The following is a 72,089-nucleotide window of genomic DNA, read 5'->3' as shown; positions in this document are numbered from 1 at the left end:
AGTGGTAGAGCGCTTGCCTTGCATGCCTGAGGCCCTGGGTTCGATTCCTCAGCACCACATAAGCAAAAAGAAAAAAGCCGGAAGTGGCGCTGTGGCTCAAGTGGTAGAGAGCTAGCCTTGAGCTGAAGAGCTGAGGGACAGCACCCAGGCCCAGAGTTTAGGCCCCACGACTGGACCAAAAAAAAAAAAAGTGAACTGGATTTTTTTTTCTTTTCATATATAAGATACATAATATCACAGAGAAATGGAAAATCACTTTTAAGATCAGTTCTTACAATAGACTCTATTTTGCAATATTTTACAATAGTGCTGTATTTTGCTTTCTTTGGTCACAGGCTCTTTGGAAAAACAGTTGCCATGTTGGGAAGCAGCCTGAAGGAAAGACCACCATGAGTGAGGATGAGGTCTTCATGCCACTGCGTGGGTGAATTTGAAAGGGCATCTTCCATCACTTGAGTCTTGAGTCCAAGCTTAGAGTAACTTTGACTGCCACCTCTCAGAAGACAAGGAAAACCACTCAGGTAACCTGCTTCTGAATTTCAGCCCATTAGGAAAAGGTGATGTTTATTGCTTGTAGAAGCTACAAGCACATGAGCTCAAGATCTTATCACCCTTTCTGAGCTTACCAATGGTTTCTGGATGCTTTTATTCATGCATGGCTTTGTTGCCTCTTGCATCTCTTCAGACTACAGTCTGATTCCATCATTCTGAAGTGTCAGTGGAGAAAAGTGAATGTCATTGACTAGGTAACAGTAATGAATCTTTAGGGAAAACACACCACAGCAAGTTTGTTGAGTCCTTGAACTTTCACACATTCATTCAGAATTCTTATTATTCATTGTGAGCTTAGAGATCTATTATGAAAGACAAGAAGTGCAAAATAGAAAATTGAAAATAAAGGGAAGAGTGAAATTAAAAATAAAGGGAAGAGTAAAGTGAGTCTTTTCATGCTCAATTGTTAAAAAAAATTTAAGAATGAATTCTTATGTGCTGTGGTTTGGATCAGCCCGAGGTCCAAGTGTCGATAGTTTTGTCTCCAATCTGTGGTGCTATTGGGAGAGGATGGAAATGTATAAGTGGGTCTTGTTTGGAACTTTTCTGCTCATATGGGGATGTGCTCTTGAGGAGAATATTGGATCCATGAGTTCTCACAATGATCTGCTGGACCAACATAGTCCCAGAAGTACAGGGTCAATCAACTGTGGAATGAAACTTTTGGAACTGTGAGCCAAAATATTATTTTCTTCTGTTTAAGTTGCTTTAATCTCATGTTGTTTTTACAGTAATGGAAAACTGACTATATAAATCAGATTGATGCTTTTGTTTGTTACTGTTTATTCTGTGCCAGTCCTGAGGCTTGAACTTGGGAAATAGGGTTTGAACTGAGGGCCTAGGTGTTATTTCTGAGCATTTTCCCCCCTCATAGCTAGTATTCTACCACTTGAGCCACACACAGCTCCACTTCCAGTTTTTTGGTAGTTTATCAGAGATATGAATCACACAAACTTTCCTGCCTGGGCTGGTATGGAACCACAATCCTCAGATTTCAGCCTCCTGAGTAGCTAGGATTACAGGTATGAACCACCAGCACTCAGCTATGGTTTTGTTTCATTTGTTCCTTCTTACCACTTTTATAGCAGTATTGTTCATTAATATATTTAATTATCACTACTTATGTAAATTATGTTTCATACTAGAATTTTCCTATGTACTAAACAAATATATAATGTACTAGAATTTTCATATGTACTAAGCAAATATATAATGTACTAGAATTTTCATATGTACTAAGCAAATATATAATGCATAGTATCATAATGGTATAATGTGTATACTCATATGTCTTATACTCATCAATGTGTATAAGACATGATTATTTCTAATAATTTTAATAAAATAATGTATTCTAGTATATATATATACATATATATATACATATTTAATTCTAGTATATGGGATTTTTAGACTGATTTTTAATTCTAGTATATGGGTTTTGTTTTTGCTTTTGTTGTCAGTACTGGGACATAAACTCAAGGCTTCATACCTTCCCTCATCTTTTTTTTGCTCAGGGCTGGCACTCTACCACTTGAGCAACACCTCTAGTTCCAGCTTTTTTGCCAGTTCTGGGGCTTGAACTCAGGGCCTGACCACTGTCTCTGAGCTTCTTTTGCTCAAGCCAGAACTCTACCACTTAAGCCAAGCACCACTTCCAGCTTTTTCTGTTTATGTGGTATTGAAGAATTGAACCCAGGGCTTCATGCATGCTAGGCAAGCACTCTACCACTAAGCCACATTCCCAGCCCCACGCTTTTTGCTGCTTAGACATAGAGCCTGTCCACCTTTTCTGTCCAGGCTGGCATCAAGCCTGTATCCTCATATCTCAGCCTCTCAAGTAGTTAGGATTACAGGCCTGAATCATCAACATTCAGACTTAGCTTGTGTTTTTGTTCTGTTCTTTTTGGATTAGCTATAAGTGTCAGTCATTTTTGTAACTGTGGTAGATGACATGAGAGATTTAAAACCTTCTATAATTCCTGTCTCTAGTCAATCTGTTCCCAAACTGCTCACTTTCACAACCTGATGATATTCTGATGTTAGTCAGTATAAAATACCAGAAAAAAAATGAAACTCTGATGGAAATGCTTATTGTACTCCTTGAGGGAAAGGACAAAAATATCTCTGCTTTGTCTGAGAGATTATCTTTGGTAAACCTGACAGTTTTTCCCTTCATATACATTTCTGCTCTTTATTTTCTGAAGTGAAACTTATGGAAAAATAATGACAAGGATTGTCTGTGGTTTCTATCCACAGCACTTCTGTCCTGAGTTGACAATTAGGATCAAGTGATGGATAAGATATTAATTAGAGCACAAGTAAATATAAAACAGATCTAAGGACCCAGAAGGAGATATGTCATAGGGAGATTTTTCTCATTGTCCCAAACCCTGTGCTAAAAGCCCTGATTTGTGCATGGTGGTGCATGTTTGTAATGACAAGCTACTCAAGAAATGGAGGAAAAAGATCATGCGTTCAAATACACCCAAGCAAAGTCAATAAAGCCTATCTCTAAAACATGTTTTTTAAGTTGGCGGTCACAGCTCCAGTAAGAGTGCTAGGGTAGGAAGGCATAAATGAAGAAAGGCAGAAAGATGGGAAGAGAAGGAAGTAGGAGAAAGAAAGGAAAAGAAAGAAAGAAAAGGAAAGAAGGAAGGAACGAATGAAGGAAGGAAAAATGGAAGGATGAGGAAATCTCTGACTATGTCCCTGGAGATCTGATCATTATATCAAACTGAAAAAGTAAGGTGTTGTATAATCTGAACAAGGAAGAAGATAGCTCATTGGAACTTCTGCAACAAGATCATATATTTTATGAAAGAGATGTTTTTCTGGACTTTATGCTACTGAGTATTAACATAACATATAAATTGATACAGTGCCTACATATTTCAATGCTAGATGGCACTCGTACAGCTTTCCCAGATGCGGAAGGGAGGATAATTAAAACCAACTATCTCATCTTAGAGATGTGTGAAGATTAATAAAATTATTTCCATAAAGGTCCTTGAGCTCGTGGAAAGAAAAATACAACATATGAAGTATTGCTGTGTAGTTTAATTTGTCATTATGTGAGGTAGCTTTATATCAAATGAAAAACATAATTAGTACTACATTACTACTTGAAAGGTCATTTTATATACAAAGCAACAAATGTAAAGTTTGAGGACTTAATCATGAGTTAATTTATGGCACAGCATATGCTATGTATATTAAGATATAGGTTTTAGAATTTGGCTAATAACAAAAATGATTAAATAAGTACAATACTGGTAAGTTATTTGATTTTCTCCACTTAAAATCAGATGAAAAAGAAGAAGAAATACGTTCTGTTTCTCTGGAAATTTAAAGCTATGGCCAGGCTTCCAAAAACAATAAAATTAAATGGGGGAAGAAGTGGTGATAGTCACTTGCTCTGACTATGATGCAAAACATTTTTTAAAATATTATTTTATTGTAAAGATACTGTACAGAGGGGTTACAGCTACATGAGTAAAATAATGTGTACATTTCCTATCAAGCATTGTTACCCCCTCTTTTGTTTGTCCCCTACCATCCCTTTCCTCCCCACCTCCCCGGCTTCCCCCTCCCAATTGTAAAGTTCATTTTCAACATAGTGTCTTGTACATCTCATTGTTACAATGGGTCAACCTGTACACTTTTTTCAGCATTTTGTTATTTCCCTTTCCTCCCCAAATTAGAAACATGTATATAGAAGATGCAAGGTACCAGATTCAAATACAGTGACAACAGGGGTTATACTATAGTGGGAAGAACATACAAAAGAAACAAAAAAACCACATAGTACATTTAAAACAACAGCAACAAAGAAAAAATCCTCTTGTGTCCATATCCTGGGGTTCATGTCACTTTGCATCATCTTATATGGCCATATGTACATAGCATTTGAATTTTTCTGCTTGTCTGATAAGATTATCCTAGCTGTATACTAGTAATTGTAAATAAGGGAAACTATGGGACCTATGTTTCTTTGGGCCTGGATTACTTCACTTACTATAATTTCTTCAAGTCTCAATTTCCTAACAAATGGGGTGGTGTCATTCTTTCTGATGGAAACATTCTGTTGTACACACACACACACACACACACACACAAACACACACACACACACACACATCACATCACATTTTCTTGATCCATTCATCTACTGACCTGTATTCGGTATGGCTGAACCAGAGAAATTGAAAGAGAAGGAAGGAGAGGGAGAAAGAGGAGGAAAAAAACGATCCTTAACAGAAAGAACAGTGCTTAAGGAATATTAATACCAAATTTCAAACCCTACTACAAAGCCATAGGAATCAAAACAGCTTGGTACTGGCACAAGAACAGACCTCAGGACCAATGGAATAGAATTGAAAACCCAGAAATGAACCTAAAGACCTATAGCCATCTAATCTTTGATAAGGGAGCTAAAAAAACAGAATGGAAGAAAGACAGCCTCTTCAGTAAATGGTGCTGGCAAAATTGGTTAATCACTTGTAGAAAACTAAAACTAGATCCTTATATATCACCTTGTACCAGAATCAACTCAAATGGATCAAAGACCTTGGAGTCAAAGCAGACACTCTGAAAACATCACAGGATGGAATAGGAGAAATCCTAGGTCTCCTTCGCACAGGTCGAAATTTACTAAATAGAGACCCAGAAACACAAGAAATCAAAGAAAGGTTGGACAAATGGGATTGCATGAATCTGCAGAGCTTCTGCATGGTAAAGGACATAGCTAGAAAGATCAATAGAAAGCCCACGGATTGGGAGAAGATCTTCACTAGCCATACAACAGACAAGGGTCTCATATCTAAAATATACTTGGAACTCAAAAAATTGAATCCCCCAAAAACAAATCTTCAAAGAAACAACTGGCCAATAAATAAGTGCACTAAAGACTTAAAGAGAAACTTCTCTGAAGAGGAAAGGATGGCCAATAGACACATGAAGAAATGCTCAACCTCCCTAGCCATAAAAGAAATTGCAAATCAAAACAACATTGAGATACCACCTCACTCCAGTTAGAATGGCTAAAATCAAGAAATCTAGTAACAACTGATGCTGGAGGGGATGTGGACAGAAGGGAACCTTACTGCATTGTTGGTGGGAGTGTGAACTTGTTCAACCACTTTGGAAAGCAGTGTGAAGTTTCCTCAAAAGACTCCACATAGAGCTCCCCTATGACCCAGCAATCCCATTTTTGGGCATTTACCCAAATGATCACAAACAAGACCACACTGAAGCTACCAGCACAACTATGTTTATTGCAGCATTATTTACCATAGCTAAGATATGGAACCAACCCAGATGCCCCTCAGTAGATGAATGGATCAAGAAAATGTGGTATATATACACAATGGAATTCTATGCCTCCATCAGAAAGAATGACATTGCCCCATTTGTTAGGAAATGGAAAGACTTGGAAAAAATTATATTAAGTGAAGTAAGCCAAGCCCAAAGAAACATAGGTCCCATGGTTTCCCTTATTTGCACTATCTAGTATATGTCTGAGTCAAGCAGAAAAGGTCAGATAAGGTGATGTTAGGAAAATGAACCCTAAGATATGTATTTAACTGTTTTTTTCTTTCATGCATTTGTTTCTAACGCATTTATAAGATTATTTCTTTGTTGCTTTGTATGTCCCTCCCCCACAGTATAACCCCTGCTTTCACTGTATTTGATGTCGGTCTAATTTGTGGAGGGGAAGGGGAAAAACAAGTCGTTTAAATAAGGATACAGGTGGACCCGTTGTAGCAATGAGAAGTACAAGTTGTCATGTTGAAAATGAACTTTACAACTTTGGTGGGGTAGGGGGAGGTTTGGAGGGGGCGGGGGGGGGGGGGAGGCTGGGAAGGGATGTAAAGGGTAAACAAAGGAGGAGGTTGCAATGCTTGACAGGAAATGTACTCATTATCTTGCCCATGTAATTGTAATCCCTCTGTAAAGTATGTTCACAATTTAAAAAAAGAAAATGTGGTATATACACACAATGGAATTCTATGCCTCCATCAGAAAGAATGACATTGCCCCATTTGTTAGGAAATGGAAAGACTTGGAAAAAATTATATTAAGTGAAGTAAGCCAGGCCTAAAGAAACATAGGTCCCATGGTTTCCCTTATTTGCAATAACTAGTGTATGTCTGAGTCAAGCAGAAAAGTTCAGATAAGTTGATGTTAGGGGAATGAACCCCAAGATAAGTATTCAAATTTTTTTTTGTTTTATTTCCTTGCATGCAATTGTTTCTATCATATTTATAAGATGATTTCTATGTTGCTTTGTATGTCCTTCCCCCACAGTATAACCGCTGCTTTCACTGTATTTGATGTTGGTATAATTTGTGGAGGGGAAGGGAAAAAAACAAATCGTTGAACTAGGGATACAAATGGACTCATTGCAACAATGAGATGTACAAGTCGTTATGTCGAAAAACAAACTTAACAACTTTGATGGGGGGTGGGGGGAGGATCAGGTGGGGGGAGTGGAGGAGTATGGGAAGGTATGGGAAGGGGAAACAAAGAGGAGGCAACAATGCTTGATAAGAAATGTACTCCTTATCTTGCCCATGTAATTGTAACTCCTTTGTATGGTATTCTCACAATAAAAAAATTAATAATAATAAAAAGAAAAAGGGAGGTAGAGAAGGAAGGAAGGAAAGAAAAGAGAAAGGAGGTAGGAAGGAAGAAGGAAGGAAGGAAGGAAGGCAGGCAGGCAGGCAGGCAGGCAGGCAGGCAAGCAGGAAGGAAGGAAGGAAGACCTCAGGTAGGGCTGACAGAATGTTTTATAAAACAAGTAAGTAATAGAGGCCTTTATGATGATAGCAAAAAACTGAGGAAAAATAAAGTAGGATAAAAACCATCCTCAAAACACATTCAAATCTCATCATTGATTGCATAAAATGTAAAATGGTCTTTGCTATAAAGAACTTTCCATTAAAAAAAAAACTGGGATTATGCAATCTAAGTGGCCTCCTGGTGATGACAGAAACATCTAATATGCAGCCCACCAGGCCACACAGCTATTGAGCCCTGGAAATATGGCTAATGAACTTGGAGGCAGAGCTGGATTTCTGTCTGCATTTCATTTTAATTCATTTAAATTTAAAAATTTAGATGTCACATATGGTTAATGGCTATCTTCCTAGCTAGGATAAATCTAGCAGAATGAGTAATATTTATAAGTACTATCAGCAGGAAAAAGAAACCCAGGAACAAAGGTAAAGGTGTATATGCTCAGGAACTGACTGGTATACCAGGAATGAATGAGTATATTTTGAAAGAAAAAGAAAAAGAAATATGGTAAGAAAGTAGGATAAAAACTATAAAAAATCATTGTTAAAAATATTATAATATTATTTGAAATTCCCATTAGTTTCAAAGCCTGTACTGTTCAGAGACCTTTTTTTCTGTATATGCCATTTCTTCTGTAGTTACATCTACACCATATATTGAGAGTCAAACACTACTCCAGAAGTGTCTCAGAGAGGGGGTACTTCAGATCTAGCACAAGCAAGTGTAAACTAAACCATCAGGGAAAAAAATGTTGTGGAGAGAGTACATTCTACATTCTACTTGTGGTTATTAGACTATGTATTGATGTTTATTAGAGCACCACATTGTCATCAGAGAGCCATGAGTAGCTCATGATATAGTTGAAATAAGGAGTTCAGAGCCAAGAGGAGTACTAGAGGCTTCTCACAACTTTAACAACAGCTCAAGAAGGGATAGACTTGTCTTGAACAGATTTTCCTTAATTTGTATAACAATAGGCAAATAAAAACTTTCTTCTCGTCCTCTGCTTCTACATCACTATTTCTTGCCAACATTAAACACTTTATTACCTACCAATACTTTGCATTTTTCCCTATTTTAGCTACTTTTCCAGGAATAAATAATGTATGGCCTGTATTGTATTTGAAATTTCAAAAAGAAATATGTATGTATGTATGTGATGAAATTAATGTGAATAATGTGAAATTTGACCTCAATAGATTCTTAAAAAGGTACAAAATGCTAGATCTGAGTATAGGATAATGATGTGTTTATACCAAATTTATGTTTTATGTGTAAAATATTTTTATTAATTTTTATTGTCAAGGCGATGTACAGAAGGGTTTCAATTACATAAGTAATAAGTACATTTCTTGTCAAATGTGTTACCTTTTCCCTCATTTTTCTCCTACTTTCCCTCCTCCCTCCCAGTACCCCCCCCCATCCAACGTACTGTCTTGTGAATATTGCTGTTGCATTGGTTCCCTGCCTTGTCCTTTGTCTCACCATTCTGTTGTTCCCCTTCCCTTCTCTAATTCAGATAAATATATATATAAAATGCTGAGGTACCAAAATCAAATACAGTGACAACAGGGGATACACCACAGGGGGAAGAACATATAAAAGAACCTGTTTGATCGAGGTTTTATTACCATCATGGCCACCTTGTTCCTCTATCAGTGTTCCTCTTACAGTAAATTGTAGGTACAGTCTACCCCACCCTTGCTCAGAGCTCCACCAGGTGAGTTTTGTTGGGTTTTGAGAAGCTGCCGATGGATTCCTGTGTGTTATATTACAATATCAATGATTTCTTAAATTGCTTTTTCGTCTTTTTTTATATTACGTATTTAAAAGGCAGTATCTTTTGTACTGTAAACTTGCAGTAGAAGATGCATAATGCACTTTTTTTTACTTCTGTTGGTATGTACTGTGCAGTGTGTATTTCTTTTGATGAAAATAAACCTTTCATAAATGCCAAAAAAAAAAGAAACAAGAAATTACATAATACATTAAAACCAACAACAACAAAGAAAAACCTCTTGTGTCCATGTTTTGGAGTTCATTTCATTTAGCTTCATCTTATATGGTCATATGTACATAGCTATTGAGCTATTGTGCTCATCTGCTAAAATTATCCTAGATGTATACTCATTATTGCAAATATGGGAAACCATGTTACCTATATTTATTTGGGTCTGGCTTACTTCACTTATTATCCAAATCTATGTTTTTAGAAACACAAATGACTTGGGTATTTATTGCTTCTGATTGACAAACATATCCAAAAAATGACCGCATATTGTCATATAGGGCCATAATAAAAGAAATGTTTGTCATTGAGGTAGGAATTTTCCTGTATGTTTAACTAAGGGTTTATCATGACTTGATATTGTGGAGAAAAGCTCTTCCCAGCTTTGTATTCTACAAGTCTGTAATTCTCCATGAATGAGAATGTCCCAAGTAGCTCAATACATTGTTGCTTTGTTCACAGACTCAAAACCAGATATGTCTTTAAATTGGTTCTGCAAAGGCATGACAGGTTTGGTGCACTCAATGTGCCTCTAACAATATAACTTCCTAGTGCCATCGGTGTCACATTCTGTCACCCAGTCAGCAGGTAGGCCTCTGAGCCTTGCTTATGCCCCAAACCAAAGAGATTGATTTTTGTGATTTATCTGTTGGCATGCTTTATAAGGTTTTTTTTTTTATCATATTAAATGCTATTAAAGCCAGAGAAGAAACCCAATATAGTACACACACACACACACACACACACACACACACACACACACACATGCATGCATGCACACACTCATACCACATACCACACATATGCTCACTAACACATACTCAACACAATCTATGTTGACTTTTCTTTCCTTTGTCTATGCACCCTGCAGCCTCCTGCAGCTTCCACACTGTTCTATATTCCAGAAGGCTGCCTTTAAACACAGGCCATTTTCAGCATCCTCCTCTGTGCTTTCACATAGATTTAAGCAACGGAGGCTAAGGCAGGAGCTCTTGGAACAACAGGTATGCAAACCAGGTATGTGTTCCTCCCTCCCTGAGTGCCAGGGACTGACCAATGCCCGACAATGAAGTCCAGAGTCCTTACCAAGGCACCATTCCACAGAGCTAACTTCTCTAACTCCACTAACTGCAAACCTTTCCCACTCTACAGAGAAATGGCATGATGGCTTACACCTGTAATACCAATTACTAGGCAGACAGAGATAGAGAGGATTGTGATTGGAAACTAGTCTAGACAAAAATTTAGCAAGATTTTTTTCTTGGTCCCACACCAGCCCCAAGCAACATGGAAATTTATTGAAAAATAACTAAAAATAATTAACTAAATAAAAATAAATAAACTAAACTAAAAAATGACTAAAAATAAACTAAAATTAAAAATGGGCCAGAATTGGGGCTCATTTGATCTATCAACTTGTACTTATGCCTTGTAAGTACAAGGACTTGAATTCAAAGTTCAGTACCACCAAAAAAGAAAAAATAATAATGGAAGTAAGGAACAGGATAGGAAAGATATATTTAGTTTCAAAGGAAACTGATTTCTCAATAAAAATGTAAAAAACATAAAGGATATTTTTATAAGATAGCTTTCACTTCTCAATTCATAGTCCCACAGTATATAAGCATTACACAGATTTGTGTCAAATTAGATTAACTTGTAAAGTACATTTATACAACATTAAGAGAAATAAACAAGTAAAAGTATGTGATGATATTTATTCACTATCATTGATCTGGTAAAGAAATAAATAATTTGGGAGATACATCAATAAGTTGATAATAAACATAAATTTTTGTACTCAATGGACAATTCATTTTTCCCTTTGTCATCTTTTAACATTTACAAAATTTAGTCACTTTTGGGCTACAGAATAAATTTCAGTAATTATGCAGCAGAATGAAGTTTACATTCCCATTCTCTATGTGTCATTGTAATAAAAATAGGAATAAATATGACTTTTATACTAGTATATTAAAACTATCAAAAATTATGTCAAAGAAGAAAAACTAAGTAGTTATTAAATATTTGTAAAATTACTGCAGTACAATTCTTTATATTTTCTTCTATTGGTCAGGGTCCTGTTTCAAAAAAGGTATGAGTATCCTTTGATATACTCTAAAATATATTTTTAAATCAATATTAAGAATACCACATATTCAAACTACTGAGATAAAATCAAAGCAATGTTGAGAAGAAAATCATTAAACTAATTTTAAAGGGAAAAGAACTAGTAAAAATAAGTATGGTCAACATTCAGTCACAGAATTAATAGAAATTATAGCAAAACCTGTAAGATGATGAAGAGCGGAAATTGCTATATTATAATAGTTGAATTGGTTATTTAAAATGATAATGAACTAAATAAGATCATAATGCATCTAGCAAAAATAATAGAAAAAATGAATATACATATACTCATTACCAATAACAAAAATGGAAACATAAAAATGGATTCTGATGGTTTTTTACAAATATTAAGATGCATTGCAAAAAAATTATGCTAATGAATATTAAAAATGAATTAAAAGTTAACTATCTCAGAAATAACTAAAATTGACACATGTAGGGGTACCAAATGATCAAATAAGTTATCATAAAATAAAAATAACTTCAAGGTATATGTTCAGAAACAATGTCTTGCCCAATTTATATGTTTCAGTGCTCTCAAAACTCTAAACAAAATATTTGTATTTATTTCAAACTGGTATAACACTTTAAAGTAAAGGTTATTTTTTCCCATAACTATAATACAAATATTTTGAAAGTCCATGATCCAAATAAAAATGCAGATAAAACTTGATTCATGATAATGATGCAAAACTACTAAATAAAATACTAGAAAATCAAATTCACCAATCTATTAGAACAAGAAGCTGTAAGCAACCTTGGTGATGAATGGAAAAGATATTTACATTAGGAAATCAAACTATGAATATACAACATGGAAAATAGTAATATAGTACCACAAATGGATTGATCCGAGCAGTGAGGCTCTGTAGGAATAGTAGTTTCCTTGAGAAAGGCAATGGAGGCCTCATCTCCCCATAAATGGACAACTTCCACACACACATAATGAGTCATACAGTGTCAATGCTTCCTTTCAAGGACCATGGAAGTGATTAGAATTAAATAACCATTCTTGATTTTGAAGACAATGATCTTCCCAAGACACAAATAGAAATCTGCTTTCTTTAAAAATGCATCCAGTAATGGAGGGACAAAGGGTGAACAAATGCAGCAGTGATACTCACTAGACAGTGTTGTAAATGAACTATACAACTTGAGGGTACAAAGGGAAGGAAAAACTGGGAGAGAGCAAGGGAAGGGGTGACTTTGCCCAAAAAGAAATGTACTCATTACCTAATTTATGTAACTGTAATCCCTGTATTTGTATTTGCATACACAAATATGACAAATACAACATAAATGTTAGGTAAACACTTTTATACAGTACTGTTTAAAGACTAATGACAAAAGTCCATAATTCTTCAGCATATACACAAAGTACACACACACACACACACACATATGTAGAGAGAGAGAAAGAGAGTGTGTTTCTTTGAATCTACAGATAAGAAACCCAGGGATATGATATGAAGAGCCAACTGTTACTGAGAATATTTCTAACCAGTTTAAAAGGACCATATAAATAAATGAGATATAAATAGAGGAAATGAGATAAAGCTCTGAGATTTCATTGGTGATAAGATTACTATACCTAGAAAATAATAGACTACAGAAAAATAAGATGAAAGCAATATGATAGTAAAGCAGTGAGATTCTGTGAAAGATATATTTGGTTTTATCATCAATTTCCTACCAGTCCTCCTAAATCCTTGGATACTTCACAGTGGTAAGTGATTTTCTTGGTATGCAAATGAGTTGCAAAGGTCTGGAGCCCATGAGTGGCTTCAGGATAGATGCTGGTCAGCTCAACAGGATCACCAAGTCAAGATCGGGGGTTTTGAGCTTTTATACCTACACTCCAGCCTCCATTGGTTGAAAGGAGGATGAAAGCTAAATAGATCACCAATAGCCAATGATAAAATCAATCATGACTAAGCAATAAAGGCCTTAATAAATGATATTGTTGAACACAGTAGTTCTTGAAGTATGGTGTGCCCAGAGTAGGGGTCGGAAGCTTAGCTCGCCCACCCATGCTTCATCCTGTCCATCTCTTCATCTATGTCTGAGTATTATCCTTCAAAACGAATCAGGAAATAAGAGCATATGTCTCTCGGTTCTGTGAGACTATCGAATAAATAAAATGAACTTGAGGGGGTGATAGCCAGCCAGGACAACTGGCTTGTAATTGACAAGTGAAGTGAGGGGAAAGTTAGTCTTATGATAGGAGTTTCAACCTGCAGGATATGAGCCTCCTTCAGGTATATAGTGTTAGAACAGACTTGAATTGGAAGATGAACATTGATATGTGCTATAGAATTCAATGCTTGCTCAGTGATGGGGAGAAATCCCCATCATTGTGAGGTTGCGGTTTTCTACATTAACAGGAAAAGCAAATTGTTTCATTCAATACAAACTGCCAACTCCAAAATACACAAATACACATACACAACATGCAATACGTTTTTTTATATACCACAAATAACTCATTAAATAGCACAAGTGAAAATATTTGTATTTATAAAGGTAATGAAAAATGACAATAACTAAGTTTTGTTTTTGTAAATATATGATCTATACCAAGAGAGCTTCTGATGTAAAGAAGTGTTGATATATCAGTATTGGCATCTGTACATTTGGCTGGTGCTCTACCACTTGAGCTACACCTCCCTCACTGCTTTGTTTCTTATTTTATTTTGTAAGTGCTGGCCCTCGAACTTGAACTCAGGATCTGATTGCTGTCCCTGAGCTTTTTGGCTCAAGGCTAGTGGCACAGCTCCACTTTCAACTTTTGGGTGATTAATTAGAAATAAGAGTCTAACAGACTTTCCTACCTGGGCTAGCTTCCCACCATGATCCTCAGATCTCAGCCTCCAAAGTAGCTAGGATTATAAGTGTGAGCCTCTGGGGCTGAGATATCACTGTTTTATGCTGCTTAGTTTGGAGATGGAGTCTCACAAACCTACTTCCCAGGCTAGCTTTGAATCATGATCATTCTGATCTCACCCTTCTGTGTAGCTAGGACTATAGGAATGAGACTCAAGTGCCTGGCTGATACATCATTGTTGAGGACAGAGAAGCACAATCTTATAAAACTGTCAGTTATAGCCGGGCACCAGTGGCTCACTCCTGTAATTCAAGCTACTCAGGAGGCTGAGATCTGAGGATTACGGTTCACAGCCAGCCTGGGCAAAAAAAATCTATGAAACTCTTATGTCCAATTAGCAACCAGAAAACCAGAAGTGGCGCTGTGGCTCAAATGGTAGAGTGCTCTCATTGTGCTGAAGAATTTAGGGATAATGCCCAGACCCAGAGTTCAGGCCCCATGACCAATAAAAAAACAAACAAAACAAAAACAACAACAAAAAACCCTGTCAGTTATGCTGTTAATAATATTTGTAAGTTTTTATATTATGATTCTAAATTTTCCAATATCAAGCAACCTCATTTTCCATTATAATTCAAAATTTGTAATAAAGTTGTAATTATGAAAATAAACCAATGCAGCCTTGAATCCTACTATATAAAAACATATAGTATATGACCATAATCAATAAAGGTTTTTCAAATAGACAAAAAGTAGAATATTTTGAAAAAATACATTGTGGCAAGATAATAGTTCCTAGTGAAAATCTCTCATTTTACAAAATTAAAGTAAAAACAATTATCAAAGACCAAATATTGATAGTGAGTCCCCTGTCAATAAAAGTATAATGGATTCATGAAATATAAAATGATCTCAACAAAACTCCTGCTACCACCAAAAATAAAATAGTAAAGTAAAATTGACTTCAGTCCAAAATATAATCCATCAGAATGGAAAAGATTCTGTCACCCAGATAGATGGTACAAGCCGACTTTGCCATGCAAATAATCATCATGGTACTCCAGACAAACTAAAATGCTTGCATTAAAATGTATTTCATTTAGCCGGGTGCTGGTGGCTCACGCCTGTAATCCTAGCTACTCAGGAGGCTGAGATCTGAGGATCGCGGTTCAAAACCAGCCCGGGCAGGAAAGACCGTGAGACTCCTATCTCCAATAAACCACCAGAAAACCGGAAGTGGCACTGTAGCTCAAGTGGTAGAGCGTTCGCCTTGAGCTGAAGAGCTGAGGGACAGCGCCCAGGCCCAGAGTTCAAGCCCCACGACCAACCAAAAAAAAAAAAATGTATTTCATTTAAAGGTGTTGAGGAGTAGGCACCATTGGTTCAGACCAGGAGGGTGCGATCTGAATATTGTATTTTGAAGCCAGTGCAAGCAGCAAAACCTATGAAATTGTTCTTTTCAATTAACCATGAAAAAGCTAGGTATGGAGCTGTAGCTCAGCTGGCTTTTTAAACCTTGAGCTATAAAGTGAAGGATAGTAGCCAGGCCTGGAGTTCAAACCCCAGAACTGGCACACAACAAAAGAAGTGAAAAAGAAAAAGGTGATGGCAAAAGAGAAGAAAGTAAAATACTGGAAAACTTTGAATTCATGATTATTCATTTGGCCTGAACTTTTGAGAACATGATTAGACAGAAGCACCAGAAGCCTAAAAATGTCTTTGTAAATTTTTATCATAAAGAGTTCATCTTAAGAAATCAACCATGTATGCATATGTACATGTATACATGTATATGAGCTCATATACACATCTATATATATATGTATATAAGTAATATATGTATGTGTGTGACTATGTGTGTATGAGACTATTGTGTGCCTATTCATTAAAATGAGTGAAGAGACATTATTAAAAAGATTTTTTTAAGAAAATCAACTTGATTGGTTATGCTATATCAGTGCTTGAATAATGTTATGCTATATCAAGGCTTGGATAATGTAGCATCTTTGTTTCTTCAACACACAACCTCCCAAGAACCTTTCTGGGAGAATGGTCAGAATATTTTACTCAAAATTACATAGAAAAGAACATGTAAGTGCCCAGCTGCACTTTGTCTCTGATGCCCCTGAGGGCATCTCCTGTCTCATGTCTTTGCACAGTGCCCCTTTCAGTGCTGGCTTCCAAGGCTGGCTTCCTGAATTTTCAAAGGAGCCCTCATATGTTTCTTTAAGAGCAGGGCAACCAAGCTTTGCTTCAGTCCCTCCCTCAAACACCTCTCCTCACAAACTCTATGGCACCCCGTGCATCAGAGGTCGCAGAGGCTTCAAAATAAATGTTTTCTTTGTAAATAAGTAAGCAAAATAAATAAATGTTCCTAATAAATACTGAGGTATAAGCAAATGGCATAGGTGTATGTATACACGATATGTACACGGTAATGAGAAGAACATATTTCAATCCTATAATAGGTTTTGTTCTGTGACAGAGACAGCTGTTCCATTCAACAAGGTTTCCCCTACCCCGCCCCCCCCCCACACACACACACAGTCTGGGATTCAACGAAAGAGATTATTGCCTTGTTTCACAGTTGTCTTAGATTAGGCCTGCTAGAATAGACTCTGAGAAGGAGCTGCGTTCAGAGAATTGTCATACGTACATAGAGAAGGGAGAAGCCTGGATTTCATGGAGAGGGAAATTGACCTGCCACACAGTTCTAATTGATTTTTTTCAGTTGAACCCACAGAGAGTTGGGGACTGGGATGGTCCTCCAGAATTTTCCAAAAACAAAAAAAGACAGAGATGCCCAAGTGCCTTCAACAACGGATGTCCCTAGCCACCTTCAGAGGCTGTCCTGTATCAGTGAAGAGAAGTTACTAAGAAGAAGCTACGTGGATAAGTACAATCAATAGAAGATCCATGGGGATTGTTCTTGCCACTAGAATGATGTACACAAGTGATGTTTGCGCATTTGGCAAGGTGGGTAGGAAGATGGTACCTCCCAAATCCCAACATGGTTTTAACACAGTGAAACTTCATAATGTCCATTGCACATCATGACATTTTGGGTGGGGGGAAGAGGGGAAAAGGTAGGAAATCATTTTCCATCTTGTCACTCGGAACAGAGTTGTTCAATCATGCTTTCTCAACCTGAGGCAGACAGACTTGGGGATGGATACATGTGTGGACTTTCTCAGCTTCTGTCTACACTAGAAACACCTCATAAGGCTAAGTGACAGGAAAGTGTAATTCCAGAGTAAATAGTAAGATGTAGGATGTGGTGAGCAAGATTTACAAGTTTGTTTCCTGTCTGCCAATGAAAAGGTATTACTTCCTGATCCTGGAATATGGCAGCACCACCACACAGGAGTCTGGGCCTCTGACCTTCCTTATGGGGGCATTTGGTCACTTGCATAGCACTGAATGAAAAATAAACTATTATCTGAAGATATTACACTCATGGAACATATCTATTATAACCCGTGCTATCGGAACAATTATATTTTCTTTGGGTCTTCTGAGAATTTCAACGTTGGGCACTTAACACCCATCACCTTATACCTGGATAAAATTGTTTCAGAGCACATGACATTCATTTCCTAACATTAATGTCAGACTAGAAGATTATTGCAAGACTTCCATAGTAAAGACAAGGCTTGTCTTTACTATGTTGTTTTTAGGGAATCTACCACAGTTTAAAACCCATTATGAGCTCAAAATTTCATCCAGAATTTGCTTTGCAAAATGAAGGAAGTGCAAATTAGTGTCTGATCTCATAAGTGCTCAGTGCTGTTATTGAATTAATGGCTGAAAGACTAAATAATGAATGAAACAAAGAAGCCAAGGTTCAAGATGTAGCTCTACTAGCCTACCATGTTCTGGTTTCACAAAATATTAAAATAAAAGTAAGAGCAGGCAAAGTATTCAGCCATATTCTAAGGTTTACAGAACTATCCGTGGTTTGCTATTGGTCTTCCACGATGATATATAATCTTTCAGCTCCCCATCTCCAGAGGGCACATATGGCTCACAATGTAGTTGCCTGAAATGTGGTAGGATTCTTTAAATCATTATTCTGTCCTTATTTGCACTTGAAAATTTTTGCCTGAATGGGTACCCTCTGTTTCTTTCTGCATCTTGCTGGTCTTCTCTGTACTTCTGTCTTCCCTACTATATTAGAACCCACTGAGAACAGCCCCTGTTTGTCCTGAGATCACAATTAATTGTTTCACCCTGATGATTTTTCACAATCACTTACCATAGTACTCAGATATTGTTGCCTATGTTAAGCAATCTCTGAGAGTAAAGGGGAAGAGCTTACTGTAACTATTTACTTGAGATTAACCCAGTTCACACTCAAGTCCTCCGGGAAACGCAGGAGGGAATCAAGATATGACAGATGTAGATCTGAAGCTGAGGTCTATCAGGTATAGTTTTAGGAAGTTGTTGGATTATTGTTGAATACATGTTCCTGGCAGCTTTTGACATGCAGGTTGAGGGAGCAACATTTAGATTGCTCTCCATTTAAATGTCCTTAAAGATCTGAAATGTAATTTAAAGCCCTTGTCTTGCCACAGTCACTCCATTAAAAAAGAAATGAACAAAAGCCATACCAAAATTTTATTGCTCTTTTCAGGGTCATGTCATTACAGCCTAGGGATTGGGGTACTTTTAAAAATCCTTGGCAGGCTATGGTAAATGGAAAGTTTAAATTTAATATAATTGATTTTTAAAACAGAAAAGATTTTAATGGGCTCAGGAAAAACAATTCTAACCCAACCTATTTGTCTCAGTGTTAAGTGTCTTTTAATGAGAATATTGTCAAGTGTCTGTAATTATAGAGAAGACATTTTTGAAATGTTAAGTATGACTAAGAATTTTGAAGTAAAAATACTAACTTGTTATTAAGAATTTTAAGTTAAGCTGTATATTACCAAACTACTATGTGTTTTTTTCTTACAATAGCTATAACCCGAACAGGTGTTTATCATCTTCAAAATGTCAGAATATGCGTAATTCACTCATGTTTTGCTAACCTCCATGTAAAATATTTAGACGATGTATTTCCTTATGGTTTTCAGTCTTGTTACTCATAAAATTCTTAGAGATATATTAAGGTATTTTCTGCGTTATCATTTAAACTATAGCTCAAATATCAGCTGCCCATCACAGTGTCGTTAACATGATGCACTTACAGTGTAAAATATATTTCTAATGGGCAGATGAATATAAGCATATGTAACAGATATAGCCTTTCTACCCTACTGTTTAAAAATCTGTTATTAGTCACTTTGAACTATAAATTCAATGTTTACTACCCTAGAGATACAGACTAGTTAAGTTTTTAAACATAATCAGAGCCAGACACCATCAATAAAACAAGCATACAATAGATGTAATTCCAGTCATCGTGGTAGATTTTTACATAAGAGACTTGTCAAGGGGGTGGGGGAGAGAGAGGGGAGGGTGGGAAAGGATGGGAAGGGATGGGAAGGGGAAACAAAGGAGGAGACTACAATGCTCGATAAGAAATGTACTCATTATCTTTCCCATGTAATTGTAACCTCCCCATACAGTATTTTCACAATAAAAAAAAAAACGAACTACATGGTCAGGTAGAGTGCCTCAGGCCTATAACTCTAGCTATTAGAAACAGAGATCAGGAAGCCTCAGGTGAGAGGCTCACTTGAAAAGAAATAATAATGAGACTACCCCCTCAACAAGCAGTTTAGGCCTGGTACTACACACCTGTCATCTCATCTAAAAGCTGTAGGTAAGCAATCATAGTCTGACACAAGCCCAAAGCAAACACACAAGACCCACCTAAAAAATAAGTAAACAAAAAAAAGTCTGGAGGTATACCTCAAGTATTAGATTTACCTAACAAGTGTGAGGGAGTTCAACTTCAGCACCAAATAAATAAATAAGTAGCTATATAAAGTCCCACGAAATCATTAGGATTAAGTCATATTTTATGTTTTACAAGCACTGAGAAATAGGGTAAGGTTAGTAAATTCAAATATTTATAAAAATTTAAAATGATGAAGCCTATAGTTATGTAAATATTTTTGGAGTAATATACTTAGATATCTACTTGTGATAATTATTGCAGTATGCTTAATATCTGTGAATGTAAAATAGCTCTGGATTATAATGCATTGTATAATATGTGGCCTGAGAGCAAGGTCTAAATAGTAAATATTTGTTTTTATTTTATGTTTTCAAAAAAACAACAAAATCTGTGATGATTTTAATCTATGAACTGATTTTTTAAATTCAATTCTATGAAAAAAGTCCTTGCTTTTCCATTTTTTTTTTATCATTGTGGGGCAAGGAAAAATGACATCAATGTCAAAATTCTCTGAAATACAAGTATCTAAAGAGCTGACAGAATACTCATGAGACCAAGTTCAATAAATTATCTGGAGGGAATTGCTAACTATGGAGTAATTGTTTTAATATGTATCATTAGACCATTTATTTGTAAATGCAGGACACTTTTACATTGTTTCCTTGTTTCCCACACAAGGAGATATTTCAGTGTCATTATTTGCCCCTATAATGTGGCTATTATTTGTTTTTAGGAGTGGTTTATAGATATTTTTACAAGAGACAGAGGCTCCTTCACATTATAAATATACTATGAAAAATTAGAACCAAACTACTGTTATTGATTGCTAGCTGACAATTCAGAGGCCTCATAGTTCATGTACTTGGCTACCTTACATTTTCATACTTCTTTCTCACTTAAAAATTCCTATTTCTCCATCATTTTGGATAGATTTATTTCCTGCGTGATTGGCCTTTGGTATCTCTCCTGATCTGCTTACATTTAAACAGTAGTCAAGTTTTAAGAACTCAGAGCTCTCTAAGACCTTATACCATGCTCTAAGCTAACTGGAACAAAGATACACACTCATTGTGTAGACATTAATTGATCTCATTCATTTAAAGGTCTCTTATTATCAGCCTTTTGCAGGGGTGAGAGGTAATAAAGGCCAGAGACAGAACAACTGACCAATAGGAGGAGATTATTGGGCAGACTCAGCTAAACAGAGGGTCCAGGAATGGAGTAACTAAGACCTCAACCAGGTTTCTTGTTCCGACGGTTTGTCACTACCATGTTGTAAGAGGTAGCGAATTTAAAGAATGGTGACACAATTTCTTTTCCTAGCATGTCATTTTGTTTCATTTATAGAGCAAGAGAAGAATGATGGATGATTCGGGATCCATGATATGCTAAAGAACATACATTAGACACTAAAGTGCATCTCTCATAACACCTGAGATGTGGTACCCACTGACTTATATCTAGGGAAATAAGATAATATGTTTTGCCGGTTTAAAATGAAGCATTTCCCTCTTTTCCTTTCTCTCATTCTGAGCTCTGACCTAGACAATTGTGACAACTTAAAGTCAGTCCAGCCCAACAGCAGGCTTTTTCATACAGATGGGTATTATGTCTCTTTCATAAGAATTAAAGGTCTAATCTGGCCAGTGCTCCACTGATGCTGATCGGGGATAGAGGCTTCTTGAGAAACGGAAGACACACGATTACCTTTTATGGGTGAGATACTCTAATTATTCAGTGGGGATTCGTTTCAGGTTACAGGATTTTTATTGGAAACCATTTAATTTTCAGTAGCTGTCATTCCAAGTGGACAACGAGGAAGCACATATAAGAATTACTGGAGCTCAAGACCAGGCCCTCTGAAATTTGCATACACCCATATAATATAATTTTTATCTTCTTTTCACATAGGAAGGCAGGGAAATTGCCGATATCACCACAGACTGCTGCATAGCATATTGGTCGTAGCAAACTGTTAATAATAATAATGCAGGAAATTCAATTTTAGGAACTGCTATATTTATCCACACAAGAAGAACTTTCTGAGATGCTAAGTAGAGCAAATGATGGAGAGAATGTCGATTTTCTTCCTCCCTTATCCTTTATTCCTCTTCTCCTAGTGCATAATTTCCTGCAGCAACTAGATCCTCTTTATAATGAAGATTAAATAACAACAACAACAAAACCCACAGAAATGAATGAGAGGGGGGAAAAACCCATAAGCAAATAAGTAAGAATGAACATCTATAAGTTGCACTAATGTATGCTGCTGGTTGTTCCCAGGTCTATTAAAGCAATTTGTGAAATGATTACATTTGGTTTATGCAGCTACAGGATATGACCAAATTCAGATGGCTTTACTCTCACACCAAATGTCAACCATCATGCTTGCAAATATCCTCAGAAATGCAGCTTGTCAACCTTCACCCAAAGCTTTTGGAAGACACCTTGTCTTAGAAAATATCACTTTGTCAATAAATTTGCATTGGCTATATAGCAAAATTATTTTAGAATTATGAATAATGGAGCTTTTAGAGTAATGCTTTTCCAACTATTTAAGATGTATATGGGTCCATCTACCAAGCTTCTTCTTGAAGGATTCTGTCCACTCTTCACTGGCTCCCACCATCCTCAGGACTTCCTCCGCAGGATCAGGTCCCTGAAGTGTTAGAAAGGGTTGTAAGTGACAATGTGTCCCTCTTATACATCTTCTCATATAAGAGATATTCAAATAGTGCCACATAAAATTATTCAAAACTCAAACAGGAGGAAAATTGGGATGGAAAAGGGACTAAGAGATTCACAGAGTGATGGACAAACATCTTTTGTGTGTGTGGTAGGACTTGTGCCCAAGTCCCTGCCAGCACCCTCAACTCAAAACAAATAGTCAGACTTGGGAAGTAATTAGTAATTCTATGTGCTCTGTAATGTAAGCATTCATATATCTGGGGCTCTTAACATCACATGGGGATCAAGTATTCCACCATGGAAATAAAGAAATCCACTATGGCCATGGGCCAAAGGGACCAGTGCCTTTGTAATGAACTCTCCGTGTTTTACTAACTGAAGGCTTCAAAGCTTTTCTGGGTTTTCTCTGTAGCCTGCTATAAAGTTAACTCTGACAAAACTGCTCTGAACCTGTGGTTTATTGCTCTCCATGAAATTCGATGAAACAGGACCAGCCCCTCTCATAATACGCCTTTGCCCAGCACCTAGGGTAATCCCCAACCAGGTGTCTTCCATGCCTACCCTCTGTGAGTAGGAATCTAAGAGGAGGGTTTAGAAGAGACAGAGAGCATATATCAAAAAATTCACATTGACACTTTGATCACAAGCAATGTGGATCCAAAAGTTTTCAAACAAAAAACCATTTGAGAGTGTGTAACACGCTTGTGAAAATATTCAAGGCATAATTAGATAAATAACAGATCCAGTGTCTATTTTTACTTTGCGTTGATGAGAAGCTTTTCAGGAGAGACTGCTGGTAGTTAATTCTCCTTACCAACAATCTGTGTAATCACAAACCCCAATTAGCCCTGCCTGTTCCATGCCATACAAACTATTTCCTAGGCGCTTCACATCACTACTTTGTAATTAGCTTTCATCTACACGAGCTTTGACTAAAAAAATATAAAAGAGTGTAAGTGATTGTACTGCCACTCAGTATTCTGCGAAATAATCGCTAGCGATTTCAATCAGATTAATTTTATCACCCGTATTAAGGAAAATTACCTCCCTCTCCACTCTCTACAGCTGAGGGCTATTTCATTTCCTGAGATGTTCATAAAAGCATAATATAAAGCAATCTGTAATTGTAAATATCCTTCCCTAATAACTTTGAGATATTTCCTTAATACATCTTTACATTTGGAGTTTCCGTTCCATAAAATACGGTAACAAGTGCTCTATTATGTTTTAAGTGTGTGCTGTTAAGCTGGACAACTTAGTGCTGTCCTTCCTGTTTTTACATAGGGTTATATTTAACTTGCAGATAATGGGAACAAGGTTTAAAAGTGATGGAGCGGAATAATGGCGTTACAGCAATAATATATCTTGCCTTTGTGAGGAATAGAACTTTACGGCCCTATTTCAGGTCAACCAGCACTGATGCCATTTTTCACAGCCTGCCAACTTTCACCTTCACCCAAACTCCACATGGGTCCAAACACCTTTGCCAGACAGGACATAGGCCTCTTGCTACTTATGGTCAAGTTCACAGAGAAAGGATACAAAAGAAGGTGAAAGAGGAAAAACCGTTGAGTTGCCTAGTTGTGTATTCTCGGGGCATCAGGGATCTCCAAATGTTTCAACCTCAAAGATCCAGACTTACCAGGAAGAGTGAGTGATCACAAAAAAAAGATGTTTATCCTGGATGTGCACAAGCTGGGACTCTCCTACTGGATCCTGGTTGCCACTGTCAGACCAGGAGCTGGACACTTCTCTGATGTGGGGCACTGGACTCCCACGCCCTACTGAACACCATATCTTAGGCCACTGCCACACTGACAAGGACCATTCCATCACAGTTGGAACCCGAAGTTGGATTGAAGAAGTACTTAGGATTCTGAGCTCAAAAGCATGTCAAAGCCACAAAGCTTGGGGATCCTGGGGAATTCATTTAAGGTTTCACCAATAATATTAAAATACACTGTGTATTCTGAGTTATATATTGATAGTTTCATGCATAAAAACTTTATCAGCATCTAAAATGTGAAATACCTTTATAGCACACACAGCTATGCATAACTGTCCTGGTGGGCACAGGTCATTTGAATTTGATAAAGACCACAGGAGGTGGGTTGGGAGGGGGGGAGTTCCATCACTGAAGCTGGATGCAGTGGACCTTGAATGCTTCTTCATTTCCCATAGGGAAATCGAGTGCCCAGCCAGCTTTAATCTACTCCCCAGTGGCAAACACAGTGGCTTTTCCAACTCTACTCAAAAGTATTCTCCCTTGCATAACGTTCTTCATGCCTCTGTCTCCTGGCAGGTTTGCACCGGTAGGGTTGTTGCTGTTTGGTTGTTATTTCTTTTCTCTATTGAATAATGCAACATGATGAAAAGTTCCAGGGTTCAAAAGAGGAGGGGGAAAGAAAATAAAGGATGACCACTTTGGACTTTTCTTGGCCCACCAATGCAAAACAGGACATACTATACTAGAGATTCATGTTTCTCTGGAAAAGCCCACCCCATGGAGGGTTCCTAGTGTCCATTTATTGCATCGCTTTTTCTTGCTGAAGTAGGTGATAGTCTACGGTACCAAGTGAGGTGTGGGTCAATTGTGACATCTCTCTCCACTGATCCCAGGCCTTCTGGGATGTGAACAATGGAACAAGACATAGACCCTGCAAATACATTACGCTCCTTTGTTTTATTTCCAGGCTGTCTCAGTAATCAAAGAAAAAGGGTTCTTCTGTAATATATTGCAATACTACCCTCATAATGGAAAACCATTTGAACATGAAGATGTCATTGGAACTTATAAAGGACACCAAGGCTGATAGGTTTCTGGAGAAAGCCCAAGCCTACCCCAACAGTTGGACAGTTGCCTGCAGAGAGAGAGACACCAACAGGTTGAATCAGTTTAGAATCCACTTAACATCTTAACTGTGAGCAGGTAAGCCCTAGTGAATGTTAGGCAAAAATGTTGCCCTCCCTTAAGTCAATGTCGATTCACATTGAAAATCTTATTAAACTACTGCATGTAAAGGAATTTTGGATCAATAAATTGCAGACACAGGATATACGTAGGATGAAATGGGGACACCTTCAGAGTGTACAAGGCTGTGTATTAAGTAGAATATTGTTATTTTGAGTACCTTGCATCAGGCTTTGGTAATTCATCTTCTGGAGGAAGTTCCCCTTCTGCTAGTTCTTCTGAAGTTCCAAGATATAAGGAAAGAGCAGCAGGCACGTGAATGGGTCCCGATTTATAACCGTAAGGCTGAGGAGAATCAGAAATGAGCAAAGAAATTTAACAGTATAATGTCATTTTCCACTTTCTAACTTTGTGCTATTCATTTATATTTATATATATCAACACATAGCCTATGTTGTGGTCCCTTTTGCTTTTAGACATTAAATGATCTTTTAAATAATTCTACAGATATTCTTTTAAATAAGTATACAGATGAGACTTTCATAGGATATTTTTGTGTTGATGCCTTCAGGTTAACTGGTCCTTTCTTTTTCAGTGTCTGGGATCTGTTGTTAATGCTAACCTCAAAGTCCTCGTTTCAGATGTTGTAATTTTCATTGACATAGTTTCATTATCTTGCTTTTAATTGTTTCCATTTAGCATTCCATGTGATGCCTAATCTTAGTTAACCACTTGACTACATCGAGACATAACTAGAAAATTGGTAAAGAACAATGTTAAGTGTGTCTGTGATTTCAAATGCAAACACAATTGACATGAAGATCAGGTAAGTGACCTGGGTATATCTGCCTTAATATCTGCCTTGACTGTAGACAGCACTATTCAGTAGGATGGGAGCCCAGGTGGAATAAAAAGCAGAAGAGGACAACACAACATGTTCAAAAAATCTTTCAGAGCAGGTATGTGTGTGTGTGTGTGTGTGTGTGTGTGTGTGTGTGTGTCATCAACACCTAAAGGCATCACATGGCAGAGTCTTTAACCTTTGACAGGGTAATGGTGGCACTTCAACGAACTAGGGCTTGGAGTAAGGCTCCATTATTGTTCCCCTTGTTCTGAGGCTTCCAGCTTTTTTAGGCTGAGCAGCTGCGGGTTCTCCCAGCTCGCCAGCCTGCATGTGGCCATTGTAGGACTGTTCAGTTTTTGCTTGACTAATCATCCTAACAAATCCCTCTTTAAAATATATTACATTCTATCAATTGCATTTCTGTGGAAAACCCTGACAAAGAATACTTCATTATGGTCATGGTTTCCTTTCAAATTATTATATTTATAATCGCACTGTAAATTTTGTTTATCGGCTAATTATGTCAGTTCTATCATGTATGTATCTGTTTCTGTTGACTGATTTCAGCTTGTAAATCACACTTTCTAACTTCAATTGTCCAGTACCTCTATTGGATGTTGTACCTTGTGCTTGTTGTGTTGTTGCACGGCTGCATTTTGTGGCCTTTGTATGTACTACTGGACTTCGTTCTTTGACAAACAGTTAAGTTACATGAAGGTTATCTTTCTGTGGAAGCCTAATTTTAAGCTATATTAGCCCGAACCTAGTGTGTCCCCTATGGTGTGGCTGTTTAGCCATGAGAATAAGGCCTTGCCCTATTGCATAAGCAAAAAATTTCATTATTATGGCTGATTCCTCTCCCCAACCCTGCGTGTCTTTCTGTCCCTTTTTGTATCTCTCTCTCTGTCTCTCTCTCTCTCTCTCTCTCTCTCTCTCTCTGTCTCTCTCTCACTCACACACACACACGCACACACACATCTCTCTTTATGTAGTTCATTTCATTCTGCCATTCTACTTTGTAAATTCCACTTGAATTTACAAAACTATCTGATTCCCAGCTATTTCCTAAGGGCAAAGGCTTCTCCCCAAAAGACTCCAAAAGACACCATCTAAGCCTTAGCAAGCTTCAACTAAAATCTCAACCTAATATCTAGATTTTTTTAGACTCCATTCAAACAAAATCAGAAAAGATTAAATTACCGGAGTAATATTCAAATCCTGATATTTATGTTCTAATGAATGATAAGTAATTGAATTGTTGATAAAGGCAAACTCTGAACTAACTCTAGTAAATAAAAGAAAAAAAAAGTTGTAGAAGAACTGAAACCTTCTGACCTAAGGTAAAGTTAATAACATGAGAATCTGTTGTGGTAAGTGTACATAAAGTGTCCTTATCACAAAGGATATGACTTTTATAAAGCATTAATGCAACTTCTTCTGATGCATGGCATTAGAACCATTTTTTAAAATCCAAATCTTAGGACTGATTACTACAAATTCATGGACTAAATTACTATTTGAAAGGGTTAGATAAGACCAAATTCTTTTAAAATACAAGCACCCAATTTACTAATGATCTGAACCTGTGCACAAATCAAATTAATTGTACTATTTCTAGAAACATTACAAGCAGACAGGGAACATTCTCATTTATCAAACCCATTTAAATCCATTTGGAACCCTTTTTGAGAGACATTAAAAAGATTTAGCTATTTAAGGAGTGAGTGAGGCTATTTGGACACAATTATTTAAAACTATTAAAACATACTCTGGTTTCTTCCTAAATTTAGTAGCATGATGCCCAAGACCTCTTACCACTCTCCCTTATGCAGTGAATCCATCTCCTATTTGACATTGGCCTCAGTTGTTTTATTATAGCAAAGCTTCTGGCACCATGAGAGCCTGGACCACTTTCCCCTTCAAGAAATATATATTATTAAGCCTCTAATTAGAAAGAAATCAAGGAATAAGCTGTCAGCTGAAATTTATGATTACTTATAAAATGTGAAGGGCCACAATGGTTCATTTTAAAATGCTGGCTACCACTAACATTTCCTTTCCTTTCTCTGCAAACACTTACTAAAGCATTTCTGAGCCACAAAAATTGTATCTAAAAACTCACAGGAGTTATGCTGCATAAAATACTTTCATAGAACAGAAGCTCATCGTTCAGATGGATAGAGTTTCAGCTTGCAGACAGAATCTCTGTTTTAGAGGCCTCTAAAGAATCTTTTTAGAAGACAACAACCATTTTCGAAAATTTCTAATGTCCTACTTTAGTGTCATTAAAGACATATCTTTCTGATGGAGGCATAGAATTCCATTGTGTATATATACCACATTTTCTTGATCCATTCATCTACTGAGGGGCATCATATATATTATAATAAGCCAGGCCCAAAGAAACATAGGTCCCATGGCTTCTCTTATTTGCAATAACTACTATATGTATGAGACAAGCAGAAACGGTCAGATAAGTTGATGTTAAGCAAAATGAACCCCAAGATAAGGACTCAAATGTTTTTTTTCTTTCTTGCTATTGTTTCCAACATACTTATAAGATATTTCTTTGTTGCTTTTTATGTCCCTCCCCCACGGTATAACCCCTGTTTTCACTGCATTTGATGATGGTATAATTTGTGGCAGGGAAGGGTAAAAACAAATTGTTTAAATAGGGACACAGGTGGACCCATTGCAACAATGAGATGTACAAGATGTTATATCGAAAATAAACTTTACAACTTTGACAACGGGCAGGGGTGGGGGGAGGGTAGGAAGGGATGGGAAGGGGAAACAAAGAAGGAGGAAACAATGCTTGATAAGAAATGTACTCATTGCCTTGTCCATGTAATTGTAACCCCTCTGTATGGTATTTTCACAAATAAAAAGAAATAAATAAAATAAGACATATCTATGCCAGATGCTGGTGACTCACACCTGTAATCTTAGCTACTGAGGAGGCTGAGATCTGAGGATGAAGGTTAGAAGTCAGCCTAAACAGACAAATCTGAATAGACTTTGATCTTCAATTAAGCATCAAAATGATAAAAGTAGAGCTATGGCTAAAATGGTAGCGTGCCAGCCTTGAACAAAATAACCAGGTAAGAGTCTGAGACCTTGAGTTCAAGCCTCACTACTTGTACATACATACATACACACAAACACACACACACACACACACACACACACACACACACACACACACACAAAGTCATATCTTAGTGAATCTAGGAAGGGGCAAAGTGGGTGGATAGGAAGGTAGCTGTAGCGTTCTGCACAGGGTTGGGAAGGTTAACAGCATGTCTGCTATTTCTGATGATAGAAATAATAAGCTGATGGTCCCACTCATCCATGGACAAGTATAAGACTCCAGCTGGTCCTATTACTGCCATTTACTAGGGAACCCTTGCTACCTTCCACTTCTGCATCAAACACAAGGTGCATTTTCTGAATTAAATGCAAGTTCTCCCTTGTAGAAAGAAACACACACAGTTTTTTAAACAGAAACACACAGAGTACTAGACAGAAATACACCAAGTTTAGACTACCATTTGGCTCTAGCTTAGACATTACCACTTGATATAATGCATTTTTGCTCTCTCACAGGACTGACATGTGCAGACAGCTGGTGGCAAGTGTGAACATGTAAAGCCCTGTCCTTCCAGCCTCAAGATTTCTGAGCCTTGCTGGTTGCCATACTACACCTGCTCATAGCTGCTAATAGAAAGATGTGAAAATGAAGGTGCTTAGGAATTTTCTTTTTCAAATATATATTTTGAAATATATTTCAGCCTGACTGCATCATGTAAGCATGTTTACTTCCAGGTTGTAGAGCTTTCTAGTTTCTATATCTACTGTCCTATTTTCAAGAGCACTTTGAATTTGATGTTAAATGTACTTTTATGCCAGGCACCAGTGGCTCACACTTGTAATCCTAGCTAATCAGAAAGCTGAGATCTGAGGATCACTGTTTGAAGCCAGCCTTGGTAGGAAAGTCCTTGAGACTCTTATCCCAATTAACTACCAGAAAACTGGAAGTAGCACTGTGGCTCAAGTGGTAGAGTACTAGCCTTGAGCTGAAAAGCTGAGGGACAGTGCCCAGGCCCAGAGTTCAAGCCCCACAACCGACCAAAAAAAAATATATATATATATATTTGATATATATATGATTAACACTTCATAGACCCATAAAAATGGGGGAAATTTTCAAGTTGGCAGAATGTTTCTTCCTCAATCACTCTAGTTTTAAGCGTGAAGAGTCTCATTTAGCAAGGCACTGGTGACTCACACCTATAATCCTAGCTACTCTGGAGGCTCAGATCAGAGGATCTTGGTTCAAAGCCAGCCTGGGGAGACAAATCCTTGAGTTTTCTACATCCAATTAACTACCAAAAAGCTAGAAGTAGATGTGTGGTTTAAGAGAGAACACCAACTGTGTACAAAAAAATTTCAAGCCCCAGGAGTGTCACACATATATACACATGCATGTTCCCATGAGTGCACACATGCACACACACACACACACTCACACACACACACACACAGGACCCCATTAAATCTTAGCTTAATCTACAGAGTAAAATTTCTTTAGTGGGAAGCATGCTGTTTGACAACTTGAGTACCTCTAGTAAGTAATACCATCATACCATGTGCTTCAAGTAAATACCAATGCTTTCACAACCAAATCTTGTCTTTCTTAATTTGTTGATCTTTGGAGGCAGAAATGTTGCCACTAGGTGGGTTAGTTCAGACATCTTGGTGGCAGAGTCAAGTAAAGGATAATAGTCTGTCCAGTTTCTAGCATCTTCTCTGCCATGTAGCCAATGACCATCACCTCACTGTGAGATTTTTGTGTCTAATTCTAACAGGCTTCCATGACCCCTGTTCCAAATTTCTACTGCTTTCACACATCTCATTCTATTTCTATCACTGCTACATGGTCTTCTACAGCACTGGAAAAAATCAGGGAAGGCTAGACCAGATAAATAAATGAGAGGTCACCCCACCCAAGTTTCCCATTTCACAAATGAGAAAAACAGAGCACCTTGAAGAAGGAGGTGGTCTGAGGCCACTGACTAGCAAAGACTGAGAATTCTAACCAGCACTGACTTTCCTATCACAAGGCTGGGTCTTGCCCAGTGGCTAGTTGTCCACAGTTAATGATAGCCTACTTATTTCAAGAAAAAGCCAGTATATTCCCCAAACAAGATTTATTTGCATAACTCCCTTGTGTTCTAACAGAAGAGGAAGGAAGAGACTGCTACCATCAGGACTGCTGCTCACTCTCAAAAGAAAGAAAAGGTAAGCACCAATTCTGTTGTCACTAGCATTATCTTCCTTAAGGACAGTGCTGTTGTGAATTACTTGGGCCTTCTACCTTCCAGCTTGACCTTCAAAACTTTTATTCAATACCATTGACAAAAAGGAACAACATCACAATCAGTTTCTTGCAAGAAATTTGGAAAAGCTAAGCAAACAGCTGAAGGGAAAATCATGTGGGGGGGTGTCTCCCAACCCTGAGAAAGCCACAAACAACTGGAGAAGAATCTAGTGAGGATTCCTACCACAAGGTAAAATGTTTCATCCTGTGCTCAGTGCTCAGCAATGTGCTCAGTGATCTACCTCTGGGTGACTATAAGTTCTTAACTGGGGATGGGATGGGAGCATTGACCTTGGGAAAAAGTCTATTCTACTCACAGTCGTTTGTCTCTATTATTATTGTCATTCACTTCTGTCCACAGGTGTAGCCTGCCACCCATCACAACATCTGTACACATTTAAGATGGGTGTAACTTTCTCACACTAATTAAGGGGCTATTGTTTTCCAACCTGGCATGTGTTCCAAGTCTTACTTTATTTTCAGAAGCCAGTCACAATTTTGCTTTGTAAGGCCTCAACCAAACAATGGACAGACAAAAATCAGCTCGCAGGATACAGCATTTTATCATTGCTTTGGTTGGTCTCCATTTTTTCAGTTTTGGAGAAAGCAAGGCAATAATATAATGTATATATTGAGAAAAAAGTGAGCCCTCTGAAACATTAGGATTTTGCTTCAAAATTGAGAATCGAACCATGCCAAGGTCCCGTGGCAACACAAAGTTAAAGGATGAGATATTCACAATGCCAACTTTTAAAGCCTCAAAATTTAGGTGAAGGAAAAGATACAGTTCTTATAAACTTAAAACCCAATACCCGCTTTCTACATACAAATAAATATTCGATATCCACAGAAAGTTCTTTGTGAGAGAGAATATCACACATGCAAACACATTGGCTGCTTCTGAAAACTTGGCCCTGAAAGTTGACTATATTTTACCACTGGCAGATGTTGTTGTTGTTTTTATCATTGGAGACGTCGGTATTTTTTACACATTTCAGAAAGGATCGCTGAAATCACAAATGCTTTTGAAAACAAACTTAAAGTAATCATTTACATGCAGGGTCTAAAACAAGGTGAAAATAGGAGATGGCTTTGTGTATTGGCACTTTAATGAGTTGCCCTTTCGTCCTCTTTCTTAAGCGAATGTGGAATGATGTGTGATTCATTTTTTTTGAGCCGGGTCACCTTTAAGAGCCCACGGTTGGCTGTCGCCACTGAATCGGTCGCCAGCCCTTGCCAGAGATGTCTGCCTGTGCAAAACCTGTGACAAAGGACTGAAATGACAGCACTCTGACTCACTCCTACATTGTGTTTGTTTAGGAAGGTCCTAGAAATTGTATTTCACCAACCACATTCGCTATCAACACACAATTATCTGGCTTAATCATGTGGAACAGTGGTAAATTCACCTGGGGCTTAAGAACTAATGACATTCTCGTCTGAGCTGCTTTAGTGAAATGGCCTAGCACCTGAAGCAGGAACAGCAAGATTGCTCAAGAAAATTTGGTTTTCTGTTTTCATTTCACAGCATAGGGCCTCTGCTCAAATCAACAAACACTCCTGATTAAATAGCTGTGGTAGTCGACTTCTTCGCTCGTGTGTGCGTGGCTCAGAATGTACATCGAGCGCCCCAACCTTCACAGGAAAGGAATTGTCTCTGCCTCTCGGGTGATGCATTGTCTTTTTTGATGGTGGAAATCAGTAAATAAATTGGCATTGAATAATTTGCGTATGATCACAGTTATTAGTTGGGATGACCCTGTAGGGGCTCAAGACAACTCCTAGATGGAAGCCCTATCCCCTGTCTGGCCCTCCGCACCCCCCCCAGATCGCCCTCCTCTGCTCAGGTATATATTTTCATTTCCTCTCAGCATCTGTTGGGAGGGTATTAACATTCTGCTTACTCCTGAAAAAATTCAGCCCCTACCCTCAGCCTTAAACCCCCAATGTGCAAGGGCTTTGTGGAGTCACTGCTGACTCTGCACTGAAATCCCTCAGAGGGGAGAGGCCAATTTTCAAAAGCTGGCAGTGGCAAGAAATTGAGTGTTCAACTTCCAAATGCTTAAAGAAAGGGTCAGGTGCAGTGCTCTTCTTGAGAGGCTGCAGAAGAAATGGCCTTTCTTTAGGCAGAAGAATGATTCACTGTCTATTAGCATGCAAAGGCCAGCTGGCATAGCCTCCCCAAATTCCTGGTTTCCCTTTGGATGTGTACTCTTTGTCAAATATTCTTTTATTTATTACTATTTTCTTAATTTTGGTTGTATGCCTCTTGTTATCAGGGGCCCTGGGGCTCAAAGCTGATAGGTAGAACTGAAGAAGGCTACTTTAATTTTGGCCTAATTATCTGTACACTCTGCTACTACGGTAGTGGGTTTCCCACATCAGAGCCATTAGTCTTGTTGTATTTATAGAGAAAAAGTTCTGAGGGTGTTCTGCAGTAGGCCTGGGGTTCATGTGCCCTGTCTTGCATATATCAGTTTGTTCTCTCTATGTTGCCATTTATGTCCCCCCTTTTACGTATTCTATCTTCTACCTCCCCACTCAATGAAGTCTACAAAGTAAACTAGGATAAATACCACTTTGAGAATAGCAAGCATAATACAGATTGATTCTCTTCATGCGAAAACAAGTATCCAAATGGATCCAAAACCTGAAATGCTTTGGTTGTGGAACAAACATCACAAGTGAAAACTTAAACACAATGTCATATTTTCATACATGAAATAGTTAAAATACTATAAAACTACCTTGAAGGCAATGCAAATAAGGTCTGGATGAAGCATAAATGGATTTTGTGTTTAGACTGGGCTCTACTCACATACTGATGTGTAAGCAATATTCCAAAGTCTGAAATAAATCTGAAATCTAAAACATCCTAAAGAAGTAAACTTCAAACTAAGAAAAGAATAAAAGAATGTAGTCATGGTTAAGAATTAGCAGGACTCGGGGCTGGGAAGGTGGCTTAGTCAGTGGTAGAGCGCTTGCCTTGCATGCATGAGGCCCTGGGTTCCATTCCTCAGCACCACATAAGCAAAAAGAAAAAAGCCAGAAGTGGCGCTGTGGCTCAAGTGGTAGAGCGCTTGCCTTGAGCTGAAGTGCTGAGGAACAGTGCCCAAGCCCAGAGTTCAGGCCCCACGACTGGACCCCCCCCCAAAAAATAAGAAGAATTAGCAAGACTCAGCCAAGCACCAATATAGTTCTAAGCTGGGTTCTAGTAGCTCATGCGTATAATTCTAGCTACACAGGAGGCTGAGATCTGAGGATCATCCATCGTTCAAGGCCAGCCTGAAAAGGAAAGTCCAAGTGATTCTTATCTCCAATGTAAACACTCCCCCCTCCCCCAAAAAAAAGAGTCAGAAGTGGAGCTATGACTCCAGTGGTGGAGGACTAACCTTGAACACAGAAAGCTCAAGATAGTACCCAGGCCCTGAGTTCAAACCCCTGGACTGGTGCGCGCAACACACACACACATGCACACACACGCACACGCGCACACAGAATTAGCAAGGTTCTGATTTACCACACTGACTTGGAATGTTACAGTTTTTAAAAGGGAGAGGAGACATTTTTATAGAAAATCTTTTTGTGATCAAGTTGAAGTTTCTTTATGTTTTAGCTTTGTTTGAGCTTTGAAATGAACTTTTCCTGTCCTAAAACGCTACAAGTAATAACGTGAGGAGCCTCCAGAGAAGGTGAGGTCACACTCTCATTTCTCACCAGCCCAGGGACTTTCATGTGGTCCCTTGGGAGACACACATCACTGTCACTACTTCAATTGTTATAAGACAGAATGGATTTTCACAATAAAAAAAACTTATTAATTAAATAAAAAACAGAATGGTAGTTTGTTTTTCCTTTATCATCCAGCCTATCCTTGAACTCACTCTGTAACCCATGCTGACCTGGAAATGGCAAGCCTTCTGACTCAGCCACCACACCCAGCGTATGCTGAGACAAAATGTAATCAACCTCCATTATCTAATTCATATAAAATTACCTCCTACTACTAAATGTTGGCCAGCAGCAGCAGACCTTTCTGGCTTCCTCTTCAACAAAATGCCATGGTATAGCCCAGGAATGTAACAAACTTGGAGAGATTTCTCCTAATAAGTGGGTAATTATTATGTAAATAACCAACATGCATATGAGGAACTAGAGCTCAGACAGGGAATATTATTAATTACATGAAATAGCTATGAGACCATGCCTACAATCTATGTCAAGGTCTTTTAAAATATCTCTTTAGGATTTCTGAAAAGAGGACTATCTAGAAAAAGCTAAACCTCCACTCTTCCAAAAGATTAGCACAGACTATCTAAAAAATGTCAATGCTTTGCCATCTTTTTGTTCTTTCCAGAATCAATCTTCTCTATAGAATTATTTTTCTGTCAATTCCTTCTATCCATCCCTCCATAATATTGGTAAATGGTTATCCATCATTTACCACAGAATGTGCAGGTTAACAAAATTCAGTTCTGCCAGGAAAAGACAACAGTGTGAATCTCACAGAGATATGGGAAAATAAAACTAATAAGCCTTATGACATGCACTTAGAATATAATTGTAGAGAGATAGGAGTTAAATGAATAGAAGTGGAAATGATCGTGCTTTTGATTGGAAGATGGAAGTGTAGAAATGCACTATGAGCAAAAAAAATTGTATTTGCATCTTAAAATATTACCAAGAAACCAAATTTCTCTGAGAGAAAGGACAAGAAATAAGTAGAGGAAAAAGTAGTCATCATTCACGTGTTCACAGTCCAGTGTGAGTACTACTTCAGGCACTGAAGACCAAGTGTGGGGAAAACTACGAATGCAATCCTTATGGGTGAGTAGTCCTCAAAGGGTAACATAAAATTTTGAAATAATTACTTAGCTACAAACTTTCCTGAGTGGCATGAAGGGATGGAGACAAAGGATAGGGACACTGTTCAGAACAGCATCAGGCCTAACTTGGGAATTAACAAGATCCCCAATGTAACTTGAAACAGACGTAAGAGAGCCATGGGTACAACGAGGAAGAACTTAATAGGCAGAGGGAAAGACTTAGAGCTTCTTCAAAAAGCTTTTGTGGCCAGGTACCAGTGGCTCACACCTGCAACAATCAGGAGGCTAAGATTAGAGGATCCCCAGTTGAAGCCAGCCCAGGCAGACAAATTTGAAGACTCTTCTCTCCAAATAGAAACAAGTAAAATGCTGAAAGTGGAGGTATGGCTCACGTGGTAGAGCTCTAGCCTTGAGTGAAAAAGAACTAAGCAAGGGTGTGAGTCCCTGAATTCAAGCCCAACTACAAACATACACGCGCACGTGTGTGCACGAGCGCGCGCACACACACACACACACACAACTGCTTTTACGCTTATGTCTAGATTAACAAATTCCTGGTTGCTGGTGATGACACTGGACTTGCAGTCCTGTAAGGGGGCAGCTAGGACAATTTTTCTAAAATCAGACTTGACTCTTTCCTCACCAATAGCTGTGCCATATAGACACTTGTGTCAATCCATTCTCCATGCACCCACTTCTAGACCGAGGAGGATAAAAAGGAACAATACAAATATGAGAACATAGTGACAGAACTTCAGTAAGTGAAAATGATCTGTTGAAAGTCGGCATTACCAGATTCTTCTTCCTGTCTCCTACACATTCCTGTAGCAGAAAAAAACCTTCCCTCCTTCCTCAACAAGAAAGGTTCCTTCATCTCCCACAGAAAGTTGAGTCATTAATCTCACTGAACATTCAAATTTATAAGAAGTACTTGCTAAATAAAAAACATAAACAAGCTAGGATCTGGTGGCTCAAACCTATAATCCTAGCTATTCAGTAGGCTGATATCTGAAGATCACAGTGAAAGGCAGAAAAATCCCTGGGAGACTCTTACCTCCAATTAACATTCAAAAATCGGAAGTTGTGCTATGGTTCAAGTGGGAGAGCACTAGTCTTGATCACAACAAGCTTCACAGACAGCACGCAGGCCTAAGTTCAAGCCTCACAACTGACAAACAAAACAAAAGAAGGAAAAACACATAAACAAATAGAATTTTAAGTCATCTTTACACCCTATATCTAAGTGTTTGATGTTGTTCCATAATCTACAGGTTTCAGAATATCTAATGAAATAAGATGAAGTCAAAGCATATACTCTAATTCATTTCTTTGATAAAAGCAACACCTTTAATATTCTCTCTAGCTTTAGTAGTATATTTTCCAGTTAGAAAAGGAAACTAGAATCTATCATCCATAAGCTAGAGGTGTGCTATCTGGCCAATGTGGATCACTTATAAATGGAAACCAAGGGGAAATAAAAACAAAGCTTGCCAATGCACAAAAGCTCTGGACTCTGAACTCAAAACTCTACTCAGCTGCTGACCAGCTGAGCAGCCAAGGATAATCCTCCTAAAATCCATGTTTATAGTCTTTCTTCTCCTTTTTGCTCTTTTTCATTGGCATTAGATTCTCATCAAATGTAGATGATCTGTAGTTTTACAGCCTTTGTGAGTAATGAGAAAATCCAATGGGTTGCTATGAAACAAAGGAAACTTTATATGTCATCCAACTAAACACATGTAAGCTTATTATACTACCAGTGTAAATCAGCTTCCTTAAATCATGAAAAAGATGATAACAAAAATCTCCATTTTACAGTGGTGGGAAATCTTTTTCCCTGCCAAGGGACATTTGGATATTTATAACATCACTTGTGGACCATACAAATCATAAACACAGGCAGATGGTGAAGGGTAGCGGATGAGAAGCATGCATGTCTGTCCTGTCACATACCAAATGATTTTGAGGGCCTTATACAGCCCTCAGGCTGGATGTTTCCTACTTCTTGGTGTGAAACAAATGAGATTTCCTAAGGAATAAGAAGAGATGGGCACAGAAAATGATGACAGGATTATGAACAAATCGACCCTTAAATTTGCTTATGATTCTCCTATGAATTGCTTTTTTTTTCTGGGTCCTGTCATGGGGCCTGAACTCTTGGCCTGGGCGCTGTCCCTCAGCTCTTCAGCTCATGGCTAGCGCTCTACCACTTGAGCCACAGCGCCACTTCTGGCTTTTTTCTTTTTGCTTAGGTGGTGCTGAGGAATCGAACCCAGGGCCTCATGCATGCAAGGCAAGCGCTCTACCACTGAGCCACCTTCCCAGCCCACTAGTACATATTCTGAAACAAACTCTTACCTTAAAAAAAATACTTAGGTTAGCACTCAAACACTGGCCTGTCTGCATTTTGGGCAAAAGTTCCAAAGAGAATATGAGGCAATGTAATCTGCAAGTGGCAATATAATCAGCCTAGCAAAGCTAGAAGGATATAGATGAGGCTGGATCAACAGGTTTCAGATACCACAGAAGGAATTCAGGCAATATCTTTCCAGAAGTGTATACAAAGTGAGACCCTTTAGTCCCACTCCTGGAGATTCTGTTTCTGTAAATCAGGAAAGGATCGCAAGGATGTGGGCTTCAACAAGCATGCTGGGTATTTTTTGCTATGGGGCATGTTTGAGAAACATTTCCAGGAGCCTTAAGGCACTGATGGCTGGAGTGGGAAATCGGCATGATACAATCTATCCTCAAACCAAATGCAGTCATATGGAAAACTTAGAGTTAGGACACCAGCCTCCTAGAATCCGGGTGGGAAGTGTAAAACATCTCAATGTCAGAGCCAGAGCAACTCAGACAATAACAACTGAACCTTGGGGCAGGCCCCAGACACAGGGAGTTAAAGGTCTCCAGGAGCACCAAGGGTAGCCTGCATGAGAACACATGAAATATGAAGCATCAGTCTATGTGGATAGATCTCACCATCCAGAGCTAGCAGGCTTTTAGCTGTTATAATAAACAGTCTAAAACTCAGGAGTTCATTTTTGTTTCATCTTACCTGCTTTGTTTTTCTTTATATAACTTATCAATACCTAATGTCTTCATGTAGTTTGGTAGTATTTGAAACACATACACACAGGAAGGAATATGTACACATCCTCCCTCTTTCCTTTCAGAATGTGTATTTCATTTCATTTTATCAGGACTAGTACCTAGTGCATCTTTAAAAATACTTTCATGTGCTTAACAATCAGTAATTAGATAAAGAAAATTGGTAATACACACACACACACACACACACACACACACACACACACACACACACACACACAAAATGAAGCATTATTCAGCCACAAAGAAAGATGAAATTATATCATTTGCAGGAAAATGGATGGAACTGGAAATTGTTAAGCAAAATAAGCCAAACTCAGGAAGACAAATATTGCATGTTTACCTCAGGTAGACCTATAGAAACAATAGTAAAAAGCGAACCATTGGGGGGCAAGCAGTTGGTAGAAGGAAAACGAAAGAAGAAAATGAGAGGAGATGAATATCAAGGACACAGATATGAAAAGAGCATATGAAACCCACCCAAATTGTTAACAGTGACGTAAAAGAGGAAAGGAGTCCATGCTGGCAGATTATAGAGGATGATGCTCTAAACCAAACCAGGGCAGAGAATCTGAAACTTCATCTCCAATGAACCAGCAAAAAGCCAGGCTGGAAATGTGATGCAGGTAGTAGAGTGCCAGCTGTAAGCAAGAAAGCTGAGTAAGCACAATAGCCCAAAGGAGAGGAAAGGAGGAGAGGAAAGTGGGGGAAGAAGGAAGGAAAGGTAAGGGAGGAGATGAGGGGAGGGTGAATTTGATCAAAATATATCATATGCATATTGTAAAATCACTATATTTATATGATTAATTTATGTTAGCAAAAATTTGAAAAATGAGGTCTGTGTTGTTCTTAAACTGATTTCACACATACATGGTTGCAAATGAGGAGAAATAAGGGATATCATTTATAGCTCGTATGACTTCTTAAAAGCTGGTAAGATTTTTCAGGATGAAAAAGAGGACAAAAATTAATATTGAATTCTTTACAACATAAAGAGAAAAATGTTCATGTTCGCTAATATTATTAAGTTTTGTATCACAGTCAGTTAAATAATATAATGATTTCAACTACAGCTATACTTACAACCTCTTATACTTCTAGGAAACCCATACAACAAACACAAACAAAACTACAAACCAGAACAAGTTAATTTAACAAATTTAGTATGACACAAGATTGCAAATCTGCAAGCTTTACCAGTGTAAAAAAAAAACAAACCCTCCCCCGGTTTTTTTTTTGTTTGTTTGTTTTTGTTTTTTTGCCAGTCCTGGGCTTGAACTTAAGGCACTGGGCACTTTCACTGAGCTTTTGTGCTCAAGGCTGACACTATACTACCTGAGCCATAGCCCTACTTCCTACATTTTTGGTAGTTAATTGGAGACTAGTGTCTCATAAGCTTTCTGTCTGGACTGGCTTCAAACCACAATCCTCAGATCTTAGCTTCCTGAGTAGCTAGGATTACTTGTATGGGACACCTGGAACCCAGCAGTAACAGTGGTTTTTTTATGTGTATTTATAGATAAACAAGCAACTAAAAAGGGAAGAATTATAAAAGGCCAATGGTAAGTTATGCCCAAATAATAAGAATATGAATTTCTTGGTATTTAGTTTTGTTTCAAACTAAATACGCATTAATGGAATAAAAGGCCTGTTTTATTAAATATCCCATTATTAAATAAATGCTTTTAGGAACATGTATACCATATGAGCTGATTCTGTAAGGAAAAGTAAAATAAATGACTTTTAGCATATTAAAATTACATATGTATGTATATATATATCAATGCTTTAATAATAATTATAGCAGGATTACAAATGATTTTAGACTATTTTCTTCTCTTGATTGTTATGGTCATAAGCATCTACCAATATCAGGTGATCAGGTCTCCATGAATGTGAGCAAAATTTACAGATTTGCTTTGAACAAATGTAATATAACACATTGAGAAAGTATTATCTTTGAAATTAAATTAAGAAAAGAAAATATGCCTGTAGTCTTCAATACTCAGGAGGCTGAGATCTGAAGATTGAGGTTCTAAGCCTGCCTGGGCAGAAGAATTCAGGAGCCACTTACCTCCAATTAACTACCATAAAGCTGGAAGTAGATGTGTGGCCAAGTGGCAGAGTACCAGCCTTGAGTGAATAAGCTCAAGGATAATGCCACAGCCACGAGTTCAAGTCTCAGTACTAGCATACACAAAAAAGTATGATTTTATTTCAGACTCTCTTTTGCTTTTCACAAGAAATTTAGTCACCATATTGTTTGGCAGAGGTAGGAGAGTCTGTTCCTAGTGTAGTGTACTCATAGTATATAGTATAGCCCTAGCATAAGTCCTATTTCTCTTGAGTGAGCTCAGAACAAGGTTGTGCTCTTTTTCCTTTCCCTGGCCAGAAGATTGTGACATGATCTGCTGTTCCATTTATATGTCATCCCGACTACAGCTTTATGAGAGAACTTGAGCCAGACACACCCATGCAACTTATACTCAGACCCATCCCCCTAACCTACAGAAATAAGCAGGTTAATATGTTGAATTGTAAACACTTGGTACAACTACTTAAAAGTAATAATGATATAACAAAAAGTTGGAAACAAGAGCAACAAAAAAAGATTCCAAGCAGGCAATAATCATCATCAATTGAAAATATTGAACTTTGGGGTAATTTGTTTTCTAACACTAGGTAAAAAAATAATGCCCTATTTGAAATAAGAATGGACAATAGACACATGAAGCAATGCTCAATCTCTCTAGCTATAAAAGAATTGCAAATCAAAACAACATTGAGATACCACCTCACCCCAGTTAGAATGGCTATAATCAAGAACTCTAATAACAACAGATACTGGAAGGGATGTGGACAGAAGGAAACCCTACTGCATTGTTGGTGGGAGTGTCAACTTGTTCAACCACTTTGGAAAGCAGTATGGAGGTTCCTCAAAAGACTCCACATAGAGCTCCCCTATGACCCAGTAATCCCACTTTTGGGTATTTACCCAAATGATCACAAACAAGACCATTCTAAAGCTACCAGCACGACTATGTTGATTGCAGCGTTATTTACTAATAGCTAAGATATGGAACCAACCCAGATGCCCCTCAGTAGATGAATGGATCAAGAAAATGTGGTATATATACACAATGGAATTCTATGCCTCCATCAGAAAGAATGACATTGTCCCATTTGTTAGGAAATGGAAGGATTTGGAAAAAATTATATTAAGTGAATTAAGCCAGGCCCAAAGAAACATAGGTCCCATGGTTTCCCTTATCTGCAATAACCAGTATATATCTGAGACAAGCAGAAAATGTCAGATAAGATGATGTTAAGCAAAATGAACCCCAAGATAAGGACACAAGTGGTTTTTTCTTTCTTGATATTCTTTCTAATGTATTTATAAGGTACCACATGATTTTTTGTTGTTGCTTTGTATGTCCGTCCCCCACAGTATAACCCCTGCTCTCACTGTATTTGATGTTGGTATAATTTGTGGAGGGGAAGGGAAAATCAAATTGTTTAAATAGGGATACAGGTTGACCCATTGCAACAATGAGATATACAAGATGTTATGTCGAAAAACAAACTTTATAACTTTGTATCCCCTTTACAACAATTGTAACCCCTCTGTATGGTATTTTCACATTAAAAAAAAAAGAAAAAGAAACTTATTTTAAAAATTCCCTATTTGAAGTAAATCTATAAAGTTTGTAATCAGAGAGAGGGTTTTGTTGATGGGTTGATGTTCTATTTCTGAGTTTGCTCTCATCCTGTCTTTCTTTGATCCCAAATAACATAGCTGTGTAGGCTTACACAGGATATTAAGAATATAAGTTCAATGGCTCTTGCTAACAATACACACAAATGTTCTGTCCTTATTCTCTGTTTTTGATTGGAACAACATTTCCCAATTCTCCTTAGAAACTGTCGTTAAGAGTTACACAAATTACACCGTTGGCATAGCTCTGGCAAGAAACCCCACCTTCCTCTTTGGATAAACAATAAAAGAATCTTGCATTTGGATGTATGCCTTGAGATTCCTTGTCATAAATACACAGCAGGAATTTCTTAACAAATAATACAATGAGTGGATTACGTTTTTCCTTAAACACTAAATGACTGTGTCTGTTCGTTGCTGTAGTCTGAGACACAAAAGTTGAATCTCAAAGATGAAGAGGAAGTGATAGAAGGCAGGAAGGGGGGCCTTTGATCAGACATCTAAATGGAGGTAGGCAAGCATGTCCCATATCGAACTCACTAAGCACCACTTCCTGCACAGAGTCACTCTGTATCCAGCACTTGTCACCAATCCCAGATTCCAGATGACATGTCTGAATCAGGAATAATATGGTAATTTTCACAGTTACTGAGTGGAAAATATTTATGGTGTAGCAGCTGAATGTGTCTTTATTTCACATTCTAAGACTCATGCCACCGGATGGAAGCAAAAACATTTTGAATAAGATGTGGGTGAGCCCCAGAATTCCTGCCTCTGAAGCAAGATAGCTTTTTGATAGAAAACACTTTTCCTGGTTCATCAAGGTTGCCAGCCTATGGTGAGCTTAATTAAAATCAATGGAGAAAAAAATTGAATACTGAGCAGCACTATTTGGGACTCATGAAATGGAAATGAGACAAAATATGAAATACCCAAATAGCCTTGGGTCATGGACTTAGTTTGGGATCACCTTATTGATCCACTGAGAACTGTCTTTCTTCTTTTCCTCTCTTCTGTTACCTCGGATAGAACTCAGAGCTGATAAAGCTGCCAATTTGGGAACTGAAATCCTGCAGTGTCTTTTTTTCTTTTCTTTTCTTTTCTTGTTTTCATTTCTTTTTTTTTTTTTTTTTTTGCCAACACTATCATCACTCTCCAGTCTTCTCCTGTTCTGTTTCTCTATTAACAGTATTTTCTCTATCTCTGTGGCTCTTTTTTTGCACCTACAAAGCAGAACAAAAGCCAGCAGAAAGCAGGAAAAACTAATGCTTTCCCATGACGTGGGATTGAACATGACCCTTGATTCCAAACATGAGCAAAATATACATTTCTTCTTTTTACCTCACTTGTGCATGTGTAACTCAAAGTCATAAAGAGGAAGGATGAACTACAGCTTCATTCAACACAATGTGACTGCCATTCATCTATTTAAAGGGAGTTATTTGATAGCAAAGCACAATTAGCAAAAATGAATGCATTCTGAACCTTTATGTTTACCCTTCAGTAGTGAATTTGGAGTTGTTCCTATAAAAACAAAATTAATTTCTTTAACTCTCCTGTTCCTCTTGGTCAAATAGAATACTAACAAATTGTTTGTTTCAAGGCAGGGAATCAGCAGATTGTGAGTTTACCCATTTTCATTTTTGTAAGTCTCTGCCATCAATGAGGTACATGTTGTGAAAGATGAGAAACTGGGAGAAAATGAGGGAGGGGATGAAACTGTTTAAAAAGAAATGTACTCATTACTTGACTTACATAACTGGAACTCCTCTGTACATCACCTATACAATAACAATTGTAATAAAGAAGAAGAAGAAAAAAGATAAGAAACACATGGAACAGAGCTACGTTTCTGTTACCTGTCCATGCTGACGCCTTTCTGGATCATATTATACCCTGTCCTCTGACATATGTGCCCAATCAAGACCGTAAAACCATTTACCCAAGCCCCAGCTGACCCCGGACATAGAAGCAGTAAAAGAATTGTGTCAAGTGTTACTGATAGGCTTATTCCACAATATTATGATGACAATAGGTAACCAGTACAGTAGCTGCAGAATCTACTCTTACTAGAGATGAGAGCTATTAGAGAGACTGGTTTAGGAAGTAAAGCATCATATGGACATCTGTGTGTGTGTATGTGTGCATGTGTGCTACATGTGTGACATAAACAATTGATTGCTCTGTATAAACAATGTGTGTGTGTGTGTGTGTATGTGTGTGTGTGTGTGTAACAGGAAAATAGGAAGCTGATACCATTTGTATAGACAATTAAATAACATTTCTATTTCTCTCAATTTGGGTACCTTGCTGGCAGAACACTCTGGCATTGATTCTCTTAACAATTACCTACCAAATACCTAGGACATATGAACACCTCAAGGATTTAAAGGTGAATAGGATGTAATTACTGTTCCTTACAATCCTTCTTTGGTGACTTAATGTAAAATAATATACTCTATGGATAAAACTAATATATCCAAACATGAAGTGATACTTCACTACATTTTAGTTATCACATTTTAATAAATACTATGTTGAGTTTAATAATCTATAAAACATGATCCAAATAAAAAAAAAGAAAAAAGCCAGCCAATTTGTTTATTCTCCAATTCATAATATCACACCTTAAGGTACGACTCCCTTTAAAATATGGAACTCTTGACATTGGCAATATGGAAAAATAAAGTACATGTCACTCAGGGGGTGCCAGGGACCTATATTATGTCCTACTGTTGGTTACAGAATTTTCAATATTTCCTTATCCCTTTTCGCTCATATGTACTGCAGCTTATAGCAGTGGTAATCATTTCCTGTGTTTGAAAAAGAGATGAAAGCATTCATGGATGAAAGCAAGTTGGATTTAATCTCCTTCTCTCTCATCCAGTGCACTGTACTGATCATTTTCCAAAAAAACAAGACTTAAGCTCATTTTTGTCATGACAAAACTAGTTTCATAATAATCAGATGGCAATTCCTAGTGTACACAATTCTAATATAATTACCAGGAGGAAATGTAGAGGGAGTTGCAGGTTTGAGATAAAGAAAAGCCTGTGAATTTTGTATTAATGTCTCAGACTCTCTTATTTGTGCAAGTAATCAATCTTTCAGGGAGTAGAATAGTAATTCTTTGTAGAAAAAAATGACAAGAGTCAGAGGAAGAAAGAAGATAATCTGAGTTCCATTCGGTACACAGCAGGTCAGCTGTGATTGACAAAGCTCATCACAAAACTATAGCTCACGGAGTAATCCCAGTAGCAGAGTCTCATTTGCAGCCGAAGCAGTGTTAATGACATGTTTAACAGCTGCTTGTTGAAGTTTGGAATCTGCATTAACCCGCAGAGCAGTGAACAGAGAAATGAGGGAGAGTATTGAAATCAAGCCTTCATTACTCTGACAGCCCAGGTGAAAGGCTGTCCCGAGGTCCTGGAGCGGCGAGTAGGAGGCCTACAAGGTGGAGGGTTCAATTGCATAGAAGGATCATGTCTGGGATGACAGGGTCCGATCAATAAACACAGAGGGTAATAGAAGCAAACCATCATGCTCAAGTCATAGACAATGGGGCCGGAAGTCAGACAATGAAACAAAGTCATGGCTCTGGACATCAAATATTATGCTGCCCTTACAGTAGCTAAAGATCAGTTCCATGTTAGATCCCAATGAAGACTGTCATATTGACACACCAAACCGTGGATTCCTTTATCCTTTGGAACATTATTTTGAATCCCAGCTCCAAAAGCAATGGTGGTACGTATGTACGTGTGTGTGTGTGTGTGTGTGTGTGTGTGTGTATATAGTTGTAAGGTGAATCATCCCAGAAGACACACTTTGGGATATGAAATGTTGGAGTCTTTCTTTTATAGTTAGTAGGCTGCAGTCAGTCATTACAAAGGCCTGCAGCCCCCAAATACACATAACACAGCATGGAAACAGGCTAAAGAGGAAAGAATACCAACAATCCAATTCAGCTCCAATGGAGAGCTGAATTGGGACCCCATGATGACTGGAGATGAGGCTGGAGACAGGACACAGGAGATGATCAGGGAGACACATGAGGCATGGTGTCCTGGCAGCTAGACTGTTCCAGGCCTAAATAGAGTCCAAACAGGGGACAGATCCACAGGAAATTCCCAGTCCTAGGCACTGGACTGACAGATTCAGTAACCTATCAGCCAAGTGCCCACCCCTGTCTCTAGGATTCCTGCCACATCCATCATTGGGAGGCAAGTAATGGGCAGAGGTCTTTTCCTTTGGGGGCATTTCCCTCCCCCAGCATGAAGACAAGATGCTAGACCCTATCATTCACCATGTGGTCAATATGGAGCTAGCCAGACCTGATCACCATATATATATATATATATATATATATATATATATATTATATAGGTAAAATAAATATATATATATATTTGCTTATTTTCTACATTTTCTAAAATAATACTCATTGAATTAGCAGAATGTACCTTTTTATAGTGGTCCATTGTGTGTGTGTGTGTGTGTGTGTGTGTGTGTGTGTGTGTGTGTGTGTATGTGTTTCAATTTTTTTCTTTGGGGGAAGGACATTAGTAAGTGAGGGAGAAGAAGGAAGACAGAGGAAACATAGGGGATTTGGGGAAAATCTCCCTTTCTTCATATTCATTTTCTTTTCTCAGCCTGTTTCTTTCTTTATTTTTTAACATCTGTTGTCTTTAAGTAGTTGTATAAAGAAGTTGCTATTTAACAAAGCAGTGGATGAATACAATAAATCCTGATCAGTGTCATCCCTTTCAAGATTCTCACCTATTGCTCCAACCTGCTCTTTCCCTCACTTTTTTAAATTTTGTAGGTTATACTGAAATAAAGATACTGGATCTAAGTAACGTCATCTTGGAATCTTAAGAGAATATGGGGACTCTCTGAGAATGCTAGAGGTTATAGAGGATACTACTCTTTGGATTGAAAATATGTCATGAGTTGTTGTTGAGTTGTTGAGCTTCAGAAAAGGCATACTTCCCCAAGATAATTAGGGTTCTGCTGGCCCCTGATTGTTTCCCTGGATAGATTGCTCTACCTATGTATAACATTTTTGTTAGAGTTCCATATCCCCATCTAGGTTGTTCTGCTTATGTATAACACTTGTATTAGAAGTATCCCCATGTATTAAGGCTATGAATTAAGGCTGCTAAGGCTTGGTCTCTACCCCAACATGTGATTTTTGTCTTTAAAAGCTATGTGCTAGCTCAGCTCTGGGCAGCTGGTCTTTGAGACAGGAGTCTATCATGCAGTCACCAGCTTTTTAATAAAGATTCTCAACCTGACCTCTCAAAATGTGGCTTCTCTCTTTTCTTGCTGCATAATACAAACTGAATTCTTGACTGCATTCTCTCACACCTTCTCCTCTGCATTCATCTATCTCTATCCCCATAACTCGATTTCACCACTTTCAAGTAGTATTCTGGTGGTCATTTTGTTGAATTTTGCCTTTGCCTTTAGCCTTCGATGGTTTGTGAAAATATCCAGCATTCTTATCTGTAAAATAGGAATATCACCTATGTGACAGTATTGTTGTAAGAATTCAAATAAAAGGCTTAAATCCATCATTAAAATAGATTATAAAGGACCTCCCTTATTTTTAATAAAGATTAATACTGGCAGTAGCCAGAGGTTACCAGTCCACCCAAAGGACTTCATTAGCATAAATTGTCAACCCAAATCCCTATCCTTTGTAGGATGTCAGCTCTAGGAGACAGTGTGTTTTTCTTTTCATAATTGTCCACTGACTTGCGCCCAAATACACAAAAAAAAGCTGTTTAGAATGTAAAAGCCACTTAGAAAATATTTGTTGATGACTTTTGCTCTGTCTGGTAGCTGTGTGAAATCTGTGCCAGCTATTTTGCCTGTGTTGCAACGCTTTTTTCATTTAAAAGAAGAGGAAGAAAACTGGAATTCATGAATGATGGGCTTCTAGAGGTGATTTCATCACTCTTTTATTTTGTAAATATTGACCTGAAAGAGACTGTCTTGTTGTCACATAGCCAGCTGAGGAACCAAGATTTCACCATATTATGCAGGATGCTTTACTTTTAATGGAGGCTCAGCTATTCACTGGGCATTTTTTCTTTAGCTTTCAGTCAACTTACTTCTCATGTCTTCTAGGCCTTTCCATAACAAAACTGGAACATTGGAGACAAAAACCTTCAGTCCACAGGGTTTTCTATGAAACTTGGTATCAGTAAGGAAGTCATATACAGAAAGAGTCCAAGCTCACTTCCTATATTTGCATTTCCATTCAAAATAGAGCAATGCATTATAAAATCCATTTTGTGTTTTGGGATTAAAAGTGGTTTGTCTGGTGAAATAGCCACTTAACTAGATGGCCTTCAGAGTTCCTTCTTTCCTGTCCATTAAGAACATTGGCAGAGCCAAGTGCCAATAGTTTGTGCTTGTAATGATAGCTCTCAGAAGTCGAGATTTGAGGATCATAGATCAAGGGCAGCCTAAGCAGGAAAGTCCATGAGATTCTTATCTCCAATTAATCACCAAAACACTGAAAGTGAAGTTGTGGCTCAGGTAGTAGAGTACTAGCCTTGAATACAAAAAAGCTCAAGGACAATGGACACCCAGCTTGAACCTGAGTTCAAGCCCTAAAACTAGTGAAAGAGAGAGAGAGAGAGAGAGAGGACAAAGAAGAAAGGTCAGTTTATAGAGAAATTACTGGTACTTTATATTCACCAAAATGTGCTTCAGGATAAAGTGGGTAGAGAAGGGGCAAAATGGACAAGAAGAAAGAAAAAGAATTGTAAGAACACCAAAGAGAAGAAACCAATTTCAAGTTTCTTAGTCTTCATATTTTTATATCATCTTTGTAATTTTCATAAAATATTTAATAATATAAGCATCAAATTATAATCATACTGTGGTAAAATAAATCCAGCCATGAGAATCAGAGAAGCCACATTTGGAGAGATTGAATCAAGAGTCTTTATTAGAAAACGGGTATCTGAATGGTGGACTATAGTCTCAATGAGCAGCAGCCCCATGAATATACTTAACACTGTTAGAAGCTGAGCCATGAGAGCAGGAGAGGAAAAACAATCCCAACAAAACTATAGAGAGCTGAACTTGGATGCCCTGTTGACTAGAGGAAAGCCAGGAGACACAGAGACAGGAGCATGGAAATATGAAGCATGGTGTGTTGATGGCTGAGCTGGTCTGGGACTAAATAGTGTCAGGGTCAGGGGTCAGGGTCACAGGAAACTTGAGAGTCTCCCAAGTTTAAGTCACAGTGTGAAGCCTGAAAAAAATATAGCCATTTGAGGTTTAGATTCCATCCTGTTCTAACTAAATTCCAGAAAATGTGTCAACAACCCCTTTGCAGTAAACTCCCCTAACAACAGCTAATCAGCAGATGGCAGGAAATACCTAAAGTTCCAGATGTTCCTGCAGTCAAAGACCACTCAGTCGACACCCTTGCGGCTCGGACCAGCTTTAGTCAATCATTTTGTAAAGCCACCACCCTATGAACCAGCCAATCACCTTTACCAGGTCTGTTCCCACCACTGGTTACACTAATCATTTTTTAGAATTTTATGACTTTCTGGCAGTGTGACGTGATTTGCTAAGTGATGCTATGATGCGTAGAATGTCCCTGAAAACCCTATAAAAACCCTGTTAACTGAAGGGTCAGGACTCCCAACTCTGACCTGATGCCTCAACGACTGTTGTGAGTCCAGGCTTGAGCTTGCAATAAACGACTTTCATGTGCTTGCATAGGAATCGGCTCCTTGGTAGTCTTTGGGTATCCGCGATCTGAGCATAACAGCTTAGGGGCTTGTCCGGGATCCCCCAGACCCCAGGACCCCCCAAACCGGAGTCTACTACCCATCGGTGGGTCTCATTGTCTGCTTTCTTTGGTCTTGTTGCTTTGTTTTGGGGCCCTATATTTGTATTTGTAAAGGTTGGCATAGTCCTTAAGCAGACACACTGGCGGGTCATCAACCAGAGGTCCTGGAACAAGTGCCAGACACCTTTGGAATGATGTGGAATCCCCGTCATTCCTTTGGAAATTTTGACACTTTTGACACTTTTGACGTAGGAAGAGTGTCGCTCCCACAAAGCGTGATGCCATCGTCCTACTTCTGGTTTTGCCTCAGGTCGACAGGAGGGATTTTTTGTTTGTCTTTCTGTGTGTCAATCTGGCTTCTGTGTTTGTTGGTTGCTTTTTATTGTTTGACGAACAATATGGGGCAGATCCAAACCCCTCCCCTTTCACTTTTGACTGGCCATTTTAAAGAGGTTAAAAGAAGAGGACAGGACTTAAGTGTGAAGTTCAGAAAAGGGAAACTGAGGCTAATAAAGTACATGTGCCTAAAAAAAAGAAAAAAGAAAAGGGAAACTGATTGCATTCTGTAGTGTGGAGTGGCACCAGCCAGATCTCAGCCTCTGGCCTTGGTTGAGGGGGTCTGAACATGGGGGAGAACCTGCCAGTCTGAGAAGTCTGCTGCTAGGGACATATTTCCTTTGCCCCAAGATGACTGGGACTTCTCCTTCACCTTGTAAGGTCCCTGGGTCAATGTTTGCAGGAATCTAAAAGAAAAATCCTCTGGAGGTGAGTAGAGGGTGTTCCAGTAGCATGATAAAATGGATTTGAGTCCCACTTGAGGATGATGTGAAACGTCACCCCATTCACTAAGACCTGATTTAGTCTTTGTGGCCACTTGTCTGTCTTGTTTACTTTGGTGTGTTTTCTGAGGTAGGAAAGTTCTGGGTGAGAGTGGAAGGCCCACTCAACAGACTCTGGATTCAGTTTGCTGAGTGGGAGCAGCACAGAGTTCTGGTAGGGGTGAGCTGGGGGCCCTTGCATCCCCAATTCACTCTTCGGTTGTTTTCTTGTTCTGTTTTAGAATTGATACCAGTGTTATTTGCAATAACTAGTATATGTCTGAAACAAGCAGAAAAGCTCAGATAAAATGATGTTAAGCGAAATGAACCCCAAGATAAGGACACAAGTGGTTTTTTTCTTTCTCGCTATTGTTCCTGATGTATTTATAAGGTGATTTTTTGTTGTTGTTGCTTTGTATGTCCCTCCCCCACAGTATAATCCCTGTTTTCACTGTATTTGATGTTGGTATAATTTGGGGAGGAGAAGGGAAAAAAACAAATTGTTTAAATAGGAATACAGGTGGACCCATTGCAACAATGAGCAACTTTGGCGGGCATGGGGGGGGCAGGGCGGGGGTGTGTGTAGTCGTGAAGATGGAGGGCAGGGATGGTAGGGGAAAAACAAAGGAGGCAGCAATGATGCTTGATAAGAAATGTACTCATTACCTTGCTCATGTAATTGTAACCCCTCTGTTCAGTATTTCCACAATTTAAAAAATTGATAACAGTTTTAAATATGGATCCTTGGTTTTTGTGTTTATGCTTTTGTTATTTATTTGAACATCTCTGGGGGATAAACGTTCCAGCCTCTGGCTGAGTCTGGTCATAGACCTGCTATGTCCCCCTCTCTGTGGGGCATGGAAGGTTGCTAGAATAGTTTGGTCCTCTTCAAGCCTCAGGCTGCATTTTCTCCCTGTAGAGGATACCTGAAGGGAGGGTGTAGACTGCTGTGGGCCTGGTTCAGAGACATTCAACTGGTCTTGTTTATTTTCAGGTCCCTCCCACCCCTAGCCTTCTTCCAACTGAAGGTATTCAAAAGACCAGTTGGTGACATGCCTTGCTAAACAAAGCAAGTCTTGGAAAAATGAAGTTCAACAATGGTACTTTGTTAAAAAAAAAAAATCTTGCCTTAAATCTTTGTTATCTAAAAATTATAGAAAATGTACCCACAGCTGATTTTTATTTTTGCACGCTTTAAGATCTGTGTGTGTGTGTGTGTTGTAGTGTGTGAACATGTTCAAGATAAAAATTTTCAGCATGCTTTTACAATTGGGTAAGTTTAAGTTTAAAATTCAAAAGGTTATGAGGTTTGGATGTTACCAAAACTTTTAAAGAATTTCCACATTGTTTTCAAAGGCTTTTTAAGGATTCTTTAACTTAAAAATTTTAAAAACCTGGTATTTTAGAATTCATAAGGCTGTTTGCACTGTAATCAAGTATCTGGCTTAACAAAAAGGCATTGGCTGTTTGGGATTTAGTTCTCTTGGCTAAAATTTGGAGATTATTATTAGAAATTTAAATGTAAAGATTTGTTTAACACTGTCAAAGACTTGTTCTGTCCTTCTAAAAATGTGTATTTCATTCAAGAACCAAGGGAAAAGAAAAGAGAAAAACTTAGAAGCCAATAGGAGACCTATCTTTAGGGGTGAGCGGTGAACAGGCAGAAGTGCAGCTCAGCGGGTCATGCATGGTGATACAAGCCCTGAGGGGAGTCCACACATGGCGGAAGACGGAAAGCTGACACAAACTCAGTTCACCTAACCCTAATGAGTTAGATTGGGTGTGTGCCCATTCCATAGAAGGGCCCAAGTGGCCCATTTTTATTCTGTCCCTTTTCCCTACAGATAGACACTGGAAATATGATGGTAAAAATGAGTGATGTGATGAACTGATTGATATTGCTAAAACTGCCCCTTGAATGTATTAAAATTTAAAAAGCCTTAAAAGGAGGCTCAAAAAGTTTATTTGTATAATGAGATTTGCTTTCAATGAAGTTCTACAATTAGATTACTTTTTAAAGGCATAAAGGTGTTAAGTCTAGCTTCTTGGTACAGATTGTCATTCTTGCATTAAGGAAAAATTGCATTTGAGTTCAAAAGTTTTTAATGTGCAACTGTTTTAAAACAAGCAGCCAAGAGGCAACAAGTGACACCTAGCCTCAAGATTTCAAGGGATTATTCAAAATGCAACTGAAAACTAAAGTATAAAATATTAAAACAGAGATTAATAAGAGGCTTAAAAAATTAGGAATGGATTTCTAGATATAAAGTTTAAAATTGTTCTTAATATTTGCCTCAAAATACAAAAAGGAAAAATTAGGATTACCAAAATAATTGCTTAATTGCTATTTCAGTTTGCTCTTATACATTTTTTTAAACTGTTCCCAGCAGGCCCACAGAAAGGAATGAGGATTCTTACAAGTTTGTCAAGATGTAACTTTGGCCCTTAATAAGTTCCAGGTAAGAGCATGCTTAAAAGCTACTTCTATTTTGACCTCCTTGTTGGTCTTAATTGGAGTAAGGTGGCCTTTGATAAGACTCATTGATCTGCAAATTGTGGTCCAAAGCCAGCCCAAAGCCAGCCCGGGTAGAAAAAGGTCTGTCATCTCTAATCAGCTAGCAGAGTGCTGAAAGAGCAAGCAAAGTTGCTTTGGGACTCAAAGTGGCAGAGTGCTAGCCTTGAGCTGGAGAGCTGAGGGACAGCACTCAGGCCCCAAGTTCAAGTCCAGTGACCACCTAAGGGAAATGCCAGCGAGGCATTTATCCCAATGTGAAGAAGACACTCCTGTGATGAAAGTAATGGTGGAGCATCCAGAGGCAGTAAGCCACTGCTTGGATGGTAGAAATGATGTCAGATCCTAGAGTCATTTGTGTGTGGCCCTTTAAAAATTGGTCAGAGCCAGGAGGTCATGGGAAGATAGTTTGTAAGCATGCCTAATGTCCATGACTACCTTGTAAGGGACAGGAACTTGCCAGTCATCTGTGATAGTAGTAAAAAAATATGGGGGATAGTTTAAATCCCAACCCCTATATGTGCCAAAAGCCCTAATTTGCAGTAACTTTTGAGCTGACACCAGCTACATGAAATTCATCTGTTCAGAAAAAAAGGGGTTTATAAAACTGAGAGTGTGTTTCTATTGACATCTGTCTGAAGGCCTGCACAGGTAACTTAGGCATTGTTACAGTCACTAGAGATCACATTCCTAAGCCATCCAGAAAATATTGTTCTTAATGACATCTAACCCTAGTAACTTCTTTGTAAAATAGGCTAAGGTTATAGGTTCCCAGCTAGGTAGGATCAATGCCCCTGAATTCAGCTTGAAGAAGTTATAGAAGATGACCTTTGCCTATCAACCCCCTTTTAAGATCAAGAGTCCAGAGTCAGTTTTGGAAAAATGAGGCAAAATATATAAAACAAATTTTTAAAAAGACATAAAGAAGAGTGATAACAGATATGCAAGTGTGGAGACGGTATCTGTCAGAGATGGTTACAAGACCAAGCCTTCTGTGTCTGTTTACAAAAATATCTGGCTGGTAAAAAGTTGTTGAGTTGGTAAATTGTCCTGGGCTATTATCTAAACAGTCTTAAAAACCAGAGGGGCCACAGCCTGCCAGGCCTATGTAATGTATCCTTAACCAGTCTGTAGGAATTTTCAGCCCAGCATGAGGTGTGACAGTCCCTTGGAGCCACTGAGAGACCCTGCTGCTGCTGCTGCTGCTGTTGCACACCCTAATGGGTAAAGTTCAACGACAGCCTGACAATCACCTGGAGGAACTCTACATCATCACCCAGACCACCTCCACTGTGGTAAAAGTAGATTGAACTCTTGCCTGATTCCATCACCTGAGACTGCTTCCCAGTGGAAAGCTGCTTTGAGTCTGCTAAAACTAAGATCTTGTGGGACATTCTTTTGGTGATATCCAGTAACCCTCTCTACTCCCACAGTGGATATTGGGGGCAAGGACATCACTGGCTTGCCTTAGGCACTTCAGGGCATAAGGACTAGAAATCAACTCTATAGTCACAGCCTAGTTTGGCTCTGGTATGGTAATAACCTGCTTCCTCCTGGGTGTGTGTTAAAGAGCAGTAACCCCACCAGACTAGACCCTGTGTGACCCTAGAATACAATACCCCTTAAATCTCCTTCTACCTTGTGTTTAGAGATTTTTATCAATGGAAGTAGTAAGAGGAATGAGACTCAACCCTGCTCTTAGCCTTAAAATCTAACAAGCTTCTCCACCCCAGTGGTGCCTTGAGGTTGTCCTGAGATAACTTGCTTCCACAAGCCAAAGGAAAAAGTGGGCAGTTTTAAATTCAAGAAGAGGGTAGTAAAGAAAGCCTTGGGAAAGGAATTGAGAAAAAATTGGTCCCATCTGGATAAGAAAGGATTTAAAAAGTAAGGATTGTCTTAAAATATTCATATCAAAGTGAAAAAGGGAAGAAGACAAACCCCAGAAACTTAAGTATGTGTCAAATGGTATGAGTGTGTCTTAAAATTGGAGCTTATAAGTACAGCTGGTATAAATTAAGTTAGCTGTTATATACAGAGTCAGAACTGGTGGAAGAAAAATTGTGTGAGGGGCTTCGCAAATATCCCACTACCAACCTGAACATTAGGATGGCTTTACAACCCTTTGGCCCAATGGATAATACCTCTGACTGGACCCCTGATAGTGTTAATTCTGGTTCTCACAATTGGTCCTTGTGTGATTAATAGATTAGTTACATTTGTAAAAGAGCAGGTTATTACAATGCAGCTGATGGTACTCAGGTCTCAATATGGGCCTATAGGTAAGGTAAACATAGAACTAGATATCAGGGGACCATGATTGGATTCCGCAAGCTACTAGAAAAGGGGGGAATGTGAAGCCTGAACAAAATATAGCCATTTGAGGTTTAGATTCCATCCTGTTATAACTAAATTCCAGAAAAAAATGTGTCAACAACCCTTTTAAGTAAACTCCCCTAACAACAGTTAATCAGCAGATGACAGGGAATACCTAAAGTTCTAGATGTTCCTGCAGTCAAAGACGACTCGGTCCACACTCTTGGGGATCGGACCATCCGCTTCAGCCAGTCATTTTGTACAGCATCAACCCCATGAACCAGCCAATCAGCTTTACCAGGTCTGTTCCCACCACTGGTTACACTAATCATTTTTTAGAATTATTTTATGACTTTCCAGCAGTATGACATGATTTGCTAAGTGATGCTATGATGCATAGAATGTCCCTGAAAACCCTAATCAAACCCTGTTAACTGAAGGGTCAGGGCTCCCAACTCTGACCTGCTGCATTATTGACGGTTGTGAATCCAGGCTTGAGCTTGCAATAAACAACTTTCATGTGCTTGCATAGGAATCAGCTCCTTGGTGGTCTTTGGAGATCCGTGATTTGGGTGTAACAAAAGAACTGACAGGTTCAGTAACCTATTGTCCCCACCCTCCCTCTAGGGATGTCCTTGGAGGGATGTTCCTCAGGCAAGCACATCACCTGGGAGGTTGTACTTCCCCTTCCTCCACCATGAAGTCAAGATGGTTCCAGTTAAACCTGATGCCCTATCCACTACATGGCCAAGATAGTGCCAGTTAAACCCAGCAGCCCCACTTCAATAAATCAATTAATTGGACGGAGATGTCTCAAAATGGCTTCATTAGATAATTTTGAGGACATCAGAGTGTATTTACAGAAACCTAGATACTATGACCTATTATATACATATACAGTGTAGCCTATTGCTCCTAGGCTATAAACCTGTACAATGTATTACTCTACTGAATCTAGTAAGCAACTGCAACAAAGAGATGGGTATCTGTGCATCCCTGTATTTTGAAACATAGAAAAGATACAGTAAATATACTAAATGATAGGAATTTCCAGCTTCATTATTATTCTCTAGGACTGTCATCATATGTGAGGTCCATTGTACCCTGAAATACTATTTATAGCACTTGACTATATTCTTGGCTATGCCAGAGGGAAATAGAAACATAAGAAGCTAAATTAAGGCCCAAGGTTATAGGTCATCAATCCTGGCAGTATGAGAACCAAACACCCACCTCAAGACCTATTCTCCTAACTACAGATAAGCACTTTTTTCCTGTGAGTTTTGCATTTTGAGGTTTCAGTAACCAATGGCCAACCATGGTTCAAAAATCATTAAAGGAAAGGTTCCAGAAATAAATAATTCACAAGTTGCAAGTTGTACCTCACTTGGAGTACTTTGATGAAATTTCTATCCACTCTGCTCCCTTCTACCCAGAATGAAAATCATTTTTGTCCAGTATGTCCATCTGTGTGGCCTGCCTACTTGTGGATGCCTTGATAAACATATGGTTATCAGCAGCCATTGTTCCAGTATCACATTGCTTGTGCTCAGGTAATCCTTCCTCACCAAGCAATGGTCCCAAAGTGTAGTAGGAAGGCCCCTACTCAGGCAGGAAAGCCCACCTAGTCATCTAGAGTGACAGAGCTCATCCCGACAAAGTTCTTAACAAAGAAGCAACTTTATTGAGAAGGTTCCTACACTGACTTGTCAGGGCCGCAGCACAGGCTTGGGAACTGATACTGTGAACTTGATCAGCCCACAAGCTAGGGTTTTTAAAGGCAAAATCCATGCAGTCAGGCCTGGTCACACACAGGTGACCAATGGGTTTTTAACACACCCAAAGAATTGCATAGTCACATTAAGTCACACGTCGGTAGCCAATGAGGTTACAGTTTGTCTCATAATGGCTGTTTAAAACAGCCTATCACTTTGGTTTAAAATGGTGCGCAAATTTAGTGGGCAAAAGGCAGGGTTTACCATAAGTGAGTGTTGTTGCCAGTTGAGCAAGATTACAGCCTAACTGCTTTATTGGTCAGTCTTTAACTGTAATGATCAAGAGTGGGGTTGTTAAGGAGATGAGGACGAGATACACTTTTTTTCATTCTGGAAACGGGGCCTGTGGGAGCCAAGATGTGGCCCTGTGGTTAAGGTTGTTTTTCTAGTTTGAACATTGTTTAAAGGTTAAAGGCCAGTCAAAAATAGAGTCTAAAATCCCCCAAGCAAAAGCAAAGCCTCGAATGGAGTTGCACCAGATCGAGTCCCCTCTCAGGGCCTCTTCAAAAGTACAAGAAAAATGACAGGCTGTGTGTTATAATTCTAACTACTCAGAAGGCTGAAATCAGAGGATAACCATTAAAGCCACCTTTAGCAGAAAAGTCTGTGAAATTATTATTTCCAGTTAACTAGCAAGAGCTAGAAGTGGTAGTGTGGGTCAAGTAGTAGAGTGCCACTCTTAAATAAAAACATAAGGGCACTAAGCTGAATTTCCAGGGTTGGCTAACACAAGGACAGAAGAACATAGACTTTGTCACCTGCTAGGCTTCTCTCCTAACTGGCAGCAGACCTGATGATCCAACAGACTGAGGAAATACCTGCTACTGTTGCTTTATAAACATATTTGTGGGGTAGAAAGAACCTAACTTCTTTTAGAAACATAAAATTTAAGATGTAATTTATTGTGCTCAATCTCTTTAATTATTTAAGGCTTTAAAATGATTTGTCAAAATCTCAATGCAAAGGCAATACTATTCAGATATAAAAGGGAAGGGTTCGTTTATCTTGTTTTCAAAATATGGTGAAGAGGGTCTACTATGAAAAATGGAATCAAATATTCTGACTGGGCCTTGGGAATATGTATGTTACATCACTGATGATAAAAGTTTGGCATTCTCATCTGTAGTAACTCGTGTGTGTGTGTGTGTGTGTGTGTGTGTGTGTGTGTGTGTGTGTGTGTGTTCTTCATGAGTGTTGTAAGAATCACATCAGTATTTTCTCAAAAAAATTGACAAATAATAACTTTTAGTACTTCACGATATTTTCAATAAAATTCATATTTTGGGTAATGTTTTCATAGTTGTGAAATAAAAGTCACTATGAAATACTAGTAAAAGAGGAGTTAAAAATAAAATTGTGTTCCCTAACAATCTGAAAACAGTATGTCTTATATATCTTGTATTAGTTCCCTTTATATATCTTGAAAACAAATCTTTTTTTTACTCCAAATCAACATCTTATCCATGTGAAATTTTAGAATCTTCATAGGCTATTCTGGAGTCAATTAACACTATTAGCCAATTCATCCTTCTGTTCTTGAATGTGGTAAAGTCCCACTTTCTGACTACTATGAAGTAAGTCATGACCATGTGACTGGCTTTGACCAATAGTGTTAGCTTTCCCTTCATCTCAGTTCCTCAGCCTCACACACTTCACTGCCCAAAGAAGCTTGTATCTCTAGCCCCTAGCTGCATCAGCCAGACCTGAACTCCACCCTTCCTAGAATGCTCCTGGGATAGGTCCCCACATTCAGCCCAGACCTACCTGAGTACACAGTGTACCTCCCACCTCTTCCTGAATAGGAACAGGCATCATTTCTCCTCTTCCCATGAGGCTTATCAGCCTCACCTGGTAGTGAATGAACACCTTTTCCTGTACATGAATATATCCACGTGATCTTCTGGGATGGGTGCTTTCATTTGGTGCTTGATTCAGATAAGGTTCCACACCTCCCTTAGTTTGCTCTTCCCCCTGAGAATTCAAACTGCCCTTGGGACTTTGTGCCAGTCCCAGGCCAACCCAGAAGAGTGCCAAGGTAAATTTCTCCTGTTGGACTGCTCTACTTCCATCCACCATAACAGTGGCCAATTTGCACCTTTTCCTGGGTGAGTATAATATTCACGGTAAGCCAGGGGCTTGGAGACAGTTTACCATAAGACCACTAGGCGATAACAGAGAAAAATCTTGGCTCCAAGTTCTGAGCCCTAGTCCAGGTGTCATTGGACACCAGACCCTAGGCCAAGGGGCTCAGCAGTTATGGGTGATGACCCCTCTTGATGCCTGTTCCCTTCACGTTAGCTGGACAGCAGACTACTGAGGATGCTTGTGGTAGCTCAAGTTTCAGCTCCATTGGTCAGTCAGCATGGGTTGGGCACAGTCTAAAATTCCTCAACCTAAAAAAGCTTAAGTTAAGTTTGAGCCCAATCTTAAGAGCAAATATGGCCCCAATATTCACTGGCTATCTCCATGTGGCCCCTTTATGGAACACAGGACCCAGATATTTTTATGGGACTTACCTAATCTCTGTGAGAGCTGGCAAATGTCTATGTACAGCCTCCCCCTGACCTTTTTCTTTCTCTCTCTGCCTCTCTGTGAGCATTATACCCACCTTTGATCCTAGCTCCACCCAGAACTGAGCTCCTCCCTGCTCCCTCTAGGCTCCCTCCAGCCCTGGAGTTCCCACCACACAGCTGGCCCCTCCCTCTCTCTGTGCAGACCCACCTGAGCACCCACCTACCTTAATTCCTGCTCCCAGACTCTCCTCTACCTGGGTGTGGATGGATGCCATGTGTTCCCTCTTTGGGGAAATATGGCCCCTCTAATAAAGCTTGTAATAATCTTTCTCCTGTGCTTGCTTGCCTCCGCGTGGTCCCCTGGGATAGATGTGAAGTATGGGCCACCATATGAAAGGAATCCTTCATGTCCATCCTAGGGGACCATGCCTAGGCAGGCAGACACAGGAGAAAGAATATTATAAGGTTTATTAGAGGGACCATACTTACCAGGAGAAGGAGCACATCCATCCCTATCCAGGTAGCAGGAGGGTCTGGGGGCAGAAAGTGAGGTAGGTAGGTGCTCAGGTAGGTCTAGGAGGAGAGAAGGAGTGGCCAGCTGTATGGTGGGAGGAGCACAGGTCTGGGTGGAGCTAAGGACCAAAGGTGGGCATAATGCTTACACTCTCTACTCAGGTGGGGGTCTGAGTGACTCCCCTCTAGGTTTTCTCTCAAGGCCAGCCATCCTGACATAAATTCAACTGTGCCTGCCTGCCTGTGTGGCTGACATAGGGTGGGGTGGGGACAAGCTTCCAAAAGTAAAGCAACTTTCTTTCTCTTGTAACCTCTCTACAGGTCCTGAAGATTAACACCCACCTAGAAGAGACAAAGGAAAGGTTTTCTATTCTTGTTATAAATGTTTAAGCATGGAGATTCTGTTCAGTTCTGCTTGTTGTTCGCTAAATCTTAAGTTTTTCTAGCATGGACCACATGGTGGATAATAGAGAATTAGATTTAATATGTGCCATCCTGGCAACATGGTAAAATTCCAAAAACTTTCCCTGCCTCTTCCCCCAAGTAATGGGTATACCTGAATTCCTAGAGGAAGGGGTGAGGATATGGACAGTAAGTTACTGGACCTTGACAGACAAGAGCTCAGGAGACTCTGTAAACTCAAGCTTCCTCTAACACTGCCCTCTGAACTCTGTGTAGCCCACAAGCATCTCAAGCATCTCATGGCCATTTTGTGCCAGGCCTTATGTTTCAATTATTCAAAGGTCAAGGTGTCTTGCTAACAAAAATATTTAAACATATCTGTTCTTGAAGTAAGGAGGCTGAGTCCAAGTGACTTCTTATAACCTTCTAGGTCCCTCTTACTGGCTGGAAGGAGTTCTACACCCAGTTTTGAAAAGCCTAGAGATGAGATAAGCCATTCATTGAATGCAGATACCTAACTTAAGGTGAACTACAGGGGCTCTGCTTTAGAAATGCAGATTTCATAGCCTTGGGAAAGCTTTGCCCTATCTTCCCCAGATGGAAAAGTTCTGCTAGTATCTGAGCTTGTACCTGCCTGTGTCCATATAAGGCCTGACATCTTGTCTTCATGGTAGGAGAAGATGAAGACCCCCTGCCCCCTGCCACCTGCCAGATGATGGGCATATTTGAATCCCTGGAGACAGAGGTGAGTACTTGGCTGATAGATTACTAAACCTGTCAGTCCAGTGGCTGGGACTGAGAGTTTCCTGTAACCCAGCCCCCTGACCTGACCCTAAGTAGGACCAGCTCAGATACTATTAAGCCATGCAATGTCTCTGTGTTTGTGTTCTGTCTCTTGGCTCTTCTCTGGTCACCATGGAATCCTACTTCAGCTCTCCATTGGAGCTGAATTGGCTGGTTGTATATTGTTTTTGTTCTTTCTTTCCTCTCTAGTCTTAATGGCTCAATTTCCTAACAGTATTGAGTGTATTTGCTGGCTGTTGGTCTTTGAGACAGGAGTCCACCCTGCAGTCACAAGCCTTTTAATAAAGACTCCAGGATTTGACCTCTCAACATGTGGCTTCTCCATTTTCTTGCTGTACAGCATTCTTGGCTAGCTAGGTCTTGGTAATATGTGAAAAATTTTGTTTGTTGGCAAAGTTTTTGTTTCTCTAACTGACCAGGGGTTTCCATCAGGTTGGTCAAAATAATGTCATTTTGTTGCTGGAATTCCAGAGAACTTATACAGCCAATTTTTTTCTTTTCAAAATCTAAGTGTGCCTTAAAATTTATGTACAACTGTGTGTCTGTGTGTAAATATGTTCAAAGTATGAGTAAAGTCAGTATGTAATTAAGGTCAAGACGAATACACTAATGTAAAACCAGCATATCATTCTTTGTGTCCCTCTATACTATCAAGTTTGTCAAGTTTTTATGTAAACCACCTTGGATACCAAGCTAACAATGGTTTTGGTCTTACATATATTCAGTTAATCAGTTGCTGTTTGAAAATTCATCACATCTACTGAGTTTTCTCAGTGCAGATTTCAGACTTTTCCCTTTGCAGTAGTTAGCCAGACCTACAGAGAAATTCTGTCAAGTATTTGTTGCTCAATTCTTAACAAGCTACAGGTAAGCTCTGTTTATTGTTTCTATTGTTCTCCTTATTACTTTAATTGGAAATAAAAAAGGTTTTTTTTGTGGAAAAGACTCCTTTGATCTGAGTATTGCAGTTCAAAAGCAGCCCAAGCAGAAAAATTCCTCTGAGATTCCATCTCCCAATTAACCAAGAAAGAGCAAAGCTAGAAGCATGGCTCAAGAGAAATTAACCAGACAAATGCTGGGCATAGTGCTGTGACTCAAAGTGATAGAGTGCTAGCCTCGAGCAGAAGTGCTCAAGGACAGTGCCCAGGCATTGAGTTCAAACCCCATGAAAGAGATGCCAACTAGCATGAGCAATCCCACCAATGAGTATCTTGACCCCCAGGATGAGACCAGTCCTGGCAAGGAAGAACCACAGAGAGGAGTATGAGGAAATGATGTCATATCCTAAATGGAGTCGCTTTACACTCGCCCTTTCAAAATTAATCAGAGCCAGGAGATCAAGAGAACTAGTTAATAAGCTTGCCCATCTAATGGTCATACCTGTCTACCCTCTAGCTGGACAGAAACTTGCATTCTTTCCTTTGTTACATGCTACTTGTATTTATAGTCTTAGATTCATGACGGTTAGACTTGGCAGCTTCCTGTTATAGTTTTAGATTCATGACGGTTAGACTTGGCAGCTTCCTGGGTTTCCCATACATAGTCTATAATCCAGACATCTACCAAGGCATCCCATTGGGCCCTTAAGCACTCCAATCCAGCCCTAGTCTCTGATTGGTTATCTTGACCAGTCCACTATTCTCTCCCCTCCCCAGTTGCCAAGAACTCTAGAAATCCCTCCTTCCCTGTAAGGGACCACACCTGGACTTATGCTCCAGAGGGAACTTTTCTGGTTTGTGACCAGAGTGTGCTCTCCTGTGTCATTCATGTCAATTGATCCTGCCACCTTGTCAGCCTTTACCTGATATCACCTTTTCAAAAGTTTCTATTTAAAAGGATACCACCTGAAAACAAGTCAAGGCCATCCTGTTACTACAGATAACTAGAGGCTTCAATTACACTGCCCTGCCCTGCCCTGCCCTGTGCAGACCTGGACCCTAAATACCTCAGCACAGTGACACCTCAAGGCTCCTATGCCAGCAGAAAGTATTAAGAAAAGACCATGACACTCATTGGCTCTGGTATCTTTAACTATTTCTATTATGTCTTTCTCAGAATCCTGTGATTCTAAGAAAAAGTTGGAAAAATCTTACTTCCCCCTCTAGGATACAGGGAGTCAGATACCATGCTGTATGTCTCCAAGAGAGAAGGTAATCTCAGGTCTTTGATAGCCCTTTCTGGGAATCAGTCATTCCCTGGCTTATGCCTCTCTTGTGTCCACTAGCAGCAATTTTTTTTGTCTTCTACTAAGTGTGCTTTGCATTTTAGATAACTGTTCTCACAGAAAAGATGAGGACCTTTACCAATCAAATTGTCAAGCAAATAATTCTTGGATAGTACATGGTCGAATGATAAATTAGGGACCAATGATTACTTTGCCCCTTTACTGCAGGAAATAGCTCCAGCAGAAACATCCTCCACAATACTCCTGGCCCAGTACCCATACTTATTAAACAACAAAGGGGGAATGTTAGCATGCTCTTCATCTCAAGTCCTCAGCCCCTCCCACTTCACTTCCTGGAGCAGCTTGTATCTCTAGCCCCCAGCTGCATCAATAAATGCCCTCCACTCAGACTTGAAGTCCTCCCTGCCCTATCCTGGGATAGGTCCCCACTCTCTCTGCCCAGCACATACAGAGTACCTCTCGCCTTTAGCTTCCATGTTATAAGGTTGCCCCTGAATAGGAACAGGCACCATTTCTCCTTCTCCCCCAAGGGAGATGAGCTTGTTAGACTCGGCTGGTGAATGAACTCCTTATCCTGTACATGACTGTGTCTATGTGGTCTTCTCGGATGGGTGCTTTCAAATGGAATATAGTCAGAAGTGCTACTTAGAGCCCATAGATGTTTTGAATCTTCTCATGCTTTTCTGCAGTGACCCTGAGTGTAAAATAAAGAATACATCCAGGTTTCTTATCCTAGCCAGCTTATAATCAATGAATGAGCACTGTAAGGGAGACATGATCTTTTGATGGGTTAAATCATGAAGACACTTGTCATCTTAGCACATCCTAACTCATTATAACTGATTCAGCTGAGAAGTATCACATACTCTTGAGGTCTAAGAATCAACACATAGGAACCTTGCAACTTTTTATTATTTCAATACTGGTATTTCTCCATGGTGAAAATTGTTCAAGGTGATAGACTAATACTTGGAGCATGGAAACTTGCACTCAAAATACTGGTTCAGAAATTTCATTTTATATCTTTCTTTTTTACCTGTCCTAGGATTTGAACTCATGTCCTAGGTGCCCTCTCTGAGCTTCTTTTGCTCAAAGCTAGAGCTCTACCCCCTGAGCCACAGCTCTACTTCTGGCTATTTAGAGAATAGAGTCTCATGGACCTTCCTGCTCAGGCTGACTTTGAACGGTGACCTTTAGATCTCAGTCTCCTAAGTAGTTAGGATTACAGGTATGAGCCACCAGCACCTGACTATATCTCATTTTAATATGTCTGTTATATGTTCTTAAGTTCTATCTCATTCTCCCAACCATGAGACATTAACATCTAAATAGTATGTACAATTGACATATGATTATCTCTCTCTACATCAGACAATAACCTAATAATTAGAAAGGAGTTAATTTTGCATTCTTATAAAATCTAAAGGACATCACTTGGTTCAGGCCAAAGAAAATTTTATTTGGGAATAAACTGCCAGGCTGACTCTGAAAATGAGTTCAGCATTATCAGAGGGTTTAGGTTAAAATTTTATAGGTGAGTCACAAAGGGGTCTGGTTGAGCAAGGGAGAAGTTAGCCCAAGCCAGGAGGGTCTCACCTGGCTAGGTGGGTGTGCAGGTTACAGAAAGATCCTGGGTGTGATTTAGCAGATAGTTTCTGTCTCCCAGAAGTGGTTTCAAGAGAAGGGGCCTTATGGAGATGGTTGGGTGGACCTAACAATTCTGTTTTCTCTCATCTGCATACTTTACTGTAAAGAAACGAGGAAATGCAAGCAGAACAGAAATATACAAGCAGCTAAGACTTTGTGTGTATCTTGAGCAGTTTGGGTTTAAAATCCCTAGGTATTAAAAAAGGTAATTCTGGGACATAAATGTTAGCCTTCAATTCTCCCTTCTCTCTATAACTCAATAAAATAGAGGGAAATTATGTACTAGAGTTAACATTTAGCTTTCTTTTAAAAGAAATATACAAAATATGAATGGACTTCCTGCCTCTTCCCTGCTTCATGCCCAGCATTTCCCCAGGTGTTGCTCATGATGAATCTGTTCTTTTCTACCAGGCTCTGGAGAGGCAGCAGGTGGCTGAGCACTGACTTAGGGAAAGGAAATATACAGTGTGATATTAAGTAGGACTTTTCTTATGGTCCTGATTAATACCCCAAAGTAAAAAACAACAGAGAGATGATCAACTGCTTTAGTTCAACTTGTAGCCCAAACGTCTGTATTTGCTTTCCTTCCCTGCCATTTATCAGTTTAAATACATTTATCAGTTTAAATACATTTATCAGTTTAAGGCAACCCAAGTTCATTATTTCAGACAGAGCTCTGCTGTTCAGACATCTAGTCAAACTTGATAAACTCTCTCTTTATGGGCTTATGATAAAAAATAAAAATGAGGAACATAACCAGTCTGGGATCTTCCCTGGAAACTCTTAGAGAAAATCTGCTTCCAGCTAACTCAGGACATTGATGGAAGTCAATTTTTGTGACTGTTGGACTTAGGGACTCACTTCCTTACTGAAGGCAAAACAGAAGTCATTCCTGGCTGCCAGAGATCACCTTCCTTCTCTGGCTGTTGGCTCCCTTGGTTTTCTCTCACTCTCTATCTCTCACTTCGATTTCTATGTCATCTTTACTGCCTCTACTATAGATTGGTCTCTTCTTAAAAAAATGGTGCCTGTCCTAATGCTTGAAACCAGAGCCTAGACATGGTCTCTGAGCCTCTTTTGCTCAATCACAGATCTATTTCCTGCTTTTGTAGTGCTTTCCTGGAGATAAGTCTCACATACTTTCCTGCCTCAGCTGTCTTTAAACTGAGATCCTTAAATCTCAGCCTCCTGATAAGCTAGGATGGCAGAGGTGAATCACCAGAGCCCAGCAGTTTTCTTTTTGTAAGGGCTCATGTAATTAGATGGGGAACACTTGGAGCAATTCAGGGATTAAACTCCTATTTTAAAACCCTTCACTTGTACTATTAAGTGCCAAATCATAATTGCCCTATGTCATAACAAATTCATAGGTTCCAGGAAACCTTTGGATATCCATTCTGCTTGCAGAATGTCTTGCTAAGGAGTCATCAATTCCTAATTTTAAATTCCTTTACCAATTACCATTCTCCAGTCAGATATTCAAAGACTAGAACCTGGCGGAAGACCGCAAGGTTTGCTGGAGGACATGCAGCTTGGTGTGTACCATGAGGAAGTTATATACCCTCTGTGAGTCAGGGGAAGGGAACTTATCTGTCACCCAAAGAATGATATAGATGTCTAGGGGTGAACTGTTCATGGAATTGGAGAAACATGGAGGCAAATTTGGAAATCTGAAAGCCAATGCACTGTGAAGATAGGCTGTAGTGACAGAAACTTGCACTTCCAACATTGAGCAAGTCATGTCTGATCCTCTTAGGGTCAAGAAAGATTCCAGAGCAGAAAAAAAATCCTGTAAAACAAAAAGCAAGCTGAGAGGGACAAGAAATCATGTGGCAAAACTGGAGAATATGAGTGTATAGATTCCCTATGTTAGACTCAGAAAGAGCTCAAAATGTGTCACATGAGAGAAACAATACAAAGAATACTACAATGGCACAAAGCCCAAGTCAAAAAGAGTCTTTAACCTCTACTGAAAATAACCTCTATCCTCAAGAGGTCCTTATCCTCTACTGAAACTCCAAAAGAGCTGGAAGGAACAATATAAGCCACAAAGTTTAAAGACAAAGCAAAACAAGCCACCTAAGTTTCTCACTGCAGTATCACCTTGGATGGAACTTGAACTGGTCACAGAAGAGCATTTCCCTGGATGACATGTTCAGCTTTGTATTTGGATGTGCTTCAGGTCTTAGGACCAGATGCTATTATGGCAAATAGATGAGAAGAGAAATGAGTTCTGCCTATGCTGTGATCCTGGATCAGGGAACAGAATCCATCAAACCTAGTTTGAAACCATGGAAAGATAAAGAAGTTATTCCCAGCCTGCCAGTCAAGTCCAAACTATTTGGTAAACTAGCTACATTGGATTCTCTTTACAGCATAGGGAGATATACAAATGAATATAAAGCTATTTCGTTCTGTACTTGAATGTACATTTGTTTTATGGGACAGACTTCTAGAAACCACGGTACCAGATTATTTGCATATTCTATGAAAGAAGTTTCAGCCTATTTTCCCACTATTTTATGTAGCTATATCAGAATTGTTATTCGACTCCAGGAAGTATCTCTTGAGAAATATTGAAAGAACATATCTAGTATTAAACAGTGTGGGGATGTGTTCAAGAAAGGAGCAATACAACCCATGCCTTTGTAAATTACTACAATCTGATTTCATTTACTTTTCTTTTGAAGATGATCAGAAAGGCAGTAATATTTCTGGACTTTGAATTCCCTAAGTATACCTATTTCTCTTATTCCCAATGTTCTTTTTAATCAATAGAACAAGATCATTATGCAGACAAACACAAACATGATTAAATAAAATGAAATATAAAAATATTGAGTCCAATATATAGTGAATACTCTCAAGATAAGACAGTTAATAGAATACATGTATATATTTAAATTAATTAATTTTTGTGCTGTTCGTGGGCACTGTCCCTATGTTTTTTAAACAAGAACAGCACCCTACTGCTTGAGCCACAGCTCCATTTATGGCTTTTTTGTGGGTGCAGGGAGTAAGCTAGTTAATTAGAGGTAAGAGTCTCTTGGTCACCTAGACTGGCTTTTAACCATGATTCTCAGACCTCAGTCTCTTAAGCAGCTAGGATTACAGTGTGGATAGCTTGGATCACTATTTTTAATACTATACTTGAAATGCGAAACAACTGGAAGTTAATTGGTTCCACGTAATTATATCAGTTGTAAAAAGGGCTTCATCTTAATGTTTTCCTACATGCATGCAATGTACAAAACAGACTCCTTCTAGACCTCCTTTTCATATATTCTCTTTGCTTCTTAGGACAAATTCAACAGATTTCATTACTGTGTTTTCATATATGTATATAGAATACTTTGACTATATTCATCCCCTCCTCAATAGCCCTGCTTTGTACCTCCTGTTTGTACCCACCCAATCAAACCCATTTTTACATTCCTGTTGCGTATGTCTAAGGAGTAGATTCTGCCTATGGAAAACAAACTGATATTTGATTTTTTTCATTCTGTATTACTTTGCTTAACATGATGATCCTCAGTTATTTTTGTTTAACATGATAATGCTCAGTTTTATCTATTTTCCTGAAAATGATATAATATCCCTCTTATTTGTGGCTTGCTGAATAATATATTCCATATATAATTTTCTTCACCCATTCATCACCTGATATGTACCTAAGCTAATTCCATAGTTTGGCTATTATGCACAGTGCTGCTATAAACTTGGCTATAGAAGGATCTTAGTTATATCTTGGCTTGCATTCCTTCAGATATATGCCCAAGAGCTGTATAGCCAGATCATCTCATAGTCCTATCTTTATTCTTTTATGGACTCTCTGTACTAATTTTCACAAGAGCTGCACTAATTTACATTCCTATCAACATGCATGAACATCTATTTTCTCACCAACATTTGTGAACACGCTCAAAGCTAATGCTCTACCACATGAGCTCCATTTCTGGCTCTTTGGTGGCTAATTAGAGGTAAGAATCTCACAGACTTTCCTGTCTAGGCTGCTTTGAACCATGATCCTAAGATTTCAGCTTCTTGAGTAGTTAGGATTACAGGTGTGACTCACTGGCACCTTGATTCAATGGTGTTTTAATTAACATCTTACTTAAATTTATCCTCCTTTTTAAAAAAACTATTGAATTAATTTACTCATTCATTTTTTTGTTTTTGTTTTTGTTTTTTTATTGTGAAAATACTGTACAGAGGAAGATACATGAGTACATTTCTTATCAAGCATTGTAGCCTCCTCCTGTTTCCCCTTCCCATCCTTCCCCCCCCATTTCTCCCTCCCCCTCTTCCCCCCCCCCCCCCCCGCACCAAAGTTGTAAAGTTCATTTTTGACCCAACAACTTGTACATCTCATTGTTACAATGGGTCCACCTGTATCCCTATTTAAACGATTTGTTTTTTTCCTTCCCCTCCACAAATTATACCGACATCAAATACAGTGAAAGCAGGGGTTATACCATGGGGAAGGGACATACAGAGCAACAAAGAAATAATCTTATAAATGTGTTAGAAACCATCGCATGAAAGAAAAAAAAAACATTTGAATACATATCTTGGGATTCATTTCCCTAACATCAACTTATTTGACATTTTCTGCTTGACTCAGACATATACTAGTTATTGCAAATAAGGGAAACCATGGGACCTATGTTTCTTTGGGCCTGGCTTACTTCACTTAATATAATTTTTTCCAAGTCTTTCCGTTTCCTAACACATGGGGCAATGTCATTCTTTCTGATGGAGGCATAGAATTCCATTGTGTATATAGACCACATTTTCTTGATCCATTCATCTACTGAGGGACATCTGGGTTGGTTCCATATCTTAGCTATGGTAAATAATGCTGATCTTCAAAGAAACAACTGCCCAATAAATAAGTGGGCTAAAGACTTAAAGAGAAACTTCTCTGAAGAGGAAAGAAGGATGGCCAATAGAAACATGATGAAATGCTCAACCTCCCTAGCCATAAAAGAAATGCAAATCAAAACAACATTGAGATACCACTTCACCCCAGTTAGAATGGCTATAATCAAGAACTCTAATAACAACCGATGCTGGAGGGGATGTGGACAGAAGGGAACCTTACTGCATTGTTGGTGGGAGTGTCAACTTGTTCAACCACTTTGGAAAGC

Source organism: Dipodomys spectabilis, unplaced genomic scaffold, assembly GCF_019054845.1.
Source record: "Dipodomys spectabilis isolate Male_0828 unplaced genomic scaffold, ASM1905484v1 ptg000187l, whole genome shotgun sequence".
NCBI lineage: Eukaryota > Metazoa > Chordata > Mammalia > Rodentia > Heteromyidae > Dipodomys > Dipodomys spectabilis.
Note: the sequence above shows the minus strand (reverse complement) of the source record.